The sequence below is a fragment of the Numenius arquata genome, chromosome 1, assembly GCF_964106895.1.
Source record: "Numenius arquata chromosome 1, bNumArq3.hap1.1, whole genome shotgun sequence".
In the NCBI taxonomy this organism is placed as follows: domain Eukaryota; kingdom Metazoa; phylum Chordata; class Aves; order Charadriiformes; family Scolopacidae; genus Numenius; species Numenius arquata.
The window spans coordinates 15,495,886-15,567,974 of NC_133576.1; positions in this window are offsets into that span (position 1 = coordinate 15,495,886).

The following is a 72,089-nucleotide window of genomic DNA, read 5'->3' on the forward strand; positions in this document are numbered from 1 at the left end:
TTTGTGCATAACCATCACACTGCAGAATCGTGCTTTGTAGTTGTGTTTCTGGGAAAACCCATGGAACTGCAGCACACTCGTTCAGTCAGTGGTGTTAGATAGGAAGTTGTGCTTGAATTTCAGATAGTATAGTTCACTTGGCTGCCAAAAATAATAAAATTAGGGGCTAAATAATAAAAAATAGACAATTCTGTTCTCATCATAAATCTACATAGGCTTCTTGTTGGAACATGATAATCTTGATACTTTCTACTGTAAACAGTCAATATATGATACTACTGTTAAAGCAGAACTATGATTTCTGCAGAAACATGAACCAGGAATAGAGTTACACTCTAGTGTCGATGTTGGTAAAATTGCATAGTTAGAGGTATAAGACTCAGTCTTTATATTTTTCAATAGGTAATATCTTGTGTGTTTGTTTCCCTCCAGTGAACTTCCTGACAGTATGTAACTTCTTGGATGGGCATTTGTTGTCACCAGGAAACTTCTTTTGAAAAAACGGCAGGAAGGACTGGTAGTTGTCTGTGCTATTTAGCGTGTGTCAATGAAGTAAAAGCCTTAACCGCAATCAGAAAAGATTCGTTAATGTGCCATGAAATTCTACAGTGCCTTCTCACAAGAGATTTCCATTTTGTTATATACTCACTGACGTGACATTCAGGACAAGATTCCACTTTCAAAGAAATGTGAGGTCATTTGACTGACATGAAAGGATTTTTACTGATTTAACTGCAGAATGTGTAATTTATGACTACACAAGGGTAAAGGGAGAAATATTGTCAATATTATAATTGTTACATAGGTAAAACTTGCATGCGTTCATAGCAATAATCTATTCATTGGTTAAGTTCCTTAAAGAGATTCACAAATTCCTCCTACATATATACTCCCTGGTGTTCCTTAGGGTGGAATTTCCTACAAGGTTTTGAATATGTGATGCCATACGGCTCCCTACTGATGCTGTGGGAGTTGATGGTCCATATGTCACTACGGGTGCAATTTGCTCAGTTTTTCTGGATGTTTGAGATATCTCCAGGTACTATACAGGGCGGGGGCGGGGGGGGAGATAAGATTTGGATCAACAGCTGAGGGATGAGAAGGATTAATCCTCAAAACTATTACTCAAGACTATTGTGCGAAGACTATTACTCAAGTCTTCGCACAATGAAGTATTATATGTGTTTATAGGTGCTGTAAATAGTCTCCTTGCAAGTTCCTTCTTCCATTGTTTATCCAGTTACACTTTTATTGATGACACACTTTATAAACAATTCATAAAAGTTTATATATGATTTATCAATATTCTAAGAACATTTTCGAGATGGATAATATGTTACACGTTTTATAAGCACATCACAGATCTATCTATAGGTTATTATTAACATCTATTGGCTTGTTCCAGTCAATCCTTTATAACAGCTAATAAGCATTTATTGAGCCCTTTATTAGTAATTTTTTAAACCTTCAAAAGTAGCCCTCATAAAAGTGTGACCTCCTGGCTATGTTAGGCATTTAAAGGTTCTGAGTTGAGAGCAGTACAAATGCGAATTCTTAAAATAGAATTGGACAGTAACAATGAAAAGTCTTTCTAAATTACATTGCTGTCCAAGCATTTCTTCTAATCAGTTGTTGTAGAGCATATCACATCTTTTAGCAATCACATCTGAAAAGGTTCTCACTTGTAGATACTTACAGAAATCTCAAGAAGACAAATTAATTTTAATTCTGAGCAGGTGAAAATTCAGTAGCACTCTACTCTAGTAAAATCTTGCAAAGATTGGTGTGCCTGAGAACACTGTCTTTTAAAATTAACATCTTTTAGATTGGTAGAAAAGCCAAAGGATTCTGACTGTGTTATTATATTCATAATTTAGTGCTTTTCCCCATATTTCTGAGATCAGAGGACAGAGGTCATGAGTCAGAGAGAAAGCTGGCCTTTGCTATATTTTTCTTCGTTGGTTTGGCAGATTTGACTGGTTTTAATTCTTAAGAATATAGGTAGCTTTATATGCATCCAGTTGGGGAGCTCTAGATATAGGTTTCCTAGTTGAGGTGGTTAGTATCTGCCTGCACTTTTCTGGCTTTGAAACCTCAATGGGATGATTATTGCTTCATCTCTTTCTGTGCTGCAATTGCTGTGACACTTTCTAGTTCTTATTTGTACCAAATAAAGAGAAATAATAGAAAGACTTTTTAAGAATTCTAGGAATTATATCACTATGTTATCTTAGCTTGTAAATAATCATACTTTTTGGAAATTGAATTTAGGGTAGGTGAGAGCTTGCAGATTAGTATTAATGGTGTAAATCAGTTGGGTCAGATCTGTTCATTCATCCATTGGAATTTCGGTAGAGACTGTTAGCCTAGAAAAATATATGTGGTTGAATGCATACAAAATTCTTTCTTGGGCATATTTACATCAGATGGATGAAAGAGTCTTTAGGCTTTGTTGAGATGTGGAATGAAGATTTGATTTCTAAAGCAAGTTGTCATGCAGAGATAGGGAGATGTGATAATGAGTAGATTATGGTCACTTGAGTCTCTATCAGTCTTCAGCAGCTATCATAAACAATGTGCATGACAAAAGATGTGCCTTTTGCTGCTTCTGAAGGCATTATAATAGCATACTGATACTTCTGACATCTTTTCTGTTAATCTTACATGGAGTCACGCTTTATATTTCTGAGCAGGACCAAGTCAAATAAAGCCACGCATAGGAAGATGTTTTAATACGTTTTGGTGTAGCTCCTAAATTCATATGTGAGAAGAAAATTGCACAGAACCAATGAGGTCAGAAGGAGTCAGTGGAGAGTGTCCAGTCTCATCCTCCAGCTCAAAGCAGCATCACCTAGAGCAGGTTGTTCAGTGCTATGTCCAGCTAGTTTTTGAGTATCTCCAAGGAGAGACTCCACCATCTCTTGAGCAACCATTCCGGTGTTTGAGTGTCCTAACAATCAATTTTTTTTTCTCATGTTCAAATGGAATTTGCTGTATTTCGATTTGTGACCATTCTTTGTTGTCTTTGTTGGGATGACGTGGAGAACAGCTTGGCTCCGTCTTCTTTACTGCCCCACAGTTGTTTATACACATTGCTTAGGTTCCCCCTGAGCCTTCAAGATAACTTCCTGAGATAATTCTCTACAAAAAAAACTCAGTAGCTTTTTAGTGCTTATTGCAGGAAGGATGATACTTCCCTTTCGTTGTGTTGGGAGGCAAGTGATTTGCAGCAGTTCTTCAGGAAAGCTGGGATGACCAATTTAAGTTAATAGTGATAGAACTAAGATAATCAGTTTCTTATGTTTTGGCCAGCATTTTATTTGTTGAGGTAATTCATTATTTTGGTCAAGGTGATCTAAAGAGTTAAACACTTTTTTCTTTTCTTTTCTTCCCCCCCCCGTCTCCCCCCCCCCGTCTTTTTCTCAAGAACTTGTTTCTGCTGGCTTCCAAGGAGGAATAAGGCTTTTCTTCTGTGTTCAGAGAATCACAGAGTATTTTAGGGTTATAAAGAACTGGGAGCTCCTGAAGGTATATCAAACTTGGTGTTAAAGCCCTGGAGCATTGCCATTTGGGAAGATCCTTTATAATGATTTAAAATTCATCTGTTGATATGTCAGTTTCAAGAGTGTATTTTGTTCTTAAGTCATCTATACTACTTGGGGGGGCTTTAAAAAAAAAGCAAAAAGAAAGGAAAGATATGCGTTGTGCTAAGCTAGGCATTCCTGCAGCATTCAAATTTTAGTTTTATTGTTTCTGTTACCAACTTTTCTAAGTTGCACTTTTAGTCTTCTGTTACGGTTATGGGTAAATAGTTGAGGTACTGGTGGAGTGGCGTATTTCAGAAAGCATACTGCGTGCCCTGTTTCCAAATATCAAGTGTTGTTGGCCAATGGGAGCTTCTACTGTGTAGAGAGATGATGATGGTGCCAAGTTTTACTTGTATATCTACAGCTTAAGTATTTGCTTGTTAGGAAGCAGCATTGATCAGTTGTTGCTGATGAGATTTCAGCCTGGTCTAAGAGAAGCTGCTAAACAGACTTGGATTCTTTAGTGTCCATGTCATTCTTTGAATTTGTCCCACTAAACCCAACAAAAGAATACCCTTTTACAGTTTCTCATTGCTGTTTGTCTGTTGATAAATTGGACAAATATTTTCTTTTAATCTTTAAATGCTCATTGTTGGTCTCTGAAATTCTGATTCTGCACAGCCCACGTGGTTTACTTGTTTTAAGTCTGATATATTTGGGGCAGTTTCAGCTTTGTTGAGATTAATCAGGAATTGTGACCATTGGAATGGGCAGCTGGTCTTTACCATTTTATCTTAGGAGTCTCAGACATATAGTAAGGCCTAGTATGTGCATAGATTTTATACTAATATAATCATTCTATTTCAAAGGATTGATGTTTTTACTGAAGTAATTATACTGGATCAACTTCATGCATGCATGTAGTTATACAAATATAAGATTGAGTTATAAACCCATACATTTGCATCAGCATAAAATGACATGAGTCTTTTGTTGAGGCAAGGATAGGGCTTAAGTTTTAATATTTTAATTTATTTGGAAGTAGAGGGTTACTTTATCTGATTTGAACTTTAACATACCATTAAGTCTTCTCCAATAAATAATACAGTATGTTTAAGATCATAGATATCAGTTAGCAAATCTAATACAAGGATTCCTAAGGAGGCATAGATGTATGTCAGATATAAAGATATACTGGCAGACAATGTGCCAAGAATTGAGAGGTATTTATGTATTAATATAGCTGTTCTCCTTCAAGCAATATAAGATGTATGAGGCGTTTGTCCCAGCCTATATTTTTTCAGTGCATTGTATACAGAGAAAAGGATGCATTTCTTGAACTCCAGTAATATTCACTTTCTTTGTCACAAGAAAGGAGAGAGTTTGCATTAAACAGATTCCTTTTATGTTCTACCTACAGAATTTCAAAGAATGCCGAACAAATGAGGTAGGAGTTTGTACATTTGTGCATCAAAGAAATGCTTAAATAGTTTCTTATATGTATAAAGGTACATTGTAGGGCACCCTCAAAGAGAAACTATATTCTGTAGTCAATCTGTTGCCACCTGAATAATTAAATGTTTTTCAATTTAGAAGTTCTCTTAAACACACTAAAACTATAAAATACCCTGCTGAGAAAAATATGAATGGACTGGTTGTTAAATGGTCACTGCTAAAGATAAATGTGGAGTCATTACAGTTATCACAAAACTGTCATTTTCAGGAGTATGGTAGTATTTTCATAATAGAACCTACCAGATTGATGGTGCTCAGATAATGCAGAAGTTAACCAAAAATCGTTTCTCTTCCCTCTTTCAAATTGGTATTTTATTTCTCGATGGCAAAAATTTTAAAGTACAGTGTATCCCCTGTTACTATGTAAGTTGTACTGAGCAGATAAAAAAAAAAATTAAGAAGTTAAGAGGATGGAATTATATTTTTTAAATTATAAAATGGTTGTGTCAGCCACCAGGGGGTGAGGGGTAACTTTACCAGTGAGGAAAGCATGAATGGAGTTTTGCTTAGTAGCTGCAGTTCAGTATAACGATTGAGAAATGGGAATATTAAGACCAAAAAGAAATGAAATTAAGATATGTAGAAAATCTGTCTATATGGAAAGTATATTCATATTATATTTAAATACCTTCTTGTCTGTAGATTTTCTGAAAGCCCTTTCAAATGGACCATCTAATACCGGATAAGCATAAAATCACTACAGGAGCAGTTCCTCACTATGATCAAGTGAATGAAAGAATTATCCAGAAGTCTTTGATTTAGGAAGTAGTATTTCTAGTTTAGTTATCCAACATGATCTTGACATAAAAAGTCTTAAGGTGTTTTTTTTTCCTGATTTTGAGTTACAGGATATTTTAGAACTTCTTTGGGGTTTTAAAATCTACCCTAATAATTTGTTTGTCCATTAAGTTACTAGTTAATATACTTATTACTTGAATTTCAGAGGAAACTTTATTTAGACTTGAGTTTTTTACTCCTGTAAAATGCCAACACATGTTATTTGGGCATATTTGAAGTTTTGCAGGATTTCAAAAAGATTATGGGCAAGGCTGTCTTTTTCAGCTGCATTGTATACAGATACCCAGTGGGTTCTTCGTATCTTATTTCTTTTGCCTATATGTCCAGTAGTTTTTGGCTTAGGGATTTCTGCTCCTTTTCAGAGAGTCCAGAAGTCATGTATTGTATCAGCAGTTCATTTTCACTGCCTTATGAGCAACTGGGAAGCCAAAATATAGCTTCTGCAATGGGGACACAGAAAGAAATCCCCAGTGATTTTGTTGCTTAGCTTTCCCTTATTTTGTGGAACCTCCTCCTCCAACACCTCTTTGAGATGGTAGGATGTGAACAAATTAAGTACTGAATTAAGGTCATCCAGTGGAGACATGCTATAATCTGTTTACACACTAGCCTAATGCAGCACCATTGAGACCTTAGTTTCACAGCCTTCAGTTACGTCATCATCTTTAGTAGTTCTGATAGGTTTAACAGAAGCCTAGCTAGGAAGAAGAAAGATTGAGGCAAGACCTAGCTCCAGTCTTAAGTGATGGGAGAAGGCTCCAGGGAGACCTTATAGCAGACTTCCAGTACTTAAACGGGGCCTACGGGAAAGATGGGGAGGGACTCATTAACAGGGAGTGTAGTCATAGGACAAGGAGTAGTGGTTTTAAACTGAAAGGGGTATATTTAGATTAGATATTAGGAAGAAATTCTTTACTGTGAGGGTGGTGAGACACTGGAACAGGTTGCCCAGGGAAGTTGTGGATGCCCCATCCCTGGAAGTGTTTAAGGCCAGGCTGGATGGGGCTTTGAGCAACCTGGTCTAGTGGGAGGTGTCCCTGCCCCTGGCAGTGGTGTTGGAACTCAATGATCTTTAAGGTCCCTTCCAACCCAGACCATTCTATGATTCTATGACAGAATACCTGCAACCCGGGTGCTACAAGTAAGTGTGGTGTGCTAGTTTCTCCTCACGTGCAGGTGAATATCCCCATTTATCTTCTGTAATTTGGCAAAATTCTGTTTACTGTTAAGGCCCAGGGAATGTTTAATCTTAAAATTGCCAGACTGACCTGGATCTGGAGTCATACCTTGTTCCTTCCCTCTAGGGGATGGTCTCCTGAACTGGCACGGGGTGGCTTAGCTCTGGCCTTTTTAATGACTAGCCTGAGGGAAACTGCTAGTGGTACCAACAGGGAATCAGTCTACAGACAGGATAGCAGTGATTTCACAACTGTGCCAAGTAAGCTTATGCAGAAAAAACTCCAGGCAAAATAACAGCAAAAATTGCTACTGCTTGCAAAGCTACAGCAGCAGAGTAATGTAAAGGAAACTAATTGTATACAGTCCTCTTGACTAGGCAGCCGCTGAATAATAAACCTTCCTTAACCCAGCAAGACATATTCATGTAATTGTTTATGATTTTCTTTGTGCATGTGTCTTCATTTATATTGTGTATACCGCATATGTTTATATTTATACAAATCTTAGTGTTGAACAGAAGCCTGCTGTAAGTATGCATATTCTTGGGTATGTCCGTATGTGTGTTTATATATGTCTGTATATTTGTGTGCATGCACGCGTGTGTATGTATATATGTCTGTGTGTATGAGAAACAGATGCACTGTAGGCAGATAAAGCAGATAAATATAGATTCAAATAGAAGCATAAGCCTATAAATATAGATGCTATATAGAGTGAAAGCAAGCAGATCAGCACAGTTTCATTATTACTTGCATTCTGTATAATATAAGAGTAGCTGACACTGAAATGTCTGAGGGGATGACACTGTTGGCTCTCAGCAAACGTAGTAAAAAGGTAAGAAAACTTATTTCTGATATGAGAAGCAATTATGACAGAAGATTTACTGTGTAGTTTCTTCTGGGGTTGGAGTCAGAGGATGGAAACAAAACATAACATTTGTAACTTTACATTAAAATCAGTAAATAAAATAAAAATCCTAACCCACAGTATGAGGAAGCACAACCTCTAGTTTCTGTTTTACAATAAGCCTCATGCGCTGTGTTTGTCAGCTTTCTGCCTCTGCTGTACAACAGATCTTTGCTTCAGGTCCTACAGTCCCTCTGAATGAACTTGGGTGGCAGATCGTTGGGAAAAACATTTAGGTCATGAGAAAATTAACTTTCAAAAATAATGTTGTGAGTGTGTGTGTTAATGTGTATCTTAGTCTTCTGTTTGCAAATCTGATACCTGTTTTAACAGTCCACTTTCTGTGTGTTGTAGCAATATAGCTTTGACTAATCCATAGCTGTAATTTAGGTAAAGTCAAAGAGTCTTTATCTCTTACTAGAGATAAAGAAAACACCGTGGCTGTTCAGGGAGGCTGAAAAGTAAATTTTTTCTTACTCTGTAACATTTTGATGAGGGTGTTCATATAAATCCAAATTGCTGGAAAATGCCAGAAAATTGTCAGTACTGTGTTTTATTTTTCTTTGTGTAATACAGCTAGTATTGAGGTGTTTACAGGACGAATGCAGCAGCTGAGAGTTTGGCATTCTCTTTCTAGCTTGACCGCTTGCTTGGAGTGAGATCTTGCACAATTTGTTTAAAGTCTATGTACTTATTTCCCCATTTGTGAGTAGATTAGATAAAAATTATTTCACAGAGTTGGGTAATTGAATATTACGATGATTTCTCATGATTTCATTGGAACTACCCATGGAGCAAAGTGTTCCATAAGAGTATGTATCTCTTTTAACAAAGTGCTATGACAGTCTTGAGGAAAAATGAAGAAATAACGGTAGAAAATACTATTGCTGATGTTCTGTATTGTGTTAAAAACAATTAACTTATATTTAATTTATTTAATTGTTTTCAAAATATGCCATTAGCTGATGAATATTGTCAAGTTTCTGTATTCTGAGGAACTCACAGCAAAGCAGAAGAAAGATAAAAACCAGCGTGTATGTATTCATACTTAGACCAACTGTACTCAATATGACAAAACGTAACCAAAGACAGAAAATTAAAATGTCAAGTGGTGGAAGCCTTGCTGTGGTATTCAGCTCATATAATGCTAGTTTTCTTAAAATATCTAGTTTAAGCTAATTTTCCTCTGCAGCTAAAAAGAGAAAGACAGCTTAGAACATCTGGGTTCTGCTCCTGAGCTCATTATATGGTTTAGCGCAAGCCATTTTTTACTCAGCTTTCTTATTTTGGTATCTGAAAATAAGCTCTTCCAGGTATATTTTAACATGTTACTCAGGTTACACCCCAATTTCCAATCACCTAGGTGCGTTCTAAAAATTTGATCTTCAAGTCACATGAAGCATCCTGTGAATGTGCCTTTTTACTGTACCTATTGAGATACCTGAATTAAAAATAAAGAGGAGTCTGAAGTCACGTATATATGAACAGCAAGAAGCTATGGGGAAATCTCTATTTGATATAGGAGTCATTGGCACTTTCACTTGTCCATGAGCCAGTGGAAAATGGACCTGCAGGCTTTCTTCAGGTGCTGTTGCTTGTGGTGACTGCGACAGCAGCAGCAGCAGCACCTCTCACCTCTGGCTGGAGGATGTGCTCAGCTCTGGGCACAGCTCTCGCATGCCTGGCGGCAGCAGTACCTTTTCCTCTGCAGTTTGGGGACTCCTCAGGTATGCGAGCTACCTGTTGTCTGAGTATCCCTGAGTTACTCACACTCCTGTAGGACGAAACCTGTGTAGCCTAAGAGTGATATTTAAGAGGTATAAGATGAATGGTACAGCGTTACAGTACTTCAGAAATTACAGTACTTCAAAAATTAACAAGCCTAGCCAGTAAATTCTTCCAAATCCCTCCTAGTCTCTTCCGAGTCTGTGGCATATTGCAACAGCCATGCTAGCTTCAAAATAAGATTTTGCTTTTAGGGACCAAAACAAATATTAAGGTTTGTTGGACAGGGATTACACTGTGAGCCCCCAATCACTATAGAAATATGGTCTTTTCAAAGTCTCATAGGGAATATCTGGAAGGGAAGTTATGCTGTCCCAGAAAGCATTCATTGTGATTTCTGAGTTTTGTTTTCTACTTCCCTGCTCCTTTCTCTCCCTAATTCTGATAAATTAATAGATCCTTATTGGATTAATTTATAGCATTGAATTGTATTTGCAAGAGGGGAAATATATTTTCTTTTTTTTAAGAAAAAAAGAAAGGATTGACTCTTGATCGAAAACCTTGCATGTGTTGATTTCAGTCTGGATCAGATGATTGCAGCTGAGTTATAGTCTTGAAAACTGAGGTTTATTATGGAAACACTGACATAACCTCAACACTTTTGGTTCTGGCAGACATGGCGAAAATATCCAGGGACCTTTTTTTCTGACTCTTAAGTTCTTTGCTAGTCTCCTTGGACTTTGTTTTCTGAGTCTTTGCCAATTTTACTGCCATTCATTTTGACTAAAACCATCTTGGAAATATGTCAGTCTGTAAGAACCATTAGGAAATAACACCATTACACATGTTTAATAGTTTGGTGGAGAGGTGGGGAAAGTTTAGTAACTTCTGCTGAGTCATGGTCATTCCAAAATGGTGGAGTCCAAAAGGTTCATGTGAAAGAGAAGTCAGTAGGAGGAAAATAAAAGTGAATTGCCAAGAAAAGTGTATTTGTGTGTTACTTTCTCTGCAAGGGAAATCATGTTGCAGGAGGTCTGCAAAAGGTTTATCGATTCTTTAACTAGCAAGAAGAGTTGGCAAGCATCTCTAATGCATTTATTTTTGTCTTCATCGTTTTAATAATTTTTTATTATTCATTTTACCATTAAAAGCCCATAGCAACCTAGCACTGTGCATATCTCCTTCTACAGTCATTAAAAAGATAGAAGCTGTATTGAGAAACATAAAGCTTACATGCAAAATCATGAAATCCTAGAGTAATAACTTGTTTATAACCTCAGTCTCTCCCTTATGATGCAGTCTTTACTGAGGAGTGACATTCTTTTTCTGCGAGTACAGAGCTATAGAATCTTTGATATGTGCAAATGGCATCTACTATTAATGTGTTTTGCTAATTGAAAAACAAGCCAAACCAGTTGTCTAGCATAGTGAAAAATAATGCTGCTTTGCAGGTATGTTGCCTTGTAGGGAGAATGTATATCAGAGAAGTTAAAGGCTGTAACGTACAGTCACATGCAAAAAGGGCAGTTTGTTAGCACGCACAAAGGTTTTTTTAGGATTTTTTACCTAAGTATGTATCCAAGATGCTGTTTGTAAAATATTTGGTAGGATTTCATATCTTTGTAGACTTTTAAAAACTTCAGTATTTTCGTTGTAGTAGAAAGCTTTTTCTGGAAACATGAATCTAGCCAGTATTGACTTTATAAGCTATGAGTCCATTCATATTTTCAGTTGTTAATGCTTTTTACTGTAGATTAAGATCTCTCTTTTTTCCCCTTTCTCTTAAATCTCTGGATGTTCTTTTTTTCACATTCCCTTTGTGCAAAACAGATGAACTTGTGTTTATTCAAGTTTTCATGACATTTCAAATTAAGTAAACACTAAGAATAGAAAATTTACATGGTGAATTTTACAAAAATTTTGAGTGATTGAAGGCAAGTTGATTATAATGGAAACTTCTGTCAGCTTCACTCAATAGTGCCTCAAGTACAAAATATATCAGAATTTAACTCCCTGATCTGTCTCCCCATATTTTTAGAGTATTCAGATCTCTTTCTGATCATGGTATGTACAGTCCACAGCCAGTTGCTTGTAATCTAACATGCAAACAAGTGCTTAAAGATATGTGTACTCTGGACGATGATAAAGCAAGCATAGCAGCGGTGGAACTGCTCTTCCTGGTATCTGAGCTTGGTTTCCCTTAGCTGGTATTTCTTTATTTTCTCTCTGTATCTGTTTTATGTAACATCCACATTAAAAATAAGCTAATTGTTTGTAACACAATACAGAACATCCCTCATCGTATAAGATGAGGACATATTAAACATCCAGACTACCTTTAAGTGTATAAATGATCCTGAAAAATATATTCCTCTGCACTCCTATTTAGAAGAGTGCAGGGTTTCATTGTTTGATAAACTGGTCTTGTGGTCCAGTCCACATGTTCACCTTGTGTAGTGTCACTCAAAGTTTGATTGTGAAGCATCATTTCTAGTGACCACATGACAGTAACATAGAGTTTGTGTCTTCTTTGTCTCGTTTCTTTCCCCCAGGGTTTCTCCTGGTCAACAAAAAAAGACATGCCTGAGCATGTTTTGAGTTGGCCCAATCTGTATTAAGGAGTGTTTAATCCAGAATGCATGCCTAGGTCCCTCTTTAAGAACACCTTCATCTCTTCCTTTAAGGATCAGTTTCATTTTAAGACAAATCAGACTAGTTAGGCTGCATGCAACTTTTTGTTAAAAACTTTTCTGGGGTAATTTCAATGCAATTTCAGGGGTTTTTTTGCAAGTAAAATGAATAATAACGTGCAAGACAGTGAATTACTGTTTTCTTTTTCTAACATCCTGACAGACTGACTGCATGCTGGCTGGTAGTATCGTAGCTAGTGTTACTAGATGTGGATCTGGGGTAAGGAAAAAACTCAGTAGAATTGTCAGAAAGATTTCGTATCTGTGTAATTGCCTTAAAATAGGGTTTACTGTTCTCATAACATGGGATTTTTTGTTTACTTGCTGTGCTAATTTAGGACCTGTAAAAATGCCTGATGCCAGACCTAGAAAGAAAAAGCATGTTGCCTGTTACACAGAATTTGAAGAAAACAACAGGGAATGTGTGTCTTCCAGTAAAGATAATGCAAAAGAAGCTTTAAGAGCATTGCTAGTTGATTTTGGGTTTTGGGGTTTTTTTGTTATCAGCATACTCAGTTTCTTTTCTGATACTAGGCTAGGTGTCTGCTGTGCCTTGTAATAAAGCTCCTTTTAGTTTTCAGTCATTTGGTGTGCTTTAGAAGCTATGTTAGAACACTCTGGAATCGCATTGACATTATTAACAAAATCCTTAACTCCATACAAATAAATAAATGGATGCGTAGCAGTCCAGTGTTGGGCAATCCTGGTGGTGTTTCCCTGCTTTGTACGATCTAGTGTCAAGTGGGAGCAGGCAGAATTTGGAAACCCGTGTCTTAGTTTTGAGGCGAAAGATTGATTTAGTGGTAACATGGCAGTGCTAGGTTAATGGTTGGACTTGATGATCTTAAAGATCTTTTCCAATCAAAATGATTCTATGATTCAGCAATGTGGTGGGCATTTGCCTGTCGGAATGAAAGAATTTCACCTTACTGACTCAGTGTGATTCCCATGACAGAGCTAGGGGCCTGTCTGTGTCTGAATTGAGGACTCCAGGTGTGTGCTTGTGTGCCAGAGAGAGCCACGGGGATATTTTGGCAGATCTAATGAGTGAGCAAAATAGGTCACAAGTTCCTTGTTTCCAATCTCTAATTCCCAAATTCCCGTGTCGCCCTACCATCTCAAAAAATGCAGGGCTTTGTATTACATACTGTGCATAGTGCTTATGATTTTGGAACTCTACAAGCCTGTAGGATCTGAAGCAGTAAGTCAAAAGTTGATGTATAGTGTTACTAAAGAAAGATTTCTCTTAGTAACGCTTGTGGCCCTCACAGCTGAGTACCAGCTTCCTATGCATCTTTAGATCTAGCACAAGAAGTGTCACTGTGGCATTAATACGTATTTTTCTGTAGTTTCTAATAGAATTTAGGTAATGAATATGGCAGGTAAACCTTGCTTTTGGACAGAAGGGTTCATCGGATTTGTTAAGCAACCACTCTTCAAGGAAAGGGCACAAAAATGAAAAGGTTGGGAAAAGCATGTTTAGTTCAGAAGGGCATAATTCTGTTTCTAAATGCTTTGCCTTTCCATGGCGCCCCTCCTCACACATACCTTAAATCCGCATCTCACCACTCTGCATTTCTTCGTCTGTGTCTCTCTTAGAGCTCTGAATTCATTATAAGGAGTAGTGTAAATCAATAGTAAATGCTAACCGCCCACTCTGTACTCTGTTACGCAATATCACATACCGTGTACACAGAGACAAAAAGGGAAAAAGCACACACAGGCTTTACATTCAAAAGCTCTTGCATAATTTTGCTTTTCTACAGCCAAAAAAAAAAAAAAAAAGAAAAAAAAAGGAAATAACAGATGGGGAGACTTGCAGTTATTTTCCCTTTTCTCAGACTGTACAGAGGGGACTTAGTCTAACATCCATGGTCATTTCTAATTGCCCTGTGCTGCAGATAAGCAAGGCAGACTTGCTTGTGCTTTAGAATAAGATTTTTTTTCCAGCTTCCATGATGTGGTGCACTTTTCAGGTAATATGAGAAAAACTATTATAAAGTGTTTAAGGCTGAATTGGTTTTTTGTTTAGTCTTAATGGAAAAAGGAAAAGAAGAACCTCACTTTAAGTACTCGATACACGTTACAAAGCGAAAGAGGGATGAGGAGTAAGGGAGGCTGGATTGAATTCTCTGGTGTGGTTTTGTGTGTGTGTGTTGAGTTTTTTTTAATCTTTTTTTCCTTTCTGAAAAGCAAAATATCTCTCAATGTAATATTTATGTAAAAAGCCAGTTATGTAACTCTCGCCTGCCTTTCGCTTTTGTTACCTCTCTGGACTGTACAGCTCTACTGTTTTTCCTCACGACAGATTGTATTAAAACCTGCAAATCCTGATGAAAGGAAAGAACGACCGGGTGCCCACAGCACAGACTTTAATTTTGAGCCTTTTTAAGGGCTTCAGGCTGGAAGACAATGGATCTATTTAAGATCTGTTTTTGGCTGCAGGAATTCTTATTGAGTATTTTCCTGTCACAGTGCGCTCTGGAACATCCGTGTCTTCTGCACAGTGTTTCTGTCTCTCTCCTCCTCTCTCTTCTCCCCGCACCCCCCCCCACACCCCACACCCCCCCGCCCCAAACTTTGGATGTATACAATGAAAGCTTTTTCCCTTTCCTCTCCTGACCTTAATGCGAGTGTCAGGTCAGTCTCTGTATAACAGCAACAAGTGCAGAATCATAGTGAAATTTTAGGTTGCTCTGAATTTTATTCATTTTTATTTCATTTAAGTGATTGATGTCCACAGAGATCCCGAGATTCTTTTGATTAGGATTGGCTGAGATATTTTAATTGTTTTCTGCCAAAAGCAAGCAAAAAAATATATAACCTTGCTAAAAGAGTAAAAAATTAGAGGTTTGAGGGGTTCAAAAATGGGAAGAAAAGGGCCAATACTAAGAAAAGTTCATACTTTTTGATCACAGGAAGAAATTTTTCCTGTACTTACTGCAACCAGTTTATCCCTAGTTGTATCCTCTGAGGATCTGACCTGTTTGTGGTTGCGAGCATTGTGTCGGGGTTTGTTTTCTTTTGCCCTTTACAAATCATTCTTGTCTCTGTGCACATTCTTGAACAGATTCTTCCCTAGTGTAATGCTGCTAATTCTGTTGATATTATGTCAGGAGTCTATTAGGTCAATTATAAAGTTATAGGGCTCGATTCTCGGTTATTTTAAAGTGGTTTTCTGGCATTGGAAAGTAGTTGTAAAATGAGCCTGGGTGTGAATTATGCCCACTTCAGGCATAATAGAAAAAATAGTTAAAGCTGACATCTTTCAACAGTGATCTCTGAGACAAGCTTTAAATGAAATAAGGTTTCGTGAAAACAGAAAGTGGAATATTTTAAGCTCTATAAGTATATTATAAGCTGTATAAATATATCTCACCAAATTGCTGGAGAGTACATATATATTCAAAAGCATATTGGAACACCTGGATTCCCTGCCTGATTCTGAAACCAGCCCTTGCTTTGGCTCTGGGCAATGAAAACAACTTCTGCCTCCATTTCTGTCTCAGTACAGAATCTCTTAGGGATTATAGTAGTAGATACTTGATTTATTGTGCCCTACAGAAATATTCTATAGCTATTTTATTAATGTTTATAAAGTGGATTTAAATGTAAAAGGAGAAGGTGTTGAAATAATTTGGAGAGGTTAAAAAACGATTTAAACTTCAGGCCAGTGTTGCCACAAAGACCAAATTGTGGGCACCAACCGTATCTAAATTTTAGCTGGAAATCCTCATCAGAGGATTAAAATCTGGAAGACTATCCTATAGGAATTATAGGACCTGGAAACCTGTATAGATGTAAGATGCAGCTGAATCAATGCATTGGTAGCAGTTTATTACGTGGTTGCATGCAGTGGAGGAGAGTAGCCTCCTTAAAATCCCTTATCCTGGTGTCTTTAACAGCTGTTAAGCCTTTATAAAATTCTTGGAAGATGTAGACTGCGTAGCTTTACAGAGAGCATGATAAATAATGATTCCAGTGTTTAACTTAATCAAAAGAGTGATCATATGTCCTTGAATGAAAATTACTTTCTGCCTGTCTTCTCAGACTTCTAGGCTATAAGTTTTTTTGTCTGTGATAATTACAATGGAAGACTTATTTGGGATAGGTGTACAAAAGCTGATAACTTTTAACAGTACATAAGGAAATTTCCCTCTTAAAGGCATTTGCATGCTTTCCAGTTACTGAGAAGTTTCTTTACATGTCACTAGGTTACCTCTAACTTCTCAAGTCTTCAGTCCTCAGCTTTGCTTAGCTTTGCTTTGCTTTGCTTTGCTTTGGAGCTGTAACAGGGCACTAACCTTTCTTAGTGGTCAAACGCACATTTAATTATTTTCTGAGTATTTACAAATTAAACAAGAAGAAAACCCTTGGAAATGCCTGCTGCTAAAAGTCTGGTTATATATATGCAGCTGACAGCAACCAGAATGATGGAATTTTGTGTTTTCTGCAGAATGGAAACCGAATTTTAATTTATGGAGAAGGGGGTGATTTGACTTGACCAGATGCTAGACATGCAACCTGTGAAACTTGTGTCTTCTTAAATTCATAGGCAAAAGTGATGGGTTTGAACAGTTTCTGAAATGAGATGTTAATATTCAGCTTCGATGAATAAGACTTCAATTCACAACTTAAAAAGACTCTGGTATTTTATTTTTAAACATAAGCTGTTTTACTCCTGCCACTGTGAAGATCTGTGCCGTAGTTTTCTTAAATTCGAGTTTGTTATTTTAGAGAAAAGGTTAAATATGAACCCTAAAGGTTAAAAACAACAGCAGAAATTAAGAGAGCTCTACATTAATTTTTATTGTTAAACTTCATTATTTTTCTTCCCTGACACATGCTTGGGGTTGGGTATATCGGAAAAATAGCTAGCTAATATGACTTTGCTGTATCCAGCATTGTGCTGAATTAGCTACAGTAGTCTTTTTTTAATCGAGTAATTATTCTGCGAGGTTTCCTCCCTCCCTCCCTCCCTCTCTTCCTCAGAGCAGTGGGTTTTGCAACTCCGACACTTTGGTTGAAGTTTATGACAATTTTGTAACCTTCACTACCAGTAATTCATTGCTAGTGCCTTCAATAGTTTCACAGGTCTTTTTGACTTAGAGAAGTCTGTAAGAAATGAAGCAAGAAGCAATATATTTAGAGTAGTTGTAACAAAAGTATCAGGCCCAGCTGCACTGAATGTTCCTGCACTCCTCCTTTTCGAAATTATTATCTTCCACATTCTCAGCAAACGAGCAGAGGGTTCGTTTCTCCCATCCGAGAATCTGTATATTCTAGTCATTGCTGTTAAATCCAACGTATGTAGGTGGGTCGTGACACTCGCAGGGAAGGGTCACTGCAGTCCAGTGTTGTAGAGGAGTTGTCGGGATGGGCGCAGTGCTTAGAGCAGGACTGACACCTGGGTATTCTATGCTCTTTCTTCTTGCCAGTGGTTAATATTTTCCTGTTGTCACAAAATGAAGTGGGCTGTATTTGGACGGAGTGCCCACATCACAAGAGGATGCACCATGCAGTCTGTTCACTGCACTTGGGGAAGGTGCACATCCTCATTTGCTGGTGGGTTTGCTTCCTGGATGTCTGGTCTTGTCACTGCTGACTACTGAATGCTTGTAGCCAGGATAGGAAGGGTGGATAAGCTCTCTTCAACTTATTGAGGTGGTGGCTTAAAAACAACTCTTTAGGATGTGACCTTTATACCTGTAGTAAAAGAGAGCAAGGAACTAGACTTGATAATCCGGAAAGCATGCTTCAGGGTAAGATCTTGTAAGAAACTAACTGCAAACAGTTCAGTTTCTGTGGGGACTGAATTTGGGGTATCATTTCATAATTTCGACTGAAGAAACTTCTGACTTATTTGGCTTTTAGAATGCATGATGAAACTCATCCCTTTAGGGAAGTTCTTGCAGAGACAAGATAGAAGGAGAGCTCGCCTGTGTAAGCAGCAGAGAGGATTGTTCACTCCCGAGGTTTTGCTGATTTATTTGTGACTGGTTGCAGCAGAACAGAGGGACTCACTGCTTTGACTGTGCTGTGAGCAAGAGAAAAACACACTCAGTTGATAATGTTTTAAATCAAAACAAATAATAATGCTCTTCATGGAAAGACTGTGGAAAGGTATTAACAGAGAACAGTGCAGAAAACATCTGAAACCATCTTTGTCCATAGTTTCCACTACATATATTTCTTAAGCTATTTTTCTGCTTACAGTTTTTATTAAATATCCTGGTTGCCTTCGGCCCCTTACATGACTTAAAAAAAAACCGACAAAGTTTCAATCTCATCTTCTGGGGTCTGTCTAAATATACATTTCCGATTAAAAAGTGTCAGTCGCCGCTGAGGCTGGAAAGGGTCTGTTCTGCTGTGAGGAAGGGAGGGGCAGATCCATAATGGTTGTTCGGGCTGTCGTGTTTCTGAGAATCAGCTGTTTTTTCTTTATACTGCAAAGATTAAACAAAGAATGTTAAACATTTCCCAATTTAGCATTTATAATGGAAAGCGGCTGTAGGGCCACAGCTCTCTGCTGCAAGGGCAGGCGTTCATATTAGGAGTCGCTTAGAAAGGCTTTTATTTTCTTTGAAGGCCTATCCATTCCTCTCCTAGCCCAGCTGCTCTGCTTTGCAATCAGGTGGAGGCAGCTTTAAATTTTTACTTTCATTTAAGTAGGAGCTAATTTACTTTTGGAAATGAAAGTTAAAGCAGCTCAGCCGTCTGCAAAGTGGAAGAGGAGGCAGTGGGTTTCTTTAACTTTTCAAATCTCTACAATTCTATTTCGCATGAACAGGAGAGCAAAAATTACCTTCCTGAGCTCCTATTAGTAATAATATGTAGTATTAATGATCTAATGTCTTAGCTTCAACTCTTCATCTCTGTTTCTAAAAGATACCTGTTGGCTGTGTGCAGTCTTCTTTATACTTGCATCTAGCTCAGGAGCTTTGAAGTAAAACATTGTAGTCTTGAGTGCAGGTGAACCACATTTTTTGACCTACTGACAGCGCAGCTTTTTCCATAGCATTTCACTGGTGATTACGTGGAGCACTGTGACTTTCTCTTTCTCATAGTAAAGGCAAATAATGCTTAAGGGTGACTGGTAGATTAAAAAAAAAAGGGGGGAGGGGAGGGGCAACATTTTGATATCTGGGTGTTATATGCACTTTTACTGTGGCTGTCTATCAGCCTTTCTTATTTTTTAGTTTTACTTGAAAAGTCTGTAATGGAACCAAATACATCGTTCAAGCTTGCTCAGTTGAAGCTGAGGAGAATTTCAGTTTTATGCAAATATATATTTTTTTCCCTGCCAGAGTGAAATAAGCGGTAATAGACTTAGTTTTTTAACAGAGTAGCTAAAAATGTCCTTTGCCTGCCTCTACATTGGCTAGTTTTCAGAAATCCAGTAGTTCACTGCCATCACGTGTACAAGATCTAAACATCTTATATAATTAAAACATTTTCAGAAAAAAAATATTTCTGGTTTCTTGTATAAATTGTAAGCACTATAAAGAAATCAGATGTCCATTTTCTGCCTTCTCCAGCATGCTTGCAAGTAGGTTTTGTTTAAACAAAATAGCCTTCTACTCAGAGCTCACAAACATTTGTGTATTATTTTGGTATCTACATGAGTAATTTTATTGGCCTCTTATAGTAGCTTAAATATATTTGTAAATGTTTGCCCACCTTTTTGTTTCTTAAGGGAAGTTTTTACAATTTATGATTTGGATTAAGTCAAAGTTTGAGTTTAAAAAATACTTCAATGTTCTTATGATTGCATTTCTTACAGAATGTTGGAATTTTTGGACTGTGCATCTGTTTAGGCATGTGGAGAAAGACAAGACTGAGATCATGTAAGTCATGAAACTGAGGGTGAATAATCCATACTTGGTTCTCTCACCATTTTTACAATTTATACCCAGATGCAAGTAATAAGCCAAAAAGAAAAAAAAAAATCTAGTTAGCTTTTATTTTTAAAGTGATTAATGAAAAGCAAAGTTCAAATGAGGCCACAAATCCTGGTGGTGCACAATGGGTTGATTTATTTTGTAAATAGACCATGGATAATTAACCATAAAACAAAACTTTTTTTTTTTTTTGGAAACTTGCATAATGACACTGGTTTCTTTTAGTTGCTGCGAGTTGCACAGAGGGATAACGACTTATTCACAACTGGTTGCAACTGGTTACAGCCAAGAAAGGAAAAATCCCAGAGCAGCTAGAGGAAAAAGACTGTTAAAACCCTGCTACACTTGCAGTTTTATAGTAAGGCATTTACTAATGGCTCCAGAATAGGCAAAGCTACCCTTGTATGATAACAGCAAATGAGTACGTATGTACGTACACTGATGATGCTTGCCACGTTATCCCATGCTTTGGCTTAAACCCCACAAGCAAAAGACAGCCCCTGCAGCTGGCCTTCTAGTCCACAATTTTGTATTGACTTCTAAATAGCATTAGTTTATGCTTCGTTACAAGCTTCCATGATGCCTGTATCTTACTACTCTGGCACTGGGGGAAGAGTCCTCTGGGTAGTCAAAATAGTCTGAGTTGCTGCCAAGTCCTCTTGTGAGCCAGAGAGTGATGGTAGTTTTTCAGATACATGATATGAGAAAACTGCCTGCCCGACGTCCCCCAAATTTGTCTTTTCATATTCCACAGTCATCTGTGGAAGGAATCTCTGATGCCCAAGAAGGAGAAGGTCCAATTTGTTGTGAAAGTACTCTCACTACTAATTAAAACTACCAGCTGGGATTACAGCCCTAGAGACTGTAAATAAACTAGAGCATGAGATGTTCAGATGACAATATGGCCACTTTTGTGGTGGTTTGTACTAGTTGCCTGTACTCAGATTTGCTCATCTCATGCTAGCTTATTAGAGTGAAGAGAGGGTTTATGTAGGTAACAGTCGAGATGCAAGAGGCTGGATTTGCCACATAGACACTGTCTTTATGGACACCTTAGCTTGCTCTCACACGCCACTACGTGCCTTAAAATACTTTCATCCATCTATATTAGGTCTGCAGTTCACACGGAGCTAAACCGTGATCACGCTGTGTTTATGTGAGTTGGCTACTGTTGCAGCTGTGCTGTGTTTCACAGACAGTGTCTAAGGTACTTGCAAAAAGCCCCCCTCATTCCCAGTGATAGCCTGGGTAGGCAGAAGTAGTGAGTAAAAATGCTTAAAACCAAACTAGTTTTACATGCCTTGAAGCAGTTTTATCAGAACAGTGTTACAGACTGATGTTGGTAAGGGTTGTCTGTCCTAAACTGATCTGTACACATGTGATTTCTTCTGCAAATTTAGAGAATTTATTTGTCAGCAATGTACCGCAGAGACTGAGGAGAGAAGTAGATTGTTAATGTCAGACTGTCACCTGCTATCTGCATGAGCTTCATGTAGGTAATGGGATATAAGGGTTGTGTGTTTTTAGTCTAGATCTCACTTGCAAGACAGGGCCTTATATCAACTCTTTAAGCCCATAACCAGAGAACTGCTGAGTTCCCACTGTGTTACTGACACTAGTAACTACAGCACACAGGCTGACACAATTCTTTTTTAGACCAAAGAGTCGAGTTAAAATAGCACTTAGTTTGAGCAAGAGGCTTCAGTTGTGGGTGGGAGTCACGCTGGGGGCAACATTAGCATCGTACTTCCAAATGACATTGCAGTGAAGACAAGACCCCAAAAGTAGGTTAACTCTCCAAGGCTCAATACAGTCTTTGGCTTCTCTTCAGGTCCTGTTGGAAGGGAAGCCAGCCAGGGTCCACTGTGGTAGTGCTAACTGGATGTGTCTGTCCCATGGGGTCTCCCTTGAAACTGCTCTTCGTCAGGCTTTTGCTTCTGTGAAGCGTGGCAATGTATGGAATCTGCTATGTACTGTTTATGTTAGAACTTGATTTTATTGACTAACTGAATCCTGTGTCTTGTGACAGTCTTTTTCTGTGCTCTGCATCATGCCAAAGAGACAGGGGAGTGGTGTTGGCATATCTTTGTATGAATAGGTCTGTCATTAAATATTTGAAATAGAAACATCTGAAATAGATCTTGCCTGAGAAGAACAATGGGGCAACTAGAGAAAGCCAGTTTTTTCCAAATTCACTTTTGGGGGCTGGAGTTTTAAGCAAACAGAAAAATGAACAAAGAGAGCAGGTATTAGTGTAGGGACTTAAAAACAACAAACTCTGGGAGGCATGAAGGGACACAAGGAAAGTTCCAAGAGGAGAGGGGACGGATGCGTAGCAGGGGCAGGGTGTTTTTCATTTGTTTGTTTTAATAACCAAGACCAGCGAAGGGAGAGGGAGGCTGATAGTAAAGGATTGGGAGTCCCTCATTTGAAAGAGGCACTGTGTTTTGGAAAGGGAAACTTTTCGCCTAACGTGGATCTGAGCCTGAGGATCATTCACTGCTAGTGCTGAGGATGCTGAGGCATGGAAGTGCGTTTGGGTATTTTGTGTTTTCTCTGATCTCTAAATACGTATTTTTATTTTGTGAAGAGTGAGGGAGTCAGTCGTCTTCCTTGGGCAGTTAGGCTCTGAAATCTTACTGCTAGGAAGGGGTTACAGAGAGCCTTAGCTAAAGACACATGAAAGATGAAGGGAGAGAATGTTTAACTCCTTTCAGGTTTTGGAAGGTGTCAGCATGTGGGCCCAGTCCACAGAACACTAATTCAACAGTCTGCTTGGTGTGCAGCAGGAAAAGCTCCGTTAGACGTAATTGTAGTTAAGGCTTTTGAACAAGCCTTGTATTTCTCTCATATGGTAATAACCTATTTGTTAAGATATGCAATCCAGACTCCTTTCATTTTAGCCACCCTATCTCTTCCCAGATGCCTCCCTGCCCCTTCCCCTCCCCCCACCAAATCTAATGCCTTAAAAACTCACAGGTGAGGTAATCCTAACAATTCTCCCTAAGACTTTCCTCATCTCTGCTTTGTGAAGCATGGCGTCTGATGTTGTAGTAGGTAGGTTCGAGTTCCAGTCAGAAAGTGCTTTTGTGGGGGACTAAGCAGTACAGTTGTTTGAATCCTTGGACTTCTGCTCCAAGCACTGCATTCAGAAATAAGCTTTATAAGAAAAATTATTTGGTTCTTCCTGAGATTCTGTCCATGTTACAAAAAAACCCTCACCAAATGGCACAGCAGACAACCATTTCTCATAAGCATCTCAACGCTGAAACAGCCAGGGGATGCCAATCACTGTGAATTATGTGCTCTTGCAGTTAAAGGCCTAGCTGTACTTCAGCTCTCTTTCTGGTCTTCCTAAGTGAATAGTTTCATACATTGGCAGTCTTGCTGCTACCTGATCTAGGTGAAGTCCCTGAATTCTTCCTGGTTTAGGCCAGGATTTGTCTCACCGCGTCAGTCAAGCTTCACATGACTTCACGGTATTTTGCATTTTATTAATTTAGAAATGTATGAGCAGTGATCGAGAGCCTTATTGGCAGGAAGACCAAATGGTTAAAGAAAAAGGAATTCTTAGATGTTAAACATCTTATTAATCTCAACTGCTCTTATATTTCTCTACCAGTTATGTTTAAGGTTATAGGGACAGAGCAGAAACAGCTTGTACTGCCCCCACTTCTCACTCCAGATTCTTCCATAGGACTCTCTGTGACTTTCAGTCTGCTGCTTTATCCTGCTTAGAACTGGTTTTGATACTTCCCCAAATGGCAATAGCAATTAAGGATACTTGACCCAACAAGACATGTGTTAGTTGTTACATAAATGATTGTCTGAAAAAACCTCTTACCTTTCATACATCACTAAGCTCCAGAGGATCTTGGACGAGAACAACATACCAGCTGGATTATTAATAATCATTAGATTGTCACTGATATATTGATAGTATTGCAGAGGTATTACAAGCTTCTGAGGCTTACTAAAGAGCACTGAAGGTCAGGACTAGAAGCATTAAAAAAAATACATAGTGATATTACCTTCTTGTGGAAATACTGGTTTGTTTAAAAAAATTCTCCAGCGTTCTTATTTATTTTCATTATTCATATTTCCAGATAAAGCTTTTTGGCATTTCTGGAACAGAAATGCTTTTCTTTCAAACTTTTCTTTCAAAAATGTATTCTATGTTCTAATATAAAATTTAAATCAAAACTGAAAGTAACGATCAAAACTAAATTATTTTGTCAAAATAAAACATTCGGTTGATTGAAATTATTTTTTATTCTTGTTTTATGGGCAACTTTGCAATGCATTGTTTGATTCAACTGTGAAATAAAAGCAAATTTCAAAGTCTGTAGCTATCCTGTAAAGCAGGAATGTTGGGTTGTGCTTGGACTCTTCTGGGTGGCGCTTAGGGGAGTGCTTCATCAATCGATTCTATTAGATGTGTTTTAAAAAAATCCATGAAATCTATCATATTCTATTAAATCAACAAAAATTTTAAAATGTGTGATGACCCTTAGACTATGCTGAGGTCTTCTTGTATTGATGGCATAATGGGACTTTCTGTCTCCGTAATTGTTAATCTGTCTTTGCAACTGTGTTAAGATTGCCCCTGGAAATATATTCTGTGTTTTTGCTCAGCAAATTGGGAAGCCATTTCAGCTCTCCTGGCTTCCTTCTCTGTGGGCTGGTCATGGACCAAACCTTTCAAATTCTGGGTGCCTGTCTTGGTGCAATTGCTTGCAAAGTCAGCAAAAAGTTGAATGTAATGATAGTGTGAGTGTAAAGCCTATACAGTTAATATTAGTGTGTTCACTTCCATTTGTTGCTTCTTAGATTTGATTTAAAAGGGACCTTCCCTTAGTAGAGTACTTTCCTGTTACCAGAGTCTTTCCTTGCCCTGTGTAACACCCCAAACATTCTCTTTTTCTTCCTAATATATTCGATGTTTTTTCCTCTCCATTCTCCTGTAGGATTTGTGTACCTAAATAGTCAAATTCTCTCTGGCAGCAGTCTTGTCCAGGGCCACAATATGGTTTATGCCTTGGAGGCATATTTCTTTAGGTTATGGTTTTGGCTAAGTTTAAATTCTTCAGGATGTGCCTAAATCCATCTCAGTGGGAGCACCCTACAAAAGAAAAACATGAAATTAAGTGGGGTATTTTGGACAAGTAGGGCAAGGGTGAAGATTAAAAGCAAAGAACGTAGTTAAGAATTGCTCTGTTGCTGGAAAATGTAAAGCACCTGACCTCATCTCAAGAGCGTGATGTTTTTTCAACAAGGTCTGAGATACTAACCTGCTCCTGTGATACCTTGGTTATTCAGATCTGGCTTCCTTAAATTTGGCTAGATACAACAATGTAATATTCTTTAAGAATATCATCTCTAATACTTTTCTAAGTGAGAGGATAAAGCAGTCAACACCTAATCACCCATTCAGGGGAAGTTGTGGCTCTGCAAACTTCGGAGTTCTCACTCCAGTCATATGTAAACACAAGATGACACAGTAATACAAATTGAAAAGCTTTTACATTTGTTAAACCACCTAACGTTTTGTTTCTGCTTTTGAACCTGGAAAGGGGTATTTTGTGATACAGAAAACCTGCGTGTAAATAGGTTTGGACAATAGTGTAGTTGGTTTAGTATTTCTCAGTTACAGGCCTGTGACAAGGCAGGCAGGAAGATATGCTTTGTCCCAACAGCTGTCTCCTGTATTCATCAGATTTTTTTTACATGACTAAGCATGTAACCTGCTATATCAGTATAAATTGAATTTAGTCTTAAGAAGGCTGATTTAATGTGAAGAATATATTTTGCACTGATCTTGGACATGAAGAGCTGGAATATTGATGTGTTTAGGTCTGAAAAATATAAAAATAAAAGCTGCCCCACCACAGAGCTCTATAAATAAATAAATAAAATAGCTTATGTTGTAGACACAGTCACAATATTTCCTGCATGCTTGTGGAGCAGCACACATCAAAAAGATAATAATACAAGCAGTAAAATATCCCAAGCAAACAGAAAGCATCTGTAGATCTTGCCTAGCTGTCTGATATTATTGGGATGGTTGTTTTTAGCTTACAGTGCCATTAATGCTTTGCAAATGTATATGTGCATGCTGAGGGTTGGCCAGGAGTTGAACTGTCTTTATAATGGTTATATTCAATTGCTGCATTGTGCCTGAATGCCTACAGACATGTAAGGGGACAGGAAAGGTACTCAAGAAATTCTAATAGACCATGCAGGATCTGGTCTACCAGCTCTAGTCACAGGAGAATGTAACGTGCTATAAACGGGATGTAAAGAAACATTTATAAAGGTGTTTGGAGAAATCCTAGGATCTAACTGAAGTTTTTGTTAGTTGGTGTTCCAGGATTGATAGCCAATGGCCCTTTTGTTGTGCTGCTGCCTTTAATAAATACCACATCAAGCTCAAAGATACAATTTAACTGGAAAGATTTGTATCACTAAAAACTTGTAGCAAATGTAAAGAGAAAGCTATTCTGCCTCCCCTTCTCATTCGAGCCTTTTATTTCCTTCACTATTTTTAATAGTTGAATACTGATACATGTCTCTCAGCCTTCACTTCTACCTGATACTTGCCAATCTGTCTTCAGAGAGTCGAGGCCATTTCTGCAGGGTATGGGAGTGAAGATTCAGGGGTGTAGACTGGAAGTACGACTGTATGGTTTTCAAGTGATCTGTGTTTTGCTGTATATAGTATTTCTTGTAGAAAAAAGATGAAGTTTCCTTGGAATGTGTATCGAGCCTGATCTTAAATTCTCTCCTTGGCTTTAGCAGGCTGGGGATCAAGTGCATATTGGAAATTCTCCACTTAGACTGGTGGACGCAGTCAGAACTCGTGACTGTCGTTCAAGCTATTACAGCCTATGCTGCCCTCAGCCCAGAATCAACATTGGCAGTACAGCTGCTCTGACTGCAGATACAGAAATCATAAAGCTTCTGATGTTACCTTAAGTGTTACTTGAAGAAAGCCCCTCTTGGAATAGTTTTGGAAACCCTGAGATTTCCTGATCTGCCTCATTATCTTTCCTTACCATCTCTAGAGTTAAACGGGCCATTTTGCTGGAAAATTGAGATTGTAAGCATTAATCTGAAGGGGCTTCTGATAGGAGGATATTTGCAACAAAGGTAATAGAGCCCTGCTAAGAAAGCAGGCCCCCTTTCAAGAGTCAAAGTCTTCAGGTCAAGAAGTCAGAGACTTTCCCAAAAGGTCATTTTGCATCAGTATGTCGTGGATTGTAGCACTTCCAAAAGTATTATCTTTCACAGGTCCCAACAATCTGATGTCACTAGAGATCCTACTGCACATAGCGTTGCTTCCAGTGGTAGTTCCTGGGCAAAAGAGACGAGTTTATCCCACCATGACTCCCACAAAACCATTAGCAGTACACCAGACATAGAATTGGCTCATCCTGTCTCTGCTGTGCATTCAGGTTAATTTTGGATCCCCCTTTCAGATTAAACTATTTAATAGCGTTGCACTGTGAGCTGCAGAAATTGTTGATTTCTATCTTGGGGATGACAAATTCCACAGTATATTCTTTAATTCCTACTTCTATAGGAGTTTGTAAAGCATCTTCACTTACAGTTTTCTAATATTTAGTGAGAAATCAATGTGGGAATAAGGTCCTTCAGTAAAGAGCCTGTTGCAGGAGTCCTTTGATCCTTACATTGTACAAGAACTTAGGATTTTTGTGATTGAAAGTTCTGATATAAATATGAGAGTGCTGTATTTATGGTAAAATCTTGATATGATCTTGCTGTTATGTGGGGCGTTTAAGAGATCCTGAGATATCTTTAAAGATGAAACAACGGGAAGCTGCTTACCTCATGACATAATAAGGCAAAATAAGGTCATGTAAAAAGTCATCGTTGCAACTCCAGCAACAGAGCTGAATGAATTATTTGCAACAAATAATTTTGCCAAATATAGCTTTTCTTGTCCTGTCAAATATCCACAAGTTGATCAGTCTCTTTGACTCAGGAATTGTTGGAATTTATTTCATGACTACCTTCAAAACTTATATTCTGTGGACTTTCTGTAGGTGGAGATGAAAGAGGCATGGCTGTGGTTTTAATGCTATTTGCAAAATCCTATTCTATAATTTTCCTTTCTGGCATCCATTGTGTAAATTTGCATTACATGACACCTGGCATTTAGGAGTCTATAGTTTTGATGAAAGAGGGTGGAGGGGTTGACATAGTCCTTAGTGACATTGTTTAGTGATGTGGGTTTTTTTATCAGAGTTAGGTTGATGGTTGGACTAGATGATCTTAAAGGTCCCTTCCAACCTAGACAATTCTGTGATTCTATGATTCTATAAGTTTAGTGTTCATACAACAAGAGTTAATGTTCGTACAAGAGGAGTTAGTGTTTAGCGGAGAGGAGGCTTCACACAGGTTCATGATTCCTCACACATCCTTCATTTTACTTTTATTTTATTAACCCTCTGACTTAAATCGTAAAACATGAGGAACAAAAAAGGATAAAGGAGATCTTGACGCTGCATGGGTGAAGGGGGGAACAAGGTGTGATTATTTCACAAGTGCACTGATTCAGAAGATCAGCGTGAAGCTAGATGCTTCTGTTCACTGCACACAAGAGCAGAAATACGTCAGAAGTTGTTGCTGGTAGTGCTGCATTCATAAAGGGAGAATGGCATTCACTTTCCAGCCACCAGAGAGTGGAGGAAAGACAGAGAGCCGCAGACATCTGTTACTGTGTTTCCTTACCTACCCCTGTTCCTGAAGGTTTAGCAGTAGGATTTGAAAAGTGCGTATGACAGTTGTTTTTGACCATACTTTACAATGTTCTACTGACTTTAAAGAGCCAAAATTTGGACCTCTGTAATTTAACCAATGATATACACAGAACACTCTCAGTGAAAAGGCTGGGAACAAAACTTAGTTCCTGGTTTCCTGCCTATTATTTAGTACATATCTGATTTAAAATCTGTTTTCTGCATACCCTTGCGTGCATATTCCTTGGCACATGTGCTTCTTGCTGTTATGGGGCAGATCCCATAGATTTTCTGCGTCATTAGTAGAGAGAGCCAGTCATTAAAAAAAAAAAAGCTTATTTGCCTGAGCTGTTAAGATTTTTTCTCACAGTTCTGCCTGTGGCGCCTGTCACTAGCAGTCAAATAAGGACAATTTTACCATTCTCTCCTGCTGCTCTAATTTTTTTTTTCAGTGCCAGTACATGTATTTGTTATTCTTTATAACTCCCTTTGAAGTTGGGAATCCAAGGGGAATCTAAAACCGACCAGATGTTTCTGCTGCTGGAGACACAGAAGACAGCAAGGATTAAGTTTAACTGAAACTTAGTTCTCTACAAAAAACAGTACAGTGAGAATTCTTCCTCAGATAGTTTTATTTATTATTTATATTTGCACTTGCCATCCTGGGTAGGTGATACCTCAAGTCATCTTGCCCAGGAGGAAAATGGTTGATTTATCCAAGTAAATAGTGTATCAGCAGCTGCCCGTGTTCATTTCCCTTATGGGGTTTCAGTTCCATTACACTGCATATTTCCCACCCACACTCTGTATACAGCATTTCATGTTGAGGAAAATCATTCCCATCTCTGTAACTTCAGAGGACAGATATGTGGAACCATCCAGAGGGAGGGCAGTGCAACTTGTGTGTGCGTGGGGAGGGGTGACGTACTTGAGAAGGTACTGGCTGGAAAGCAGTACAATGTTTTAACTCCTTCTTCTGTCACGGGTGAAAGACGAGAGAAGGGAGTAGAAGCCAGCACAGGAGACTGGCTACGGCAGGGAGGGGACATACTAACCTCCTAGAGATGGGGGCAAGAAGCCTCTCAGGTGGGAATGGACAGGAAGAAATGCTGTTATTGACTTCTGAGTTCAAGTTAGATGCTTTTGAAGGTGCAGGACAAGAAAAAAACCAACAACAAAATTCCTTTTAAAATAGTCTATGATGTGAAATGCATTAGGAAGTCCCATGGGATGCTCATGTCTAAATTGTGCCGTGGCAGATCTGGCTGGTCTGCATCTGCAGTCATGGCCCCAAGGGAAATGAAGGCATGGTTAGACCTCACAGAGGTGCGAACGTGAAGGCAGCAAACAGAACAAGGCCTTAGTCTCTGTCTACCTTAGGCATGGCTTAAGCTAAAGTTTGGATTCCCTTCCAGATTTTAATCACCCCAGATTTATGGAGTGCTTCTGCCAAGTTATCTCATCTGAGTTTATGGGACTGTCTGTCACACCCATACATAGCTGTTGAGCGTGCCGATCCCTTTCAGCCAAGGCGGAAAGAAATGAAAAGATAATTCGTTTTCTACAAAATGGGTATCTAAGGAGAGGAGAAAAACTCAAATTAGTGCCCCTGCTGAGGGAAAGACAAGCAGAACTTATCAGCTAAGCATGTTCAGTGGAGGACAGCTGGCTGGCCAGCACAGGCTTTGCTCCAGAAGAGCCACGGCACATGCTGTCTTTTACTCACTGAGAATTTTATCTTTGTTGTGGGAGAGAAGACCCATGATAATTGTACTCGTATCGTGTAGCGCTCACAGGCTCTGATGGCAAATCTGTGGGAAGACAGACAATCAGTATTTGTTTCACGTCTGAGCTGTTTTGTTTTCTTTAAAGTCTGTCCCCCTTTCTGGTTGGTAAGTCAAGGTACATCTCTGGCTGAGAGTGTTTTCCGTTTCCTCTCTGCTGTGGGGTTACAGCAGCTTTTACCCAATTTTTCTTGGTGTGGATGCACTTTATCTTTTCACACCAAATCTTGCTGCTTTTCAACTCTCAATGTCACAGCCACCATAATTGAGAAATAGTATCGGGCTCTGCCTAAGTTACTCTTTAATTGGCCAGATGGATCGCTAACGCCTTCACTGAGGCACTGTCCTCCATCATTAGCTGTTGGAGTTGCCTCCTAATATTGCAAGGCCCTGCACACTACCCTAATTTGTTTTTAAACAGGAAAATCAAAACCTTGGTAATTATATAGAGCTTCCTAATAAACATTAGGTAAAAATGCATGCGCTGTAACGAGCTCTTTTCAGAACAGCAAAAGGGAGCAGAGAAAACAATTTGCTAGTGCCTACACTTACTTAAAGCTGATTTTCTGATTTTAAAATATAAAAAGAAATCAGGTCCTGGGAACGCTGGGTGATTTTGGATGTTCTGTGAGGTTTTGAGGAAAGATTAAAAGAAAATAAAAGCAATCATGTGTTTTCATTTTAGTTTTTTAGGACCTGGATTTCCCAGCTTTATGTTAAAGGGAAACAGGTTAAAATCAGGGAGTTTTGAACCTACATATTTTCTCCACTTCTTTATTTTTTTGTTAAGGCTTTGAGGCAGATGGTATGAAAAGCATTTATATTGGTCTTTCTGCTGATGGAGCTTAACCTAATAATCCAGGACTTGGAACTGGGTGCTTCGATAAAAACATTTTCTGAGAGATTTTTCCATTCAAAACACCAGGAGAAGTTTTTTAATTGACAACATCAGAAATTAGTATCCTGCCAGGACTATGTTTCTTTGCACCTTATTACTCGGAACAAAAGATTAATATATACTCATTCCGAGCATGAGAGTTTTCAATAATTTTCTCCTAAATTAAACCAAAAATTAAGTGAAAGGGTTTACCACAGGATCATGAGAATGAAAACAGGGGGAAAGTCCCAGTTCCATGTCAGTTATTACTTTGTCCTAGTTTAAGCACTTGACTCTCTCTTCTGGTGATTGCTCCATTTACTTGTTTTTTATAGTGTGCTAGATACTTTGAAATTTGCAGACTTAGCTCAGTCTTTGAAATGAAGAAATCTCAGCTCTGAAAATGCCAAATTAAACTGTGACTCTTGAGTTCCCCTTAATTGTGAGCAACTTCATGTAGAGAAAAAGCAGCACTCCACTGTGGTTCCTCCTTGTTCGGCTTCAGTCTGAACTTCATCTCCTATCTTCTCCCCACTGTTATGGGGCAAACTGAAAGACCAAAGCCAACATTTAGGATGACAACATGGTTCACGTTGAAAATTTGGAGCTCAGCTCTGTGTGGACCCCACCTGCATTCCTAGATTTTTGTATGTGTGTGTTCTTAAGACACTGTATTTGAAATGTATACAGGAAACTAAGCCTAGCTGAGAAGATTATAACTCGTAAACATTTTCCTGTGCATGTTTTGATAGAATGGCTTGGGGGCGGGGGGCAGGGCTGTGGATTAAAAAAATATTTTTATGCTTTTATAACACAATCCATAGTCCTTTTTAGGTCTAGTTCTGATTAAACAAAGATATTAAAATGTGCCATAGAAGTTAGCAAATAATGAAATGGGTTCCTTAGCGTTGTGACACTTAACACTTCAAAGCAGTCTGACCAAGTGGGAGAGGATACACCCTACTTTTCTTGCATCAGTTTGTGATTTTTTTCCAACTGCTATACAGTGGCTTTAAAGGTTACTTCTTGTGTCATTTAGAGTTGTCTTCTTCCATATAGAAGCACTGCAGGGAAGAGTGTACAGTGGAAAGGGACAGTTCTGCAAACAGCAGGTGCAAGGACACAGCTTACCTGTTGTCAGTAACATAGTCTCTTATACAGTCAAAAGGAATTGCTCTTCTATCTCTTGCAGTGTTGGATATTCGAGTATAAGCAACGAGTCCAAACCAACAGGGAACCAGAGGGTAGATTGCACATCTGACTGTGAGAGTCATCATCAGGCCAAGTACTCCATCAGGCCAGTTGGAAAAGCATCTTGTTACTCAGAGGTAGGGCTGGATTTATGTTCTGCCCAGCATGCTCATTTAGAGAGGGAGGATCAGATAGCCCATAATATAGCTATTGATGCTCCTGAGCACTGAGGGGTTACTAGTCCCTTCTGCTGTGCTTAGGGCAGTGAATGTGTGATTAGGGCAAGGACTTGGATGCAACCCCAGTAACCCCAAACTGGCTGAGTTATTCCAACTAAGCAGCATGGACCACTGTGGAGCACATTCTCCACTGATTCACATGCATTTATGTTCTGTTGGTCTTGGAAAACATTATGCCTCCTGTGATCGCTTTCTCAAACAATGCTCCTACTTCCCTCATGATTTAACAGCTGCCTTGCAGTTGTGGTTCTTAGATCTACCTTTCTTAGATCTCCTGTTTGCCCCATGGCCTCTTTCATCTTCCTTTCCCAGGGCCCGGGACAGATTTTGAGCTTCCTGCTAGCTTGCTGTTGCTTTGTATCTGCCCTCAGATTGCGGGTGCTGGTGTTCTGACAGTCTACCCAAATCCTTCGTTGCTCAGAGGAAATAATAACTCTCATTCGGCTGCTTTCTTAGCATTTATTGTGACATCCGAAGACAAATGCAAACTCATCTCTAGAATCATTATTCTCTTTGAAGAACAACGGATTGTCAGGGGAGACATTTTTTTGTGTGGATTCACTTAGAAGTTCTGTCCCCCAGTGTGGTTCTCCAGCTGCCCCTGTCATATCCTCCGTTGTTGTTTATCCAACTTTTAATAATTTCCTTTTCATGCTAGAAAGGGCCACATAATTTTCTCTCTGTGTGTGCATGTATTTGTATCTACTTCATGTTTTTTCATTTATTTCAATTCATAACATACAAAATATATAGGAAAGGCATCCATTGCACTAGATACATGCATTATTTATGCATGTTTTATATATGTTTTGGCCTAAATTTCATAAAATGCCTAGGGATTTTGTGCACCTCCATTTGAAGTGCACTATTACAGTCTTTAAGGTATCTCTTAATCACCTCACATCATGACTAACTTTTGGAAGAGACATATTGATACATGAATGACCAGGCTACATCTGCTTCTCTGTAGAAATGAGCAAGGGGAGACTTGTTGGGACTGCTGAAAGAGAGGGACTCTGTGAATATTGTTCTACTTAATCAAAAGAAAGAATACCACTTAATCTGTTACCAACATCATTGCTTCCCACACCTGGGCATCAGCCATTTATTTATGTTTTCTGGATCACCAAAGTTACTTTGACGTACCAGTGTAAACCTTGAGTGGCGTTAGTTAAATGATTTTGATTTTGACTAATCTCTATTTTAGAGAGGAGATTAGGTCTGGCCTGTAACCAGCCAAGGTGGCATGAAAATCTGTGGCTTAATTTGCTCTATTAACCCAAGCTTTCACCTAAAAATGTTAAGATGAGGTCAGCACAAGGCTTGCCATTGGAGCAAATACACAAATGTGAGGGTGGAAAATTGGTCAGAGAAACTGTCATTCAAGTTCTCCAAGTAAGCAGGAATATTGTTTATTCTACTCAGAATAACAATGGCACCGTTACCTGTAGCAAAAGAAATGGAAGGAAGCAGCAGAGAGAATGTCCTTTCAGTCATGACCTTGGTTTTGACTATCTCCAATAAAGTTAATGTTTAAATACCGGCTAGGATTCTAAAAAAAAAAGGTGATGACCAGCAAGTAATTAGATGTGAAATCACTGGTTGGGGCTGGGGACAGGGAGAAGGGGAGGAAAATCAGGAGAGAATGTTAGAAAGTGCAGCCAGTCCTTGTCCCACTGGAGTCAGCGGGATTTTCATTGGCATCTTTTTTTCAATTCTATGTCCCTAAAAAAATCCTCATGGCATGCATTTGAGAGAATAACTGGATGGTGAAGTTGTCACCTGAAACACATAAGCCCTGGGCTATTTCCCATGCTTTGCCACCACTTTCCCAGAGGACCGTGGGGAAGCAGCACGCTCTGCCTCCCAGGGGCCAGGGGGGCAGAGGCACTGGAGGTCAAGAGGAGCTTAGGCATGTTGGTAACAGCACCCTTCCAAGGTTAGATAGATACCAAGGTTCGACACGATGAGTGATGTTAATTGAACTGAAGGTAGAAAGCACAGATCTGTGATGAAAATAATTCCTCGTACTGGGATCTGATGGGTGTGCGCCAGATACGTGCCTGGCTGTGAGCTGCTGCACAGCGTTTCTTTCTATGTTTCATTTAAAATTTACACCAAAGTGTTTGTACTGTAATAGTGATTTTTCTTTCCTACATTAAAACAAGTGTAATCTATATATTGTATTTACAAAATAAGGATTTTACAGGCATGAAGGACATCCATCCGTGGTACATAAACATAGGTACCTTTCAGTTTTCCACCTATTCCCATGTTTATGCTGCACAAAGAAGTTATTAAAGCAGGTACAGTTATGGAGATTTTAGCTTTAATCTGCACAGGACTTTTAAACCTTTTCTCACATCATAACATACTTCACTGCTGCTTTCAAGGCAAAGAGGAATTCTGTGGCTGGGAGCAGAGGAATATGAAAGGTATAGTAGCCCTCCTGTGAGAGGAATATGATAATACTCACTGACAGAGGAACTATGAAGCACAATTATCCCAAGCTGTGGGTTTCAGACAATGCTGTCAGATTTTCCACTTCCATGAGCACAGCTGGGCATGTGGTGCCAGGGTGAGAAATTCCACAGCGGCTAGAGGCTGAGTGCGTTGGGTGCCGGCCTGGCCAGCAGTGCTGGAAGTCAGGAGCTGGAACTGGAAAGAAAAGAAAGATGACTTTCTACAGCTTTGAGACTATAAGAAAAAACAGTTGGGGAATGTAAGGAAAGAGTCTGTGAAAGATGCCCCTTCCCAGACTGCTGTTTCTCAGAGACTGAGTTTTATCTTGGGGTTCATGTTCTCAACATACCTCTACTGCCTTTACAGGACATTTGCTCCTCTACCTCCAGCTACGGATTTGGTCTAGTGCAAATTTAGAGCTTATATAACTGTTGACAGCTTGGGGGTTGGTTGGTTTGTTTGTTTACTTACTGAATTTTCTGTACCACTGGTACTTTACGTAGAGTTTTTTGTGGTTTAGGTTTATTGTTGTGGTGGGATTTTCTTTTGGTGGGGGGAGGGTTGATAGTTTTTTTTGTTAATGGAAGTATTTGCCCAGTGTTAGCTGACTGAATCTGGGAACTCTGAAGGATAAAGAAGTGATGCAGGTCATACTCTGGTGGGCACTGAAGTCTGAGGTCTGTTTGGATGCAGAGTTTCAGTCCCACCTGATTTCGTTGGGGTCAGCCAAGGATATTGACTCTCTGACTCACACGTGTAAGAGTGTTTGTATTAACTAGACTTCAAGCTGATAAAAGTTGGTTGCATCCAGAGAGACAAAGAGGTGAAGAGGTTCTGAACAACCAAGAAGGGAGACAGTGAATTCCTCATTTACTAGTGCTCCGGCTACTAGAGACTGCTTCTCTTCTATACATCAGGTTTTATGTGTTGTTTGAAATATAAAATGGTATAGCCATATGTTACACCTTCTGTTTTGAGCACTATGTGTTGTTCTTCATAACTTTTCAGGTTTCTAGCTGTTTAAGAATGGTTTACTGAATACTTGAGTTTGATAATCTTTGGGACTCCATCTAAAAGATTACCTTCTTAAATTACCATATAGATTGCTTATTACGTCAGATTATTTTGACTTTTACCTACTGCTTTGTCTTAGCGCTTGGAAGGAATGGTCTCTTTTTTCATTCTTTGTTCGAGTTGTTTCATAGAGCTGTTCCCTGGCCTAGCTTTTTAATGTTTTCTAATTTTGCCGTTGAAAACTTGGGAATTCTGGAGAATTCCCTAGTTCGTCAGACAGCTCAAATAATGGACCCCAAAATGTAGGCTGTTAATTATTTTTCAGTGCAATGGCAATGTAATGTGTGACAACGGAGCTTTTTGGTAACAAGTGAAATCATTTTGGACATACTGAAGACTAGAGTGATTAGCACTTAAATAACACCACGCTTCTGAGGATATCGAAACACTTCATAGCATTTAATGAAGGAGGCCTTCCTTACATACCCGAAGGATGTACTTCATTGCTGCTAGCTCTCTTCATAGGGAAGAGAGGAAACTGGTTCAGGGAGAGGTGAGGGATGAGGCAAAGTTATAATTAGTGGCTATATTGTCTGATTACAATCTCAAACAGAGACCAAAAGACTCTGTGTTTTAGTTCTTTGCATGAACCCCAGAGGAGCCCATTGCCAGCTGGGAATTCCTGCAGCAACTACTACCTTACTGGGACTCTCCATGACCTGATAAGAGGGTGGCTCCAGGGGAAAAAGACCCTGCTGCTGGCTCATGTAATGGCTAAAGAGGGAAGGGAGAACATGAACACCTGGTAAAACCATGGGTAGATAGGTGGTTATGGATGGAGAGGCTGGAGGAATGCAAGAGCGAGGGAGAAAGCAAATGAGAACGGTGCATGTTTGAGGAGGAGAAACAGTGCATGTGTGAGCCCAAAAAATAACAGGCAAAGGAGAGAAAGATGTGCAATACAATCGTATTTGCTTTCAGCTGTTGGAACACAGAAACTCATTTCATTTCCTGTGTAATCAGCAGTGTGAAACTGATTATTTTGATGTTAATGCTCAGCTCTGAAAAACCAAGTTCTTTACCTGTGTTTTGCAACACCTTTGAACTGGACACACATAATAAATATTACCATGTGGTGACCTAATGGGATTATTTTAGGATAATGGTCAACTTGAATTTTTTAGCCTTTATGTGGAAAGGGATGAGAGCATTGGCTCGTGGTTGCTCTGGCTAATCTTTTTAGCAATGTAAGAGCACTATACTGTGAGCATCTCCCTTGTATGCTCAGCCTATCCATGAGATAAGGATATCAGACCCCAGAGTCTGTCTTAAATTCCTTTGTAAATAGGTACAGCTGGTTTGCTATTTTTTTTTCCTCAGTAATTACAGTAAAAATGTACTCTTAAGTTATATCAAGGTTTAATGTGTTAGTTTTGTTATTTTTACTTTGGCTTCAGCAGTATTTTTAAATCTGTGAACTAGGGATTTGTTTTTAAATTTTAAGAGAAACCTACCTAGGCATAGAAATACAGGACTAAATTTGTTTTCTGGGCGTTAACATAGCCTTAAAGTGGGCAAAGTGGGCATGGAGAGCAATAGCTGTGCATGACTCTCAGGACTGATTTTGCTGTATTACACAAGCTTCCTTTTAAATTCAGTATTCTGTTTTTAGGAATGGCCGATGAGGAAGGCAGGTATCTTCAGACATATATGTGTGACATATAAAAATTTTCTTACTTGAAAGATACCATCACTGTTACAATTTATTCACTGCTGAAGCATGCATACAGTTGGAAAAGGTCTGTGCTGATTAATGAGACATACACATGAATGCAAGAGTAATCAGACCTCATACTTTTAAGACACCAACAGAAAGACACAAACACATTTTTGAAAAGCATTATTCTGTCATTTGTTGTCACTGGCTAGTTTGGCTGACATGTACATAATGATAGTTGGACTTCATAGTACTAAAGCACGGTCTCTCAAGACATGTCTTGTGCATGACAAATCAAGAAAATGGAACAGCGATAATTTGAAAGACTTAACCAAGCCCATGAAGCAACTTTAATGTCTGGTCGGCAGCTGACACAGGAATGCTGTTTCCCAGCTGTTATGTCCTGGATCCTGAATAGGTGCAACATGAAAAGTCTGTAACCGAAAAACTTGATCCTGGCTTAGGGTTCCATGTTTTGTAGCATCCTGGATACACATTCTTGCTGTTTAGGAAAACTATGGTTCTAATGCAGGTGTATTTGACACTGACATAAGATGATGCTAAGGTGAAATAATGAGAGTTTAACCAGAGTATAACCAGAGAATCAGAGGTTACTGGAGGTTATCAGTTTTGGCTATGAGCAAACAAATATACATTCAAGTCCCACTACTGCAGTCAGACAGCAAAAGGATACCTCTGAAAGCTCACGTTTATTAGGTAAAACACGTTTTCAGGCAGAATAACTATGTGTTTCTTTAATTCTTCCTGCAGTGGAAGGTGGTCCTTGGCCTAATTTCATGTTGTCTCTGCACTACAAAACTGATTAACCTTGAGAATGTAGCATTTGCAGCTGAGTTTGAAGGCAATCTCACTTAATGCTGAAGAATCCTAGTGTTTCTCATCCAAGGGATTCTTCTGCACAACAGTGTTGTGTTTGGGTTTGAGTACTGGGCTGCACCACCATTCTTCAAAGTTGGCTTTAGCACACTTCCATGGCTCCTCACCGGCTCCTGGGAGGCCTTTTGTCTGTTTGTTTTAATATTTGCATTTATTATTTTCAGTCTTATTGCAATTTTCTTTTCAAAAGAGCTGACTCGCTGCTGTTGACTCCAGGACCTGCTCCCCATTTCAACCGCCCCCCCACCCCACTTAAAAAGTTTAGTAGTTGGCACTATGTCTCCTGAGACTGATGTCTGAGCAATGGACCGTTAAAAAGCAAAATGAAAGGTAAAACTTTTGGCTTGTGTGGCACGAGCCCTGGATCTGCAAGTGAAAAACCACTTTGTTGATCACTGAACTTAGGGAACAGAGGAAGGAGAAGGAATCTCTTTCAAAGCAAAATGACCTACTGGAAGTCAAAACCCCATCTTCCTCTCTGTATTAGCAAGTAAGAGTGCAAGTGAAAAATAGCTTTTTTTTTTTGTTCTTCATATAAAATACATTGAAACGTCAAGAAGAAACTAAGTGGTTTAGTGAGGAGTGAGTGGTGCAGGCTATGGATTTTATTTTGGTTTTATCATCAACTCACTGTGTGACTTTGATCATGTGTCTTAGTTTTCCCCTAAGTGAAGGTTGGAAAAATACGTACTGTAGTTTTTGATGTTACACTTTATTTATATAGATTCCAAGAGACCCCGCAGTGTTTTAGCTACTGTCCGTCTATTCTGGAAGTGACGTGTGGACTTCAGCAACTTACAGTTTAACTAAACTGTGACAGGTAGAAACTTCATTATGCTAACTTTCCCCACAGCTAACTTCTCCTATCAAAAGCATATCTCTGCTCTAAGCCTCAGTAAAGCAACAGCACATTTCTGAATGTCTGAAAAGGCTCAAATATAGCTGAATGAATTTATTAATGTTGTATTCCCTCACAGCAAACAGATTTATGCTCTCTCATAATCAAGCAATACAGAAGTAGTACTTGTCACCTTCCCTTTAGAGAAAGTGAAAATAACCACCATACAATGTTAGATGGTTTTCTCCAAAATAAAAGTTTTATTGTTGTTGAATCCTTGCTAGTCCTATATTAACAAAAACATATGTTTTATTTTCTTACGTGTTAATATAGTTTTTTGTTTGCATTTAAATGTTCTTGTGGAGTGTTTATAACACTGAAGGAAGAGCATTGTTCACACATGAAAATCTGTAAATGAAACCAACTTGAAACAAAAGTAAAGCCAGCACATCTGTTTTAATATCTCAGAAAGTAAACCAGCTGTGTGTATATATAATACATACACGCTAGTAGTAGATGTTAAATTAGATTTTAAGAATTTGTTTCAGCTTAATAGCCTAAAATGTTATTAGTAACATAGATAAGGAAATTACTTAATAAAAAATATATGATTTTTAACCTGACAATGTCCCTCTTAATTAAGTTATGAGATCCTTAGATGAATGATGTTATAAAAGTGCAGTGTGTAGCTTCTATTATTTATAAGAGAATGCCAAAGAGCTAGCTCAAACCGATTAAAGCAAGGAAAATCTCATTGAAACTTGCCATTCTGAGCAAGTGAATGGTGAATATTTCTAGAAAATTCATACAGCCTTATCATCTCAAACATGGTACCTGGCTAGCTCTTTCGATGCAGGAATTGTACATGTTGGGAAAGTAATAATATTAAAATAATAAAAAAGCATGAGCTTGGCAAGTTCTGGAATGTGAACAGAAATCTAAGTATTTCAGTTGTGGTGACTCTGACGAAATTTAAATTTGAAGTCTGGGTATCCCGACCTACTTTACAAAGTCAGCCTTGCACTGAATTTTTTTTGTTTTTCATAAAATCTTAAAATATTCCTATTAGGCAGCTAATTGACCTCCCCTAGTAAAGAACCCTATGGGGCTTATCTCTGCTTGTCCTGAGCTGGCCCAGGTATATCTACCCTTCAGCACAGCAAGCTGTATAGACCTGCAGACCTTTAATCTACAGATCTCCTAGTAGTGATAGGAAAGATTTTAGTTTTTAGCTGTACTCAGGCATGTCAGCACTTCGAGTTCAACCCAGTTGCAGGGCTGAGGAGGGATGATGTACGATGCACAGCAGGGCTGTGCTGGCACAGGGCACTGCTGAATCATTTCCGTCCCTCACTGGGGGGACCAGGGACGCCAACATTAGCAACTCACCCAGCATCCCAGCTGCAAGCTCAGCTCAGCCCACTTGTGCAGTAAAACAGCAGGGCTCTTGAGAGAGTTTGTGATCTCCAACCTGTGAATTGCTTTTGGAGGTCCCATACCTCGTATCTTTCTTTGTCTGTGGAATGTGTCTTGTGACTTTCAGCTGTATAGAGATTAGGTATGGTGCATGGCTTTAAAGGCAGGAACGCTAGTTACTCTTGATGAAGAGAATTAAAAGGATAAATATTGGTTTTGTTGGTGGTTAACTTATTTTTAGTGAGCTTTTACCCGTGTCCAGTTATTTTATCAATTAGGTACTTTAGTAATTAAATTATCTGCAATTTCAACAAATACGAAAGCTGAAATGCTGGATATTTTGAAATCAATCGTAAATGTTTTCTTTCTGGGTCCATGATGGCATCCTAAATATTCAAATCATTGAGCTGGGATTGATTAATACCTCTTACTTTCTCTTTCCAGTACTTACCACTCTGTTGAGGACTTTAAAAATCATAAATTATGTGGAATTTCAATCAAAAGTTATGCAGCACAAGCAGGTTACAAAGAAGAACTTGTGACACATTTAAAACTTTTTTCTACTCTGCCTTTAGAAAACTTCTAAGCAACACAAATAATGAAGTAGTTAATTTTAAAAGCTTGATTCTGGGAATATTGTTGAAGCACTCAAAAGACGGAATTGCTAAGCACATCTTTAAGAAAATACATGTAATATCTTAACATGATTATAATTTTAAGCTAGGTTTCTATAGCAGTTCAAGCTATAACCCCTAGAACTGATAGAATATAATCATGTCTTATGATGATCATGCTTGGCATGGAAATGAACGTACGCAAGGCTTCGGCTTAGATTAACCATGCTCCACAGATGTGCTCAATGAGCCTGTTTCCTGTTTTGCTTTATAAGCCCCCCCAATCCAATCCTATGGAGACATTTTTATCTGCTAATAACCATAATTACAGTTATTCCTGCTGTCATTTATAAAATTATGAGACGTTTATTTAGTCAGTTGTGGTGTTTAAGGCTGCAAAGTTTCCCTGACCAGAATCAAAGCTCTACTGGCAAATATTTCTTTAAGGCTTCAGCAGCACACCTGGTCTCCAGGTTCTCTCTCCAACTGATCATTAGTCTGTGATGAGCCCTTTACCATGTAGAGGTTTGCACCAGATACATAAAAAGTTCTGGTTCTTACCTCTATCCACTTCATACCATTTATGATTGCATAGAGAAGATCTGATTTTCCTACGAGTCTTGCAGATGTGAATCTAGACCTTGAAGCTTGGAGGGTTTCAGCACTGTACATCTCTGTGAGAGGAAATGCAGGTCCAAGGGGTTTAAAGCAGAGAAATGGGGTGTGCAATGTCTTGCAAACTGGGCAAGACCCTTCCAGAGGAGTGGAAGTGCGCTGAGGAAACTGACATGAATGGCCCATCTTGGATGGCCTCAAGGGAAAGGGGACCATCTTGCAGGCCTTCTGCTGCTCAAGGTAGCTAATTGGGCTACATCTAACTCCAGCCATCATTTCTCCTGTAAACCATTTCAAAACTCCTTTTTTTTTGGCCTCCTCCCATGTTTTTAAGCTGCAAATAATCAAGACAATTTGATGAATACATCCAGAGACTGGAATTTCTTATATATTCTGATGTTACATACAAAGTGCCCAACACTCAGGCCCAGTTCCCTTTTTCATGAGTTGAGCATATCTTTTTAAATCAATAGGAATTTTGCCATTGACTTGAATTTAAATTGCTGGAAGGGCTCTTGTTTTAAGGGAAGATATCTAAAAGTTCCAGAATGAGCACATCTGTTAGCCAGACGTCACTTCAAAATCCTGAGTTTAGTAGAAAGTTTTAAAGGCTTTGTGGGAAATAATGGGCTGCTCTGGGGAACTTCGGAGTATTCAGATTAGTCATATAGACAGGTTTGCGAGTCTAGGGACTGTTCAGTATAGAAATGCTGGAATCATGAGCAAAATGTTATGGTAAGTCACTCAGTTCTGCTAAAAAAGAATATCATGCTTTTCACTTGTGAAATCCTACTGTCTAAAGGTGTGTCCGAGTAGAATAGTTTAAGCAGGGGTGGCACCAATAAAAACTGTGACTGTTACTAAATTCGCCCTCACTGGTATTTGTTCCGTGCAACTGCTGTTTCCTCTTCCTAATTCACATTATAGCTGAGGGTTTTTTTGTTTATCCACATGAATAGACAAACTCATGAAATGGTCTCAAGCAGCAAATGGCTTTGGAAGGCAGACAAAGTGAACTAATCTCCAGTTTATAAACGTATGGCGATGCTGAAAGAACAAATGCTTCAGCAAGCAACTTTAAAGAGGAATTGGGGTGTGGAGTTTCTGAAGGAAAGGAGTTGGAGGTGACAGAGCTCAATACGGCCTGAGCACAATGACACACTGAGTAGAGAAATTTGATTATATAAAGAGGGATAATAGATGAATCAACTAGAAAAACAGACACCAGAGAGAGCAGGGAGAAAAGAAAAAGAAAAGAACCATTTGACCGTAGGAAAATAAAATGAAGAGAACTTAGCAGTTTCCTACTAGCCAGCCTTTGAAACTGAAGAGAGTATATGAAATTTTTAAAAACTCATTTGTTTCTTAGACTGCCAGGGAAAGGAGACTGCAAGGGAAGAAGTGACTCTGCTATCATATGGCTCAAACTGCTTCAAAGGTCTGCCCAGTGTGATAAATAGTGCAAAGCTCTTTGTGATCTCTGGATGAAAGTCACGATAGTAAGTCCAAAAAATCATTCAAAGGCCAAGTCCAGCCATCCTCAGCCCTGATTCAGGCAAAACTGCCATTGTTTCACACATGAGTGTCTGGAAAACAGAGGATACAGAGGCATTGAGCCAACTGTTCCTTTTTTTTTTTTTTTTTCTTCTTCTTTTTTAATTTACTGTAGAAAAAAAAAAGCTGAATGGCTTTTCAGGGTGGAGGAAATGGTGAGAAAGGGAGGGGGCCACCCACTTGTGATTCAAGGCTGAGTAGATCCTCCACTACTCTCTTACCACCTGCCCCCAATTTGCCTTATACTTTGCAACATTCATTTGAGGTGTCTTTCAGCCCAAAAGAACTTTGGAGAAAGTTATGGGCAAGCGGTCTGAATGGAAACTGTTCTGCAAATTTAATTATAGCATTTGCAGTTAAATGCAAACAAGAAGCAAACCAGTGAGATTAGCTGGGTGTTCAGCAGAAGGAGGCCAGGTACAAGTGCTTTGATAGTTAGGTGGATCCAAATTTGAATTAAACACCTTTTATCATCGTAATAGAAACAGTCTCACCTCTTGTTCAGGATGTATTCCTTTTTTTTTTTTTTATCCCCTCTTTTTTTCTCCCTTGCCGGTGTGCACAATGAAATCATAGTCAAAGCAAAGCAAGCAACTATGTTTGGTTCTCCTTAGGGCTCTATTGAAATCAATGAAGCATCTTTGTAATCTATTGTTCTTAAAAATGTACACGCTGAGTCACTCCCTCAGCATCTTCTTCTTGCAGTTCAGGGTAGAATTTCACCTTGGGTTTCAGTGATTGTTTGGGAGGCTGGGGGAGGATTGTGGCTGCTTTCCTTTTCCTTGGGAGTAATCTTTCCTAGTGCTGGTAACCTTTGCTATTACTAAGTAATAAGAAAGGCAGTTATTTGGGTGCCATTCCTTTCAAGCATTAAAGCCACTGCGAGTTTGGAAGAGCTAAGCAGAATGCCTAACACATTGCAGAGACAGGCTTCACGCTGTGCTTCACAGGCAGTCTGAACTCAGGCAAACTTACGCCGAAGTCAGCTGAGGTTTCCCCTGAGTGAGAAATGAGTTAAAAACTGAGGCAAGATCCTGATCTTTTACCTAGGCACAACTCCAACAACTTTAGAAGAGTTGCTTTTGACTTACAGCACTATAACAGAGATCAGAATATGGGCTTCAATAAGGACTTCAGGATTTGGCCCCACTCCTGTGTAGGCCTTTATTAATTTATTTATTTTAAAAAACGAACAGTTCCATTAACTTTAATAACCCTTACCTCAAAGTTCACTCGAAAGAAAGAAAACTAATAAGACTTTTTATTTAAAGGGAATAAAAAAAAAAAACCCACCCTAAAAATAAAAGTTTAGCTATGGTCAGCCAGGGTGGGAAATTCCATTGTGGCTGCAAGCCCATGGCAGGTAGAGTGGAATTTAATGAAGGAAACTGCTGTGTTTTTGTGTCTTTCTGTATGTTTTTCCTTTAAAACCAAGAGCTGGGCAGGCTTCCCATTTGACCTGATGTGACCCAAGCAAATTGCTTCTTATATAAAAACAACTGCAGACTTGGAGAATGTGAAAACGCACTGTATCCTTTTTCCAACTCAGGGAAAATGAAAGCCTGAGAAACAGGACAGCCCTGTCAATACTCGTTGAGCAAAACTATCACTCAAGCCCGATAAAGAGAGATTAGAACAGGCTTCCTTATGCCAGAGGGATTCATTATAAGTTAGATCTCTTTATGGTTTTTTTTTTTTTTTAAACAGACACACTTACCGTCAGTAAGAGAAGAATCCATTTTTCAGATAATGTTTTTTTGTGAAGGGAGGAGAAAAGAAGCATTTGTAAAGGAGGAGAGAGAAAGAGAGAGGGAGGGGAGGAAAAAAGGTTTTAACTAATACACCCAAACGAAAAGAAATAAATTGATAATTGTTAAAATGTAGGCAAAAAGCCCAGCATTTAGCTTTTGCTGTAACTTGGGAGAGAACAGGCGCAGGGATTCAGGGTGTGTCTGCTGATATTGTATTCAGATGTGTTGCCTTGGCATGTGTACTGACGGATTTATTTAAAAAACAAAGCAAAAAAAAAGCATTGTGTGCTCGTGAAATGACTTCATAAAATCCTTCCCTTTATGAATTATTTTGATCACAGGGCTTGTTGTTTAAATTTCTAAAGTACTGTGCTTTTTTTTTTTAATTGCCTTCTTTTCAGAACTGTCTGTTCTCAAGTTGGCACCTTCCGCATAGCAGCATGCAGAGATTAAAGGAGAGGGGAGGGAGAGGAGGTGCGGGGGCTTTCATCAGACCAAGGCGGTGACACGGTGTTATAAGCAAGCTCACATCTTCTGTGGGTCACCCCTGAGATGAGTCTTGAGCTCTCAGCCACTCTTCTCCTCTTATAGGCCTGTCTAATACGCAGCACCTATTCCAAGGAGGGACAAGCAAACACTTGAACCGTTGCATGCTGCCATGTCATAGGAGACAGAATAGAATTTTGTTTGCTGTGTCTTGCTTAAAATGGAGGTGAAGGTCTTCCTGGTCATGAAAGCGAGATGCTGTAATAGTTTCCAGGTTCGGTGAGGCCTGCCTTTCCAAAACATAGATTTCGCTTATGCTCCATGGGCTTCTGACTGTTGGTTGAAGTTTTTTCCTGCTGTGGCTTACAAGTGCGGCTGATAGACACCATGAGCATTGAATCATAGAATCATAGAATCATAGAATCGTCTACGTTGAAAGAGACCCTTGGGATCATCGAGTCCAACCATCTACCCTACTCTACAAAGTTCTCCCCTATACCATATCCCCCAACACCACATCTAAACGTCTCTTAAACACATCCAGGGATGGTGACTCAACCACCTCCCTGGGCAGCCTATTCCAATGCCCGACCACTCTTTCTGTGAAAAATTCTTTCCTAATGTTCAGTCTAAACCTACCCTGTTGGAGCTTGAAGCATTGACGGCATTTCATGCTAAAAGGGCAGCATACAGAAGGAAACTCTTGACTGTTTTTGCTCCAGACATTGTGTTAAGGACCTGCAAAGTCCATATTAGTCACTGCCACAAGATCAACATCCACCATCATCATCATCATCATCCAGATCCTGTTTTTATCCAGAAGTTGCAATGGTATTTTCAGTCTAGGCATGAAACCTAGAATGTTTTACTGAAAAAACAGTACTAGGGATCAGGAGAGCTGAGGTTCAGTCACTGGTGCTTCTTTTTATTTGCTATGGAACATTCACAAGGTCCTTATTATGTGTTTTGTTACTTGGTAGAGTCTGAAGTAAGGTAGTACTTGTGACCACCCTACAAGACTATTTCTGCTTGTGTAAAGGAGCAGTTCAGAGAAATACTGACCTGAAAAGGGCTGTGAGCTTTTTATTCTAAGATCATATTTGGAGCATTAGGATTTCCAAAGAAAAGTGGCATTTCTGTCAAGAATGCTTCTATTTTCAGAAGGTGGTACACAGATTCATGAGCCTGGCACTGATTTGAGGATAGGATTAATAGTTTTGTGTTATGTGTATTGATTTATTTGGGTCTCTTCTCATTACCCTGTCTGCTGAGCAAGCATATGACAGCTGCACATATAAATGGGTGGAAGGTGACAGCAAACAATGATTCAGGGTTCTAGATTATGATAAGAAAGATGCTGATTCCCATGGAAGCAAAGAATCCTTGTTTGGTTGATTGGATGTGGTGTTAGAGCTTTGCTCAGTCTTTGATGGTAAGAGCAGTTGTTCTTGGGGTACCCAGCCCCCTGAGCTGGAAGACGGGGACATGGAGCAGAATGAAGCCCTCGTAATCCTAGAGGAAATGGTTAGTGACCTGCTACACCACTTGGACACACACAAGTCTTTGGGGCCAGATGGGATTCACCATTCACCAGATGGGTACTGAAGGAGCTGGTGGAAGTGCTTAGCAAGCCACTTTCCATCATTTATCAGCAGTCCTGTCTAACCGGGGAGGTCCCAGTTGACTGGAGGTTAGCACATGTTACGCCCATTTACAAGAAGTGCCACAAGGAGGTGTGGGGAACTACAGGCCTGTCAGACTGACCTTGTTGCCGGGGAAGGTTATGGAGCAGATCATCTTGAGTGCCATCACGCAGCATGTACAGGACAAATGGGTGATCAAGCCCAGTCAGCATGGGTTTATGAAAGGCAGGTCCTGCTTGACTAACCTGATCTCCTTCTGTGACAAGGTGACCCGCTTAGTGGAGGAGGGAAAGGAGGATGTTGTCTGTATAGATTTTAGTAAAACTTTTGGCACCATTTCCCACAGCATTCTCCTGGAGAAAGTGGCTGCTCGTGGCTTGGATGGGCATAGTGTCTGTTTGTTTGGTGGTTGGTTTTTTTTTTTTTGGTTTGGTTTGGGTTTTTTTAGTGGTTGGACTCAATGATGTCAAAGGTCCCTTCCAACCATGAAGATTCTGTGATTCTGTATGCTTTACTGGGTAAAAAATGGGCTGGATGGCCAGGCCCAAAGAGTTGTAGTGAATAGAGTTAAATCCAGTTGATGGCCAGTCACAGATGGTGTTCCCCAGGGGTCAGTATTGGGGCCAGTTCTTTTCAATATTTTTATGAATGATCTGGAAAAGGGGATCAAGTGCACTCTAGGTAAGTTTGCAGATGACACCAGGTTGGGTGGGAGTGTTGATCTGCTTGAGGGTGGGATGGCTCTACAGCAGGATCTGGACAGGCCGGATCGATGGGATGATGCCAATGGTACAAGGTTAACAAGGCCAAGTGCCGGGTCCTGCACCTCGGTCACACCAACCCCATGCAGTGCTACGGGCTTGGGGAAGAGTAGCTCGAAAGCTGCCTGGTGGAAAAGGACCCCTAGGGCTTTTGATTGATAGCTAGCTCAATATGAGCCAGCAGTGTGCCCAGGTGGCCAAGAAGGCCAATAACATCCTGGAGTGTATCAGAAATAGTGTGGCCAGCAGGACTAAGATAGTGATGGTCACCCTTTACTCGGCACTAGTGAGGCCTCACCTTGAATACTGTGTTTAGTTTTGGGCCCCTCACTACAAGACAGACATTGAGATTCTGGAATGTGTCCAGAGAAGAACAACTAAGCTGGTGAAGGGTCTAGGGCACAAGTCTTATGAGGAGCGACAGAGGGAACTAGAGTTGTTTAACCTGGAGATAAGGAGGCTGAGGGAAGACCTTATCGCTCTCTACAACTACCTGAAAGGAGGTTGTATTGAGGTGGGCGTCGATCTCTTTTCCCAAATAACGAGCGATAGGACAGGAGGAAATGGCCCTATGTTGCTCCAGGGGAGGTTTAGGATGGATATTGGGAAAAATTTCTTCACTAAAAGGGTTGTCAATCATTGGAACAGGCTGCCCAGGGAAGTGGTGGCATCACCATCCCTGGAGGTATTTAGAAGACAGGTAAATTTGGTGCTTAGGGACACGATTTAGTGGTGGACTTGGTAGTGTTAGGTTAATGGTTGGACTCGATGATCATAAGGGCCTTTTCCAATCTAAATTAGTCTATGTTTCTATGGTTTTTTGCTGCATGGAATTTTTCTGTGGGTAGCATAGCTTTCAGGTCCTGGTAGACTTGCTTTAACTGTACAGGAAAGCTCCAGGGAGACAAACAGTGGAAACCCTATTATCTTATTCTACTGAATTTGCTTCACAGTTTAGAGAGAGACTTTGTTCCCAGAAACTCTTTTCCATAACCTAATATATCTTCATTCTGATACAGAGAAATAAGACTGTATGTAGAAATTTGCTGTTTACTTCAGGCCCTTTCCCTTTGCCGATGAGACACTACTGTAATCTTCAGAACTGCACTTTGGGCGACCGGAGATGAGTACCATTCCACAAGCTTGCTTTGGTGGCAGTTCATCTTGTCCCTTAGCGAGGAGGGTGTATTATGTTTGACATTATGAAGTTTATGGAGAACTATACTGATTTAAATGTGCTTTTTTGCTTCCTATGTGTAAATACTAGTACCACTTTCTGCATACTCCATCATGGGCTAGAGATTAAGCCATATAACTTTTCAGTGTATCTATTAATCCATTCATCCAGTAACAGCTGACTGTATATCTAGCATGAATTATTTGTTGTAAACATGATTTTCTGTTGCTCATGCAATTGTTTTTACTGGACTGTTAACAGGTAGGAACTACCCACACAAATGTTTTTTGGCCTGGACTGTTTCTGTGGTGACTAATGAAAAGTGCAATATACACATCAACAAAATGTTGTGGCATTCTTATTGTGCAGACTTTGGGGAGGATTCCTACTTTAGGAGCTTGTTGGGACATACAAACATTTCTGTGAAATATACCTTTTCTTAAAGGAAGTAAGTAATGCGCTCCAGTTTTAGGTTAATGTTTCTTATGGATGTTTAGAAATACATAATTTCAGCAGTAGAATGCAGTGCCTAGACTGAAAAATCAGTCCTTTTTTATCATTTTACAGGACAAAGCATTTGGCAGTGACCAGGACATAGAGGAGAACAGTTTAGATACATGAGTGTCTTTCTGAGATTTTAAAGTGAAGCACTGTAAGGTGTCTGCCTTTTTGACAGTGGACTTCAGAACTGTTTATAGTTCCAGCAAAAGGCCTAAGGAAATACCTAAAAAGAGGTCAAAGGGCATTTGGCAGGTCATGGAAAAAATCCTATTGCGTGTCAGTTCTCCCAGTTTGAGCAGACTGTCGCAGGATTGTGTAATCTTGTGTCATCCGTTATTTGAGTTAGATAAATTCTCAGCTTCTTTTTTAGCTCATACTCTTTCATTGATCTCAGAGGGAATTTTGCCCACAAAAGAAGTGAATACTGCTTCAGGATTCAACGCTGGATTTTTATGTTCCTGGTCTTCATCATGTATGTGACCAGATTTCTGAGTGAAAGGCAGGGCAAAATGAAGATATTGTTAAGTGAAAAGCAGAGGAAGGAATTTCTGGTTTAAAAATCCAAATTAAGGTATCAGCAGGAGATTTGCAGTCTGTTTAGAGTATTTCTAATTTGTACAAGCCCATGTGGACCTATTCCTTTCTCATTTAGCGGCACACCCAGAACTTCCATTGGCTTCAGTGCAATTATTCTTACAGCTCCGGGAACTTTCCCAATAAGCCTGCACCAAAGACCATTTAGCTAAGAGGGAATGCTTCCAGTAACATCTGTATGCCTTGTTCTGGGCTGTATATGCAGGTACTTCTGAGCTTAGTACTATCGAAGATAGTCTATGCTCTTGTTTAAAGGATATAAAACAAATTAAATTCTCTGATCAATAGTACTTTATCAATGTCAAAAGTAGTAACAAGAGGAAAAGCTACCAATAAGAATTATAAATGTTTTATGATGAATACTGCAATTTGCAATATGTAACGGCTCAGAAAGGAGATGTATTTGTTCTGGAATTTGAGAACGTCACTGATTTTGCGATGTCTCAATTCTAGTGGGAACTGCATTTGTAAATATTGCAATGTTTACATTACAGATGCATTTTATGTTGTATATTTGTTACATTTTCAGAGCAGTGTCAGTAATATAAACAGTGCTATTAGTATTTTGAATTTTGGTAGGTTTCTTTATCTGAAAAAATTCTAATGGAACTTATAAACTTAGGTCTTGCTCTTGTGAATACTTATTGCTACTTACTATTTAAGTGTGTGACTAGTCCTGTAGGACTGAAAATTCAGAGGAATAGCTAACCAGATATAAGCTGAGTATATGAGTGTATGTTTTGATAATCAGCGTTTTAAATTTTTAAAGAAACTGTGCAGGAATCTTATCTACTTCAAAAAAACAGGACCACTTTTGGAATAAGAAACAAGAACACTATTCACTAACCTAAAGTAGAGACGGAGAAAACTTAGACTGTTGAAACTGCAAAATGGACTGAAATGAGAAAATTGTATTTCCCCAGTTTGGAATCTGGCAAGAGCGCTTGAAATACTGTTGGTTTTTTTCTTTCTTTCTTATTCACGAAGAGTTGCAGGATTTGAGTTAGGTCTAAAGTCAAAATAAATAGGATACCTCACTCAAGAAGAACTTACCTCATTTATTTAAGAATTCATATAAAGCATTCAACAGGGTTGAGTGGTATTTTATTTGGTTAAATTAGGGTTTGAGGTTTGTAAAGTTTAAACTTGGTCCCCTTTTGAGAATGATTTAAAACAGGAATGCTATAATCATCTAGTTATATGAGGCTGGAGCAGGTGCAGTGTATGGAAAAATATTCTTTTCTCCTCCCATCTGTTCTCTGAAGAACTACTTCATTCTTCTTGCAGGAATCTGTTAAAAGCTTTTCCTAAGGTTTCCCTGTAGGCAGACAATTCGCTGCAGAACCCCACAGGCAATGCCTTTAGATGCACTGGGAGTAACTTGTGCACAGGCTCTTTCTGCTTCTCCAGGTGGAATGAGAAAAACAGGAAGGTATGCTTAGGGATCCTCTCCGTACCTTCCCTCCAAGTACAGCAGAGATTGGACTAACTGAATAGTAGCATCATGATCCATTTCTGCTAATGGGAATAACATTACTTTCTGTTGTATTGAAAACAATGAATAGAATTGGGTTGCTTTCCCTCCTAGATGAGCATCTGTCAGTTATTCCAGGTTTGTTTTTTGAATATCCCAACAAATGATAACCGAAAGTGAAACCACATTGAAAATGTTTAATTTGTAATAGTTTCTGCTTCTGAATCAATGCAACTTGAATTTATCGGGTTAGATGACCTGTTGTTGGGGAAATAAGTTGTGCTACATTACTTACTGCTTTGTTTGTCTTTGTGACAGGAGTCCCCAGATCATAGAATCACAGAATGGTTAGAGTTGGAAGGGACTTTAAAGATCATCTAGTCCCAACCCCTCTGCCATGGGCAGGGACACCTCCCACTAGACCAGGTTGCCCAAAGCCCCATGTAGCCTGATCTTGAACCCTTGCAGGGATGTCTGAACTTTGAATTTTTTTTAAACTCAGGGTCATATTATCTTCTTAGTGCAGATTTCTTCACAAAACTTCTGCTAATATTAATGCGATTCATAAATAATGCGATACATAAATACCTTTTGTAGATATAGAGGAAGGGATCCCAGATGTTTTATCCTTCCCATCTTTATATTGGGAATGCCATCAGACGAAAAAGAAAAAAAGAGCACCAGCTTACAGCAGAAAAGTATTACAGGAAATTCTCCAGCACACACCTTCCCTGCAGCAGAACTGAAGCATGTGCGTACAGGAAAAGTCTGTCAAGTTTGGTGTGAGCTGGGATTTAAATTTTCTCCAAGCTCTGAAGTGCTGAAATCCAGCATTTGGGTCTGACCCATCACTGCTTTGTGAGCCAACACAGTCAAAGTTGCAGCTAAGGGTAACATAGATTTGTCCTACAACATGGGTAGCGGTCCCAGGAACATACAGATAGAGAACCCAGAGCCTCTTGGTTCCTAGTTCAGGTTCTAGTTCAGTTCCTCTTACCTAAACACACATCCTTCCTCCTTGAACTCTTCAGTATACATCATACGGGCAACTTGAACTGTCTGTCTAGGAGATGGGAAAGGATAGTTGTCTTGAAGAAACCCTGGTTTCTTTGACCACTATATGGGATTAGACTGCTATATGGGACTGTTAAGACACTAATGTGAGAGGAAGGCATGTGATTGCTAGTCTTCCTGGCCAGATGGCAGGAGTGGTACTTTCATGCTTTCCAGTCGTTCTTTGCAAGTCCAGTAGAGAAAGAGTTGAGCCTGCTCATGGAACAAGTCCCAGGTATGCAATACTGCTACCATGACAAATACATATAGTTTATATATAAATATATGAAAGTATACGAGTGTATCTACATGCATCCAAGGGAATCACTGCATTTATCAGCTTCACTTCAAATGACCTGGTAGTTAAATTTTGAAGCTAATTTGAATATCCATAGCAGTCCTTCTTTCTTCTGTGTAAAAGGACCATGCATGTTACATGTCCACCTCACAACTTTGTTCTTTCCAGACACTTTTGAATAATAGGATCAGGACTGTATTTGTCTCAAAGAAGTGTGGGTGAACTGAAGCAGTTCAGTCTATGATAATGAAAGCATGTTTCAGATACAAGAAAGAGTTCTGCTAATCCTGGTTTCTAATAGTGCTGTCTCTGGCAGCGTTTTCCTTTTGTGGCCCTGAGTAGATCACATCACCCCTTTGCCACTGTTTTCCCATCTCAAAGAAACATTATGAGCCTTGACTAAGTGACACTTGGAAGGGGTTTTGCAAATGAAAGCTAGTTGTGAAAATGCATGGATAGAAAAGCAAACAGTGTGATCCTAGACTGGTGTTTTCCGTAGGCATCCTGATGAACTTTACTTGAAACCTGGCGCTGCATCTGTGAGCTTTAAAAAGCAGATACAATATCTGTAGTATTACATTTAGTTTTATTCATTAAAGAGACGTTTGAAATACATTATTCTGTCTAGTCCAGCGAGCAGCCCCAAGTTAAGTGATGTGTTATCGGCTGCTTTGTGGGATAAGAGCACAACAGGTTTTCCTTTTCCAGTTTTTGCATTGTGACCTGTCATTTATGTATATTGCATAAAGCAAATTCTGAGCACTGCAGCTTCACTGACTTGGGAACTGACAAAGATGTTTTTGTCCTTTTTACTTGTTTTTTGTCATTTTCTAAGTTAAACATACTGTACTATGCAGCTCTTTCCAGATAGCACAGAAAGGCTTGCTTGTACTTTAGATGAGGCTGCACTATAACTGTTCATGTCCAGCTCTTCAATACAAAAATAATGTGTACCTGAGTTCAACCAAAATGATTGCGTCTTCCTGTTATATCATCTATAGAAGCCAAATAATCTAAAGTATCCATGGTTTGATAGACTAAGCATCCAACAAAAGCTTCCTTAAAATGAGTCATATCTTTGATTCAAGAGTCACATTAGTTGAAATGAATCAGTGTTCCTCTTGCTGGCACTGGGAAATTTAAGAAGAAAAGCAAAAGAATTGCTGCAGCATAACAATGCCATCCATTGTAAGGCAGTGCTAGTCAGGGATACCAGGCAGCAACCAGCCAGCCCAAATCAGCACTTATTTGGTAATTCCAGGAATGTCTCAAATATTTGAGGGCAGTTTCCGGACAGAGCAGTGATGGCGGAGGGTTCTGACATTACAGTTTGTCAAGGCATGATGGGTCTCGTGTTTGGAAATGTTCACATTAGGGCACTCATTTCATTACACTTGAAGTAATTGTCCTTCACACTGTTCCAGCAGGAGTGGCAAAAAAATGCATGGACATATAAAGCAAACAGCACTTCTTTCAGCATCCCATCTGGAGGCCAAGTTCATTTTTCTTTTCTCTTTTTTTGAAACTTGATTTTACATCAAGCAAGAGGTCAAAATTCAAGCACAAAGTTCAGATGTGCTCACCTAACAAGTATGTATTATAGTTTCTAGGTCCTTGGTAATTTTTAGACATAAAGGGAATTTGTCTTTATCTTTCTTTATTCCCTTGCTGTCCTAGTGCTGTCTTCTCTGTATTTGCATTACAGATTTATCGGGTCTGTTGCAAGTACCTCCACTCAGTGCACAGACACCTATTCCTTCAAGTGTTTCTCCCCCTTCATTATATCTCCTTAACTGACAGTTATTCTCCCATGCCAGGTCGAGCTCTCATTTCCTTGATCTCTCTCTTGTCTATTTTCTTCCTTCTGTTCTCACAATTCAAAGAAGTCTCTCACCTTACGTGTTGAATGCAGACATAACCAAGTGAAGTTCTATGGCTTACATTACTTACGAGGTAAAACCATGCTACTTGGGCAGACTGTTTAAGCCATAAATCTATTAATTTATTCATTTCGATTCCATGGGCAAGTGTTTCCTTCTGAACTCTGTAGTTGCATCCAGATTTTTGCATGCGCAATATTTTAGATTTCTTTGTGCAAAAAAGATGCATACACATCAGTCAGTTCCAACCTTGGTAGCATAAATTCACATGTAAAAAAAATTTTCAGTCTAAAGAACTGTAAAATGCACGGAATGAAAAACATGCCTGAAAAGAAAAATATTCAGTTCTGTTTTATAGATTATCATTCTGCAGTCATAGTACTTGAGCATGTCTCAAAAGTTCATCAAGCAATGCAGCTTATATCTGACATGAATTTACGGTCCTGTTTGACTTTTGCTTTTCTTCATCTGGCAATACAATATGGTACCAACTTATACCCTGCACTTTTGACACCATGCCTTCTCCAATTCTGTTTCTGGTCTGTCCTGTTTATTCACTTCTCTCAGCTGTTTTCCCTAATGTAGTGAATACAGTGTTCTAGCTTGTTTCCAAGAGACATGGTTCTCAATTTCTATAAAGCAACCTTTCTGCTCTGGTGTAAGCAGCATTCTCCTTGTCCACTTCTCATGTATTCAGGCCTAGTGTTAACCCAGACCCTTTGTTCTTCAGAACTGAACAAGTGATGCTCATTGTAGCCCATGTGGCTGCTGAAAAATTGCCTCCTGCTTATTTTTACTCCAAAGGCTGATGGAATTTGTGGAGTTCCTGGCTTTGCACCCTGTTCCAAATGTTGGTCAAAGATGGCTGTTTCCCACTTAACACTAGCCTGTCTTGTCTGCTATTCTTCTCCTTTTCAACCATCAAGTGCAAAACAAGGTTAAGATTAACTGCTTATCCAACAGCAGTCTGCACTGCTAAGCAAGATACCCGAGATAAACAGTTTCTGTCAAGTTCACAAACTGTCTTGAGATTGGAGCAATGCAGAAAGGGAAGGCAAATGCAGGGTGGCTGTACAGCTAGCCAAAAACAGTGATTACGGTCTGACATGGAAAATAGTTCCAGGAAAAACAGTTAAAACTGAGAGCAGCTATAGCTTAATATTTAGGGACTGGTGGGGAAACAATGGGTAGTCTTCATTAGTAGAATGTTGGCTCAATAAAATGTAGAGATTTTTTCTGAATGTATATGTAGGTCTCAGACTGGGCATGCTGTCTTGTTCCCTGTTTTTTAATGTATTAACCAAGTATGTAAGAAATAAAAACTACACAGCGAGCAACATTTTCTCCCTGCAAACTTGCAGTGCACCAGCTGTGAGATGGCATGCATTCCTGGGCATATGCAGTTTTTGTACTTTTTTGTGACTAGTGCCATATAGTGACATCTTCAGTCAATAAACGTATGTGTTTTTTATATATATATACACACACATGCAAATATATATCATTTAAGTAAATAGCTGTGGAAGGGAGGAGAAATAGTTATAAAAATAAGCATTCTGAACAACAAACAAGCTTAGTGTACAACTAAGGGAAACTTTGAAGAAACAGGCCTTCATGAAGGAATAACATTGTTGAAACCATATGTTTTCCATGTACCAGGAGACTGTTTTAATAGTTTACAAATGTATTTAACCACAGAAAGTCTAAAATTAGTCAGTGTTTTAAAGGGCTAAAGATTGACACAAGTCATTCCAGTTAGTAAAGGACTTCTTTTCATCCAGATCCAGTGAATAAACCTATGTGACTGAGCAGGAGAAGGTGTTTGGGGGGACTGGTGTGTCTACGGCTGCTGATTAGAGTTGTACAAAACGGTGCTGCTAATTTGCAGTATCTCTTTTCTTCAAGCGTTGTGTCTGGTGGGAAATATGGTGGCCTAGACAAGAAGTAACCTGAGTTCTGTCCCTTCTCTGCTGCTGATACACTAAATGATCTTGAACAAGGTGTTCCTCCTCGTTGTACTAGTTTTGCCCTTGTAAAATAGGGAATCCTTTTGTAAACTACTTCGAGAACTGCTGGTGAAAGGTGCTGCCTAGGAGCTCTGCCAGTCTTTTCTCCCAAAGGTTGCTTGAGTTTGGTAGCCTAAAGCAAAGCTCAGGTGAGTCTTTAGGTCCTCCAGGGTTTGTGCTGAAGTTGTACAAAACCTTGAATACAGCATGTTTTCATTTTAAGAGCTCCAGGGTTAGTCTGAGCTGGGCCCCCCATCGTTAACAGGGTTTGCAAACCTCAGGAAATCCTCCTTCATCGTCTGATGTGAATTATAAATTGGCAATGAAATCAACATCTTCTGTTGAGCAGCAAAGGTTTTACGAGTCTGTGCAACACTGTCTCCACAAAAGCTTAGTTCTCTCTCGCCAGTGCTCAGACACCCGCTCTGCTCTGTTGCACACCCTGTTCATTCTCCTGTTCATCCTTAGATGAACTTCATCCCAGATGGCTTCATCCTTAATTGATTCTGGACTGTGGATATGACCACAACTGAGGCATGCATAATGATGTCAGCCTCTTCTGTGATATCACAGCCCTCTGCTGAACATGATATGGGTTCCTGTATCCGTGATACCTGACTCTCAAGTGCACTGTAAGTTTGCCTTTCAATCGAACTAGACATCTTCCTCATCACAACAGCTATTTTCATTGTGGTTGGAGCTACTTACAGAGAGAACTAAGTCACAGAGCTACCTGACAATGTCAGGGTCATTGAATGGTGTTTGAGTGTGCTTTCCTACTAGCTATGTAGTGGCTGTATGCTTGCTTGACAGGTTTTCATCCCAATGGCTCTTGTACTGGGTTTCTAGCCTGTAAAGAACTAATTTTTATTCTGTACAGCCCTTGGTAGGAGCAAGCTTAAGAAAAAAAAAGTGTACCTAGAAGAAGGGAGGAAGGTGAGTTTGGTCCTCATTAGGTAGGTCTAGTGCTTTACCAGAAATCTGGACGGGATCTCATTTTTTTTCAGTATGGTGAGAATGCACTAATGGAAACAAACGTGCGAGCAGAAAAATCTTACTAGAGTTTCTGCTTTATTAGAAAACCTATCCAGGTCTTTTATTTAAAACATGGTCAAAATGAACCAAAAAAAAAGGAGCTGTATTAGCTTCTTTAATAAAGTATTCCTTCCAGTGGCTGTCAAAAATGGTCACATGGTAAACATTGAACAAAAATTTGAAATGTTAAAGGAATAAATGTTAAAGGAATATTCTTCAGGGAATAAATTATTTTTACAACTGGCCAATATAAAATAATACAGTACAAGTCTCTTAAAGTAGTAATTGATAAAGGAATAAAACTGCTAAAAGAGTATATTTTTCATTCGCTGGAGCTAACTGTGTAATAGCACTCAGCTGTATTTAATCTCTAGGGGCCTACGGAACAGGCACAAAAATGAACGTAACTTAAAATCGACAGGAGTGATCTTTCATGAGATGTGCGCTACCTGCTGCCTACTGTCAGCAGCCATGTTACTGCAGCAAGCCTACTCACTCAGCCCCACAGTACTTTGCCATTCTGAGCCTTTTTTTATCTGGATGTTAAGTAGATAATTCCCAAGGCATCCCTATTAAGTGAAGAAGAATGACTCTTCCAGCCTGACACCTAGGGAAACTCGGATACAGAGAGGATAAAGCCATTGCCCTGGGTCAGACTCGTTTGTTTTACCATGTAATGTGGCTGTATCAGGCCTTGGTCCTTCCACAGAGTGCTGGATAAAAACACATTAGAATAAAAATTTTGAATTGTGGTTTCGCTATATACTGCAAAACAGGATTTCAGCTGTGTTGGAACCAGGTCCTTCAGCTTCCTACGGTGCGCACCTGAATCCAGTATGGAAACCAGTATCAATTTTATATTAGTGATTGGTTAATTAAAGAGCTCTTAACAATATTTAATGGAGCTATGTGAGTGGGCTTCAAAGGCTGACCTCATATGGGGAAAAGGAGAGCATCCCAAGAAGAAGAAAATTCTCCTGCTGTGTGGCTATAGTGTGATTCTTGTTTGCCTTAGAAACAGGTCTGTCCCAGAAACTTTTTAAACTTTCATTGAGGAAAAGAAGATAAATTTTTCATTAGGTAGATGTATTCAGAGAGATTCTTGGTTGAGGAGAGTGGAAAGAAAGTGGAGACATGGAACAATGCATAGAAATGGCATTTAATTTATCCGTCTTGGTGGGTCTTTGAGAGGCCAAGTGATTTCTAGCTCATGCAGGCTTCACCCAGTGATGTTTTTTCCCCGAGGTCTCTTCCTGTTTTTCTATCCACTGTTCAGACCATCTGTCCCTGCAGAACTAGTTTGTTCTTGAGATGAATCGTACTAAAGCAATTGTATAGAATTAGGCTTTTTAACTGTGTCTGTCAACTAGTTTTGGGTTTGCTGGTGCTTTTCTCCCACCACCTGCGAGCTCATTCTCCATTAAATTGGTCACAAATAAGACCAAGAGCTTTTATCTGAATAGTCTCGAATTTGAGGTATATTTTAAAACAGAATACTTCTCTATTAATTAAAGTTCCCAAGCTACCTTCTTTTCATAACATTCCTTATAAAGTTATCAACCCAATTGTATTAAATTTCAAAGATATTTGAAATTTAGAAATAGATCTACATTTAACAGCATTTCTGGTTTTGATAGCCCCTAAAAAAAGGGGGGGGGATATAACTGGCTTTTTTATGTTCTTGCATTGTTTACTTTGTATAGTTCTAGAGGAGAATATGCAAGAAACTTTGACGCATGGGTAAGAACAGTAGAAGGTAAACGTCCCTATGTAAAGCTCTACTCCATGCATAGCCTGTGCTCTTGCATCGTGGAGTATACTCTCCTGGCCTGTTCATTGTAAACAGACTAAATTCATTCAGGAATAGCAGCATGCTCTTATCAATAATAGAGAGAGCTTCCCTTTATAATCCACAGTATCAGTTACAATTCCCTCTCAGTAATTATTTTAGCTTAGAAATAGTTACACTTTGAGATCTGGGGGGATGAAATTTAAAAATTAAAAAAAAAAAGGCTGGAAAAAACTTCAGCTTTTTTTTTTTTTTATGGTGGTTTTCAGCATATAGAAAGAAGTGATGAAAGAGAGAATAAGAATAAATTGCAGTATTCCTAACACACCCAATAATATATTTTGTTTCTGCCTCAGTTCAAAATGACCCAAATGAATGTTGTTTAAACTTGGCTTATTTTGTAGCTACCCTTGAGAGTCTGGTAATAAATCAAATGCCAAACAAGTTAGTTCAGTAGTTTCAAAGTGGTGTGTATACATAACGTACGTAGACTGAATATCACTTGTGCCTGAACCTCACTATTTTTCTCTGGTGAGATCTGTCTTCATTCTCATGGAAACCAACCACTGATTGACAGTAATGCTGTGAACTTCCACTTATTAGCTAATGCGTTTTCACTGACTTTTCATGAAAATAGGAGCCGAGCAGAGTATTATGGAATATTCATGGAACAAAATTCCAGAGAGAGGGGTCTCAGGGTCAGGAGGAGGGAGGGAATAGGACACATATGCCAGATTGCCTGTAGAGTCCAAGCATGTGTTTTTGTTTGTAGCAATGATGCACATGCCTTTTGCGGGTGCAATTATTGCTTCTGCCTTTGAAAGTTTCACCATAAATCTGTTTCTCAATCTCCTTTCATTTTTGACCCAAATTAACCTCTTCTCCACACAGTTCTGTTACTTAACCTCAGTTTCTCTTGGGAATATCTGTGCACCACCATGGTGTAGGTATTCTCTCCTGAATTTTAGAGATCACTCTGAATTCAAATCTGTTTCTGGACAGATTTAATTCATTAAGTATTTCTGTCTTTTCATGATCTTCATGCACTGGATTTTATATTTCACTGAGTCATTGCAATGAACAACACCACATGAGTGAAAAAAATAATTTGCCCTTTATTTTTGGTCTCTGCCTACCATCCAGCTTTAAGCAAAGGCATACGATCTGTAAGTAGCTGAAAACTGAGACCTAAAGTATTTGAATATCCATTTAACATATCGTGACACTTTCCTTTTAATCTATCAAATGCTTAAAAATCTGATTTCTCTTGTTCTAGCAATAGCTTGTCTTATTTGAGTGACACCTCAGGTCTAATGAAGCTGACTGCAGGTGACTCACAGCTAACTGTGCAACAGATGTGGGGTGAAAGCTTTTAGCAGCCATGCACCTCCAAGTGGGAATTCCCAGCCTGTAGTATCTGTGACATTGATACTGCGCTATTTTCCCATGTCAGGCTCAGGCTTTATTGTGGACCTGACAGGTTCAAAGTCATATAAGCTACGCCTTGTCGTAGAGCACTTCAGAGAAGAGGGATTTAAGTGTATTAGCATTTATTAGTTTTATTTAGGAAATGGACAAAAAATTGCATCTTGATAGCCTTGTACTCTTAGGGAGCTTTGAACCTTTCATGAATTTTCTAACTTGGGCCTAATCCCTAGGCTAGGATGCTAGCAAACGTGCTTGATAGGTGAAGAGATTGCAGTTAAATACAACTGCTAGTTGTGCAGTGTCTGACTGAATCGAATATGCACTGGTTTTAAATATAGCCTAAGTTACTTCGAAATTCTACATATCAGAATACAGAGTCATATCATACTATGTACAAAATCAGGAACTTTCTGTGCCCTCTCCTTCTGAAAAGAGAAGCTCTTTGTTAGTTTAGGAGCTTGTTCTGGGGAGAAATAGCATGTTGCCTGTGGTTTTCCCCAAATGCTTGAGGTCCGTCTCCTGTGGCACATCCTGCAATGTGCAGGACTGATGCTGGGAGAGTAAGAGCTGTGGAATAGCTCACAAATGTGAGCCTTGCGAAGTGCTGGGTAAGTCAAGGAGGGTCAGATGGGTTGGCAGAGTTTCGTGGTTCCCGCAGTGGTTTGAAGTAACTGCAGGCTGCATCAGTTCTGTCAAACCTGAGTGGTAGACTTCATCCCACGTGGGATGCAACTAACTAAATAGGGTTGGTCACTTGAGATTACTGTTGTGTATGGATGCCCGTTGTCCTAAAGGCACCACAAGCTTAGCAAGTTCCAGCCAACAGCTCTCTGCAATGCTATTTATCAAGAAAGCCATTCTTTTGAGCTAGAGGTGTGTATCTGGCCCTCAAAATAGAAGTAATTTAAATCTATATATATGTATTTTTATTTATTTTATTTTATATATGGCGAAGTTGCCTGAAGCCTGTTTATTAGTTAATAACCCCCTCCAGGTTACCGTCTCTAATCTCGTAATGAAATTGAGTTAATAAATCCAAGATATTATTAAATAAAGTAAGTATTTAATATTACTTGTCCTCTTTCAATCCAAGTTGCAATACAACAGAATTTCATTTTATAAATAACACCTTTCGTGCTAGCACCACAGGGCATGATTCAAAAGAATCTAAATAGAACATGAATGCTGTAATCAAATGCAGACCCCAGGAAGGCAGATTAAAAAGGCATGTTGCTGGTTAGCGCAGCAGACAGGGTAAGTATAGCGGGTCACAGCAGAAAAGCTAGTTACAAAAACAAGGGCACAATCAAATGAAAATTGTTTGCTTGCCCACTCCAAACCATGACTGACTGCTTCTGTGTCCGTGACCTATTTTTTTTAATAAAGGAAGATTTTGAGAGGTTGTTACATTTTAATTGCTTTGTACTAAACAAGAAAACAACAAAAATCTCAGCTCTGTTTGCATCTGGAGGACACTAGGAGAATCTCTATTTACAGATAGAAACACTACATCTGGAGAAGACTTTTCTCCTAAGTTTACCTCATCTCTCTCTGCTTATCTTATCTGTTTGTTCCCACTGCCAAAGGCTGTGTACCTCCTCCTATATAGAGGAAGACACAACAGAGGGGAAAGCTGCAGGGAACTGCCATGAAGCTTCCCTTGCAGAGATCCTGCAAGCGTTCAAGTACTGAGGGCAGGACTGGCAGGAGTGAAGGAAACTTGTCTCCAAATCCTGTGAAGGCCAGCATCCAGAGTCAGCCCTATCATAGTATGGTTCCCCTTGTAGTGCTGCCTGGCCTGCTGCACGTGCCTGGCTCTTCTGCCCGCACTGTCTTGCTATCTTTCCTCCTCAAGGGTGTCACAAAGGGGGAGCGGAGGTTAATGGAGCAAAAAGCAGAATTAACCTCCATGTGCTTATCTGCAGCTGCTCCCGAGGTCTGGTCACAGCGTGGCCTTTCTCGAAGCGCAGAGCTTTGGCTGCATGGAGGGATGCATGGAGAGGAGGAGAGAAAAGTCAGGGTCTCCAAGTGCTTTCCTGCCTTTGCTGAGATGGAGGGGAGCATCAGCCTTTTTGAGGCTTGTGCTCTCTAGACTGTTACAAGACGGGTAAAGAAAACCTTAGGTCATACTGTTGGTTTTAAAAGGATTCTGTTTAGCTCTGTATTTTGTGTGTGTGCGTATGTAGAATTGCAGCCAAATACATTCAGTCTTCTAGTTCAAGGGCTACCAGCCAAGTCAGGAGGTAGAAATAAAATTCTGATGATTTTATTTTTATATATATGTGCATGTGTACAGATGTATACATTTATAATTGTGTGTGTAACACTGTTGTGACTTTTATTACAAAATATTATATAGAGAAAGCATATGTTTTAATTTGGTACCACCTCTGAGACTCCCAATTATTTGAATATAGGTCCCAAGAAGAAGAAGCGTCAGTACTGTTGCCTCACCAAGCTATGTAAACAATGAAAATATTTCTGTAGGCAGTCTATTGCTTTTACTTTACAGATAGGATCAAACTAGCCTAATGCAAATAATGAATCACCAAAATTAGTCCATAAACAGTATTGCGGAAAGAAAAAAAAAATAAACCTTCCAGAGTGGTCTGCTGTACTCAAGGTAAATGAAATATTTAGTGGTGGCAGCAGCAAAAAATGAAATATGAGATCTTGCATCCCAAGTTATTAGTGACCTGTTAAAAGACAGGCTGAAAAGTGCCTTTACCAAATTAAAACTTTGAAAAAGGGCACAAATGGGAAATGTCAAAATAAAAAATCGGAGGAAAATGATTGTCCTCCTGGCTCTTATTATTTTGCAGTTCTGAGGCTGTGGCCGCTGTTAACAGTAGTGAAACAAGAATGGCACAATTCAGTCTCCTGAAATCTGTAATGGAAATAGTCCGCACTGACAGGCAGACAGTTGGAATTTGCTGTGATTTTGATCACATTTGCGTGATCTGTTCGCTGCATGTGGTTTTTTTGTTTAGGCTAATTTTCAGAAACTTTGTCGGCTTTTTTTTTTTTAATAGATTTCATTTGGTTCTCTGCTCCCTGGTTTTATAGTACAGCTATCCCTAATGTTTAATGATACTAAATAATAAGAATGTCAGAATGCTTAATTTAATGTCTGCTATTGATCTCCAGACTGTTCAGCAAATGACTTCTTAAAACACAGAGGGCCATATACTGCCTTCACTTCCAGCCATGTAAATCCCCTAAAGGCAGCTAAGGTATTGGCAACCTAAGGTCAGTTGATCTGCCTGCTAATCCTGTTGCCTGCTTAGAAATGTTGAAGGTTTTCCTCAGCATGGACAAGAATTATTTTTTCAAATTCCATTCCATTATTCTATGTGCGCCACTCTGCTCTCTGAGCACCTCTCGGTAATAAGGTTTCACTTGAAAGAGCTCAAATTTGTCCCAATTTTCTTAAATATTTCTGGCAATGCTAGTAAACATACAGGTAGCGAGAGGTGAATGATGAGCCAGTCTGTAAATGAGCAAAGCAGTTCTTTGTGGTCAGATCAGCCGACGCCACCTCTCTGTTGCCCAAAGTCCTTTCAGGCTTAGGGACCTCTTTGGTATCAGCATGTGTGAGCTAGATGGTCAGATTTACAGTTTGCCGATCGGTGCGGTGAAGTCGATTAGACTCCTCTCCTTCCCAGCTCCCCTGGTGCTGTATCGGTGATGTCACTTCTACTGCTCTCTCTTAAGAATTCTCTTGAGAATGCTTCCTTCCTTTATTTTATTAAGATCACCTGGGTATTTTAGATCTAGAAATGCTTTAACTATAGCTTCCCCAAAAGATCTGAGCCTGAAGGAGCTGTGATTTACTATAAATTTTGCAGTAAGGTCTCTCGGCTTTTATTTTCAACCAAACTTCAATCTTCAGCTTGTCTCTGCCTTATCCACCTGCATTGTAGACTGGTTGCTGCTAACAAGAGTCTGTGACAGCATTGCTTTGCCAGCGAGAACACACAGATGTAAAACTAATTAGCTTAAAAAACATGTTTTCATTTGTGTCTTGCGAATACGGTAGTCCTCAGGAATTCAGCAGATTAGGCAATATTTTTGAGATTTGGGAAGCTGAGTTTTGGGGTGGGCACTATACACATTCGGCATTGCAGCTCTGTCTCAAATGGAAGTCCCCTAGAAATGAACTGCAGATTGAGACTGCCAGGACATTTTCAGTTGTCTCATGATCTTTTAGTCTTTTCCCCCACTTCTTGTCTGAAGTAGGTCCTCACCTGCTGTACTCTGCTTTTCTAGTCATGACCCAAAACACAGCATTGCCAAGCACCTTGTTTCTCATCAGCAATCTGTGATCTTCTAATGCTGGACATACGAGGCAGGTTTAGTAAGCTCCCTAATAATGACTTGTAGTATACTGGTTTCTCGTAGACTCGGGCCATCCCGCATTCTAGGTCTCCAAATGTGCTTGATAAATTATTTGAATTACTCTTTCAATTGCCATCTGTAGTTCCTCATAAAGAGACTGCTATTTGCCGTGCATCGTGCCAAATCACGCAATAGTTTTTTGCAAAGCGAGGGACTGTACTGAAATCACCAAACTTGTGTCACTTGTGAGCTGCAGTACGATAAGGTGTTGGCTTTAAGTGAGTTTTTGTGAGATGAGAACGAAGGCATTGGAACTTCAGCCCATAAATCTCAAAAATTATCGGGAGGTAAAAGAGAAGAGAATTTCATGTACCTCGGGTTTTTAAATACATATATTAAAAAAAATATTAAAACGCATCATAAAATGCATAAAATTTTATATTATGCATAAATAAATATACACATATATACATTCAGATCTACACACATATTTATACTGTGACCTTCTCCTCCTTCCCCTTGCCTTGAACTTCCTCCCTGAATGTGTCCTAATGGCGGAGCAATGATCAGATCTAAAGAAATTTAGCACTGCGTGAAACCTTGGAATAGTGACATCTGTTGAATTTGGACAGTTTTGTTTGTCTACTGGGAAATCGCATGAACTTCCCAATATTTTTTTTTAAGTTCGCGTTGCCCTCCTCCTCCTCTCCCCCCCGTTCCTCCCCCCCTCCATAAGGGAGGGTAGCTTCAGGAGACATGGCTGCTTTCTTGCTTTCTGGTGTGGTGTAAAGTTTTCCGTCGAGAGACAATAATGTACATTCCTCTGGCAGGACGGGATGGATTTTTTTGTTTCTCTTGCTGTTGTTTATTTATAAGACATTTCCTCTTGCTTAGTGGAAGTTTGATCGTAAGAGGCTCCAGTGATTTTCCTTCCCACCTCTCCCCTCCCTAATTTCTCTGCCTCGGCACTCGCTCTGGAACAGAGCGAACTCAAAAAGCCCATCGGCGCAGGGCGCGCTTCGCAGCCAAGCCCTGCCACTCTCCAGAGACTGTGAGGTGATTCTCCTTCGTCACCGCTTGGACCAGGAACCACAGCCCTGGTGAGTGGTGAGCTCCCAGAATTTGATGTGTCAAGGCTTCTATTCTCGGGGCCGCCGCCGCGAAGCAGGAAATAAAGGTTTTTTTGTTGTGTTTTTGCCTTTTTTTTTTTTTTTTTTGCTTTTTTGCCTTTTTTTTTTTTTTTTAATATAAAAACAAAATCAGCAAGAAGCACAGAGGAATATGGAGCTTGGAAGCTGAGGCTGCCGAGCTGAGGGCAGGGGGGCTGCGCCCGTCCCCTCCGCCACCAGCGGGGGTCAGGCTGGGCAGCCGCGGCCGGCAAGGGACGCGGGGGCGGGGGGGGGGGGGGGGGGGGAGGGAAGAGGAGTGAAGCAAGAGGGGCTGGGGATGGAGGGGGGAAGCATGGGAGAGGGGGAAAAAAAAATGTTAATCCTTCGCTCGGAGTTTCTGTCTGGCAAGTTTTCATGCCTCTGTGTTCTGAGCATTTACATTATGCTCTGAATACCTGATTGCCCAGCCAAGCAGAAAAGAAACTCTACAGTGGATGCATAGTAAAAGAAAATGCTTCTGTGGAAGCCACCTCTGGGAATAGGAAGAACTAGTTGGTTTATAGGCTGCTGGTCCATTTGAGGGGGAGGGAGGGGTTGGATTTTAAAATATATATTTTTCAATTTTTTTAACACTCTCGCTCCCCTTCTGTTCTCTTTCTGTCTGTATGGGGAACTGACAATCAGGAAAAAAAAAAAAAAAAGTACTTTGGAGAACTTCATATACAAAATCTTGGATGCTAAAGAATTGGGCGTCCCAGCCAACATCAAGGTACTTATGCAGAGTTATTTCCAGCTGTTGGATAGGGAAGCCGAGGCATAGAAAGCTGCGGTGATCTGCTCACGGCCGCATAGGAAAGCCAGTGAAAGAAAAAGGAGAAGAATGTACTTCTCTAGTTCCAGGCCCAGATTGCCCAGGGTCTCCTTTTGTCCTCTCCTGCCCTGCTGAATGTATCACTTCTGTTAATCTTTTACTGCTGTAGTGCTAAAGAAGGTCAGGGCAGCGTGTGGGCTGTTCCATTCATCCTTCATCATCTCCCATATTATCTCACTTGAAGAAATGAATCATTTCTTGACTAACATTTTCTACTCTTAATAAAGTAGGCATATAAGAAACACAAGGTAGCAGTCAAAATATTTGTATTTTGAGGTATTATCCTGTTCTTTGAAACGTGTCCCTGGCAAAAGAACAAGATGTTTAATGGCACCAGTGTATCTCACATGGAATAGTAACTAGGAAGCATTCTTCTCACCCTTGTCTTGCTTTGGAATTGGATTCATTCAGCAGGTGTATCAACAAGCATGTCTCTCCGACCCCCAGGGACACAGCCCTTCTCCAAATGCTGCTGGTCACCTGTGACATACAGAGAGGTCCAGTCACCTTTTCCCTGGTTTCATGCCCAGTGGAAGTCCTAAGGACAGTACGTAAATGCTGGCGCCAAATGGTCTGTCACTGGAGTTATCGGAGGCTTTGACACTGACTTCAGAACTGAGCTCAGTATCAAATCACATCCAACCCAAATTAAAGTACTTGCTATTTCTTATAACCAATAAGTAAAGTCGTGCAAGGTTTGGTGGTTTTACTGCTTGGCAATTTTTGCAAATATTTTCGATGGTTGTGATCCATGTGGGGTTCTCAGTCCCACCCCCTGCTTCAGTTTCAGCCTGAAGTTTGACTGAGCCTGAAAACTTCAAGTGGAAGAAACCTCTGAGTTTCATCTGGTTTTGGGTTAGAACCATAAAGAACTGTGAACTCCTCTTTTTCATATAAAAACCGTAAGTTGACCGCAGACCTTTTTCAGCACTGAGCAGCGAGGGTTAGCTCTTTCCCTTCATTCCCTGGTGCTGTGGAACCTCTCTCTGAACCTAAACTAAATCACCAGCTCTTAACAAAACCCGCAATTAAGTTGGCTGATCCCCTCAGTAAAGCGTCTTACATACACATAGAAATAACCTTTCTGTGCATCAAAGCCCCAATCCGAATGGTCCCAGCTTTTGACTAAATTGATGTTAAGATCCCGACTTGGCTGTTGCATCACCTTTCCGCAGTGTACTCAAAGCAGCTGACAGATCAGAACATCCCAAACTTTCAGGCAGTTCACATCACAGATAGAAACATAATGGATTTTTTTTCTTTTCTCTAAATGGGCTACACTGAACGCCCACACACACTTTTGGGTCTGATCTTTGAAGCTTATCTCTGATTTACTTTCTCCCTCCAGGCAGTGTAAGTCTGAAAGACATAAGTACTTCTGAAATGGAAAGTTCTCAAAGCACAGCGCTAAATGTCTGAAACTTCAAGCTTCTGCCTGTATAACACTTGTTCTCTGGATATACTGAAGTCAAGGACTGTCACTCTGGCAACTTTCACCAAGGAGGCAAAACAATGTTTAATCTCTTTTTTAAGAGTCTCTGTGTTGCTCTAAACCTCTCAATGTTTAAATTATTTAATTAATGTATTTATTCTGCAAGTCTCTGTGGTAGCAAGGGAACTTGTCTTTGCTGGTATTTATGTACAGCAATGTGGAGAAAATCAGCAGTCTTTCTTATTACGGTATAGGCTGCTTATTGACTGTAGTCCAAAGTTATAATGGTTTGTCTATGGTCTAAAATCATTAGGGTGAAAATCTGCAACTTCAAATCGTATTTTAACTGTCTGTTTAAACATTCTGGGATGGTAAGATGATAAATTGTCTCATTAGTAGTAGCTTCTTTGTCTAGTGTGTAATAGTTTACCATAGTTGCTTTAAAAAATGGAAGTGACTACATACGGTTGTTCTTTTATAAAACTGTTTGTTTCTAGCAGTAGCATTTCAGTTACAGCATCCCTTCCAACTGGTAATCTCAAAGTCCTTTACATGCACTGCTGAATTAAACCTCCCTCTTTTACCCATACATAAAGAGGTAAAGGTGTCATTTCTTCCCTGACACAAGCAAAGAGAAAATGGCAGTCCTTTGCTCATGTTCAAACCACCAGTTTATACTTTTGGGGAAGAGAGTATATATTTATGTAGCTGAATCAAAACCACTGTTTTCTGCACAACAGTTTTGTTTGATGTGATATGCTTGTTGTTCTATGACTGTTAACTGCATCAGACAAGAACAAAGGACAGAAAAGGATGTAATGATAAAGGTACACAGATTCATAGGTACTGGGACACTTCAGAAGTAAAAAGAACTTAAGCTATATCCAGAGATAATTTTTGCAGTAAAAGTACATAAAAGCAACTGCCTCATTTTGAGTACATCGCCCATTTTAAGGTATTCTAATTTTTTTTTTTCTTACTTTATATTCTAAGCCTATCTTTTCCAGAAGTTGAGCAATAGCTTGTCTTCTAGGGTCACAACATTGAAACAGCACTAGCTTGCCTTCCTGTAAATCTGAAAAGAAAGTGAAACTTGATTTAGAATTAAGTCACATGACAGGGAAAGTTGTGACAGTAAAACAGATCTGCAAGTTACAGAGGTGAAGCAGCCACTAGCCACAGCTTGCTAATTATCGTCTGCAGGGTTGTGTTGTGACATGGAACATTTGGACAATTAAGCCATGTCCCCAGCTAGTAGATAAAGAAATAGCAAGGTGCATGAACAGTAAAATGAAGGTTCTTCTTCCTGTCCTGGGCTGGGAAGGGGGATGGATGAATAACAGAACAAGAACAGAGGGAAATGGAATAGGCTTTAGGAGACCTGAATCTGTAACCCAGATCCATCACTGTGTGATCTTTACCTCTATCTGTGTCTCACCCCCCTGTAAAAGGGAAATCTTTTTTCCTGGCCTCACAGGGCTACAGGAACGGAAAACTTGATCAGAGTTAGCCAGACTCAGGCATGCTTAAAAAAACCCCTGTGAATACAGTGCGTAGATCCCCCCGTGTCTGCCTTGTTTGTTTTTTCCTCTGTGCATGCTTCGAGTTCCTGGAACTGAGGCGAGTTCCAGAGCTAGCATGGGTCTGTGCTGCTGGCAAAACAAAGCAGGTGCAAATTACGGTGCAAATGAAATAGCTGGTGCTTTGAGGCGGTGGAGTGCCCGGTTCACCTCAGGGTATATGTCTGCGTTCACAAAACATGGCTATCATGCACACCCTGATTCATTAGATGTGTTATCTGGCAAACAAGAAGCCTAATCATATTTTAGCAGGAACATTCTTATGATAAACTCTGCTTTAGTGAAACTCCGCGTATAGTGCAATTTCTCCTGGCCGCGTATATTACACGGTGAAGAAAAGCTACCCCGCTGCGTATCAGAAGGCTGTAATTTCATTTAGGGGTTCTATTGACATCGTAAACTGCAAGAGCAGAGCTCAAGTGGCTATTTAAGTCATAGGAACTTCAGACTGAAATTACTGCCTGGCAGTAACCGGCCCTCCCCCCACGGGCCCCCGCGTACATACTTCATGTTTTCATCCCTCTGCCTATAAATAATAAATCTCTTCAGCGCCTTCGGAAGAAAGCAGTTCCAAAATACCGGCATTATCTGCCACCCTTGCTGTCGGTGGCGCCTTCCCGGCAGGCAGGGGAGGGAGCGGGAGCCCCAACCCACCAAGGTG